Below are 72,089 nucleotides of genomic sequence, written 5' to 3' on the forward strand. Positions count from 1 at the left end.
AGTAAGAATTTGAGGGGGGAAATGAGTACTATATCAATAGGTAAAAGGACAGGTAATCTGTAAACAAATTATAATGTATCCAATACTTCCTCCTCATAACAAGTTGGCCAATTACTTTCATCAGTTTAGTAGAATATTTTTTCTGCTTATAAAGTAGAACGTCTAAGGCATCCAAATAACCAGAGGATCAAGCAAATATCTAGAGTCTCTCAGTTACTCTTTCCATAAACATAAACTGATTTTTATGCTTCATGATTTATAAAATAATAAGGAAAAGAGTTGATCAAAGTGAGGATGTTTCAAACAGATTCTTGAGAATACATCAGACTTCCAGTTCGCATTGGGGTCATCATACACCATATTTTTAACACATCATCACATCCAATGTACTATTCAATTAGACTTTCCCAGGCTGATGGCGTTGGGAAATTTTATTTTTAAAAAAACAAAAAGTTGAAGAGAAGGCAGTAGCCTTTCTCCAGAGTGAGTGACCAAGAGAAAAATTCTGTTTGTCCAGGGGTTGTTTATGCACAGAGCCTACACCTTGGTTTTCACACTGGGTAAAACTCACCAGACTCCTTTGGAACAAAGGAGAAGCAGACTCAAGTAAGACGCAGACTTAAATTAGAGGAATAAAAATCTGCCACACAGCGAATCATTTCACCTCACAAATATGGAAGAAGCCCACACTGCTGTTCATGAAACTTCTTTCTAGATGGTTTCTATAGTTGTAGGAGCAGCAGCAGCTGCCCTGAGAGACCAGACATGGATCTTTGATGCCACCTTATTTGAGGATTCCACATGCTCTCGCTTGATGAGCCTTCAGGTTACAGAAGTCAAACCTCATCAGGCCCTTAGGAATCCTGTAAGTCTGGAGTACCTTCCTGCAGGTGCCATCTGCTACTGGTCATCTTACTGTAGTGGGTGGAATTTCTCCCCTGAATTGTGAGAGAATGACAGTTACTGAAAATACAGCTATTTGACGATCTTTCCAGAACAATGGGGGGAAAGCATGGCATCAACTCTTTCAGCCCAAGACAGTGGAAATCAAATCACGATGGGAAAGTCTCTAGTTTTTTGTGATTAGCTTTGAAGTTCTGACCAAGAGGAGAGAGGGAAAATGTTTTCAAGATGTTTCCTTGAGTTGTGCTATAACACAAAGAACACTATGCTTGAGACTGGAAGGTCTAGCTTCTATAACGTACTTTGTCACTTAGCAGGTCACTTAATGTCTCTGGGCCTCAGTTTACTCAACTGACAAATATGGATAATGCCTACCTCAATGAATGCTTGATGAAAACACCAAATAATTAAATACAAATACAACAACAGAATGTACTCTGTAAGCTAATAGGTGATATATAAATGTTAAGGTACATGTAAATGAGAAATTTATCGTTACTTACCTGCTCCCAGGCTTTTCAACTAAAGCTTTAATGAGTTTGTCTGTCATATGGCATACATTAATGGAGAGTCCTTGAAGGCTGAAAGTCTACTAAAAAAAGAAATATCTCAATAACATCTTTATTTAAAAACAAGGATTTAATACCAAAAGCTCACAGTTTATTCGTTATTCAAATAACCACAAAATTATCTAAAGAGGATTTTGTTTTGGTAAACAATGCACTTTAATTACATCAACTTTGGAGGGCTCAAGTCAGGCACAGATATATATATCTTTGTTTCTTCGATTTCTTTTCTGTTGCTTTGATTTTGTCTTTGTAGAAAACATATTTTTATTTCAAATTATTTTATCAAGGCTTTGATTTTGAGCAAAGAATATGGTTGTGTAAGGGATATGGAATGCTCCTTAAGTGGCGTGGTCACTTAAAGTATAGTTTCCATCATCACCACCATGTTATTCGGCCAAGAATAGTTTTCTAGGGAGATAAATTAAGGAAAACATACAGTGACATCATGATCATTATACGGACTCACTTTGCTTACCACCAGGCCAAGCTTCAGTCAGAAATTGACAAAGAAATGAAATATAGTGAGTCTTACATAGCATTTGCTTTTAGATGTATCACCAAATATGATGGGACATAAAAGTGACAGTGCTTTTATATGATATACTTCTTCCCACTCTATGCACAAAATCAGAAAAGCTGAAAGAGAATCTTACCTGACACTCACAAATTTACACCACCAGTATGTATTCTTTGTGAACACGAGGCTCAACTCTAAAATGTTGGCACTTTACTAAAACATGGAGTTGATTTAATATAAAGTCTTTATCTTAAAACATCCTACAAGGAAGCTTTTTACATTGAGAAGAATGATCAGAGGACCCTTGATAAAGTTTTACATCATAGAAATGGTTATCCTACATTAAGGCTTGGAGCAAAGGAAGGAAACTGAAGCTATAGCCCTGGAGATGAAGACTTCCCCTCCCCATCAGGCATGCCATCTGCCATTTTGAAGCAGGCCGTGGAGAGCCAGCAGTTTCACCATTCTCATTACACAGGTAGTTGGAGAAAATTATTGCTATCACTCAGTGCAGCCATTTCCTGGTCTTCATCTCTTATTTACATGTCAACACCCTCAACAATGAACTTCTGTTTTGCTTTCACCTTTTAGGAAACTGGTAAAGACACTGATATCTTTAAAATGATACTGTATTTTCCAAACAGTTCTTATGGACCCTGTGTGCAGAAAGTATATTTGTGATGCTTGACAGCACATCTGATTTTGCTGCTCTGGATGCAAAGCCATAATGACTCATTGCCTTCTGCATCTGATATATATTGACATCAAAGTTTCTGTTAAAATATCTGAAGAAGGCCTTGCTTCCTTCCAGAATAGTTATCATCAAATTCATCAGAACTACAGATTAGTTGATTAGAGAGGCAGGTGGAAAACTAAAACTACCTTGGCCACAACTCTACTCTAAGCGATTGTGATATCAGGATGGCTGTTCACAAATGTCTGGTTTTCTCTTTCCTTCCAGGAATGTGGTAGGATTCCAATTCCCCATTCCACGGAGCTCGCTGCTCTGACTATGAAATGTAATCAGTTGCTTTAGGATGCAGTGCATGTTTCACCACGTCCTCTTTCCCTTCTTCCATGACAGTTGCCAGTACTCCAGCCAGTGCCTACTCTCCGAGCCCAGGCCCTGGACCGAGCACGACGAAGCTGTGGAGTAGAGCCTCCATCCCATCCAAGACGGGCAGGAGCAAAACGTTTATTGTTTTAAGCTACTGAGATCTGAAGGTTGTTTGTTACCACAACATAATCTAGCTTTTCCGCACTGATACAAGGCCTACGCCGGCCTTCTATCACTAAAGGAAATGCTTCTGCAAGTAGAACCCTGCAGATCATCAAAAAAACTGCCGAACTCTTTTACTAGGTTCTTCAACTTAGGTGACCCTTAAAATTGAAATGTAGGGCTTCCCTGGTGGCACAGTGGTTGAGAGTCCGCCTGCCGATGCAGGGGACACGGGTTTGTGCCCCGGTCCGGGAAGATCCCACATGCCGCAGAGCGGCTGGGTCCTTGAACCATGGCCCCTGAGCTTGCACGTCCGGAGCCTGTGCTCTGCAATGGAAGAAGCCACAACAGTGAGAGGCCCGCGTACCGAAAAAAAAAAACATTGAAATGTAGATCTGTAATCCTTGTCTTGCTGACATAATCACCACCAGTGATGCAAATCTGATGAAATATCTAACCTTGGCTACTTCATTAGGATAAATTTCTGCATGGGGGATGATGCGCCCTTATTACAAATTATCGTATTACCTCCAAAAGATAAACAATTTATAGAGCCACTACAAGGAATGTGTACCAATTCTACTACAACACTGCTGATACTGTATAATTTTTTAAACTATTTTAGCTGGCATATTTTAGTTGTCCAGAGTTGTTTATTTCACATGGTTATTCTTGCAGTAATAAGGTTTTAGAAGTTGGCTTTTATTTCATTTATTATCATTTATTTATTCAATATTTATTACATACCTATTATGTGTGAAGTACAAGGAAATGTCCCTGTCCTCTCAGAGCTTACAGTCTAGTGAAATGCACTGATATCCTCTTTTTCATTTATCCTTCCAAGTTTGAATGTCTTCTTTATAAACATGAATTTTTTAAAACATTGTATATATCAGCCCCTTTGGGGTTTTTTAATGGTATAGAAATTTTATATACATATATTCTTGAAGCTATCAATCATCCATTTACAATTTTTTTAATTTCTTCAAAAATGAAGACGTTATCCTCCTTCTATATATTGAATAAATGATTTAATCTTTGTCAATTTTTATTATAATTTGATTCAATGTTTATATTTTTATTCCATATAGATTGACTTTGAAACATGATAAAGCAGGGATTCACCTTAAATTACTGAAATGCTATCCTGTTTCTGTAATACATAACAATGATTTGGAGGATGTTGTGTTAGTCAGCTCTTGCTGTGATAATGCTTTGGAACAAATCACACCAAACTCAGTTACATAAACAAGAATTTATTTTTCTTGGACCTATGGGCTAGCTGCAGTGGCTCTCTTTTAGACCTCTAGATGGCTAGTTTTGCTCCGTGTTTTGGGTCAGTTTGAGGTCTGTCACACACCTCTTCGTCTGGAGCCCAACTGTGAGGCCGCAGCTCCCAGGCCCTGTCTTCTCTAAAAGTTCACTGAAACGTAAGAGGTGAGCCCAACCGCACAAGCCCATTTAGGGCCTCTTCTCCTCATTTAAGACCATCATGTCTGCTCATACTTCAGTGGCCAAAACATGTCACAGATCTAAGCTGTATTTAGAATATGTGTATTTGTTTAAAGTTGGGTGCTCTCACAGAAGAATATTGCATTTTGGACAGTGTTAGCTTCGCATTTCCATTGGCATTTGCAAATGTGAGAAACGTCGTGTGCACTTTTTCACCTTTGAGAACTTTTTGAAATTGTGGGACAATTTCTATGGGAAAAGAGGAAGGTACATTTTAGAACTCAACTCTAGTTATGGCAGTGTGGGGAGAAGAATTAATGAGATAAGGTCAATACAAATGAAAGATTTGGGATTCACATATTCATAATTAACATTAGCATTCTACAGAACATTCCTGGAGAATTGTGATGCTTGCTTTACGTGATTTCTATCATAAATCATTATAATCTGACCAAGCCACTTCAGTAAAACATACATCCTACAGTACATCACATTTTAGTTTTTCCTACCACTGCACAACTTATCATCAGGCACAAAAGGCTACATATGGTATGGTTCCATTTATACGAAATGTCCAGCAGTGGCAGATCCATACACACGGCAAATATTATACATTAGTGGTTGCCAGGGGTTTGGAACAGAGGGAAATAGGGAATGACTCCTTAAAATGGGTGTAGGTTTCCTCTTGGGGGGATGAAAATGTTTTGCAGCTGGACGGTGGTGATAGTTGCACGACATTGTGACAGTACTAAATTCCACTGAATTGTAAAATGATCAAAATGGTGAATTTTGTGTTCTGTTCATTTTACTACACTAAAAAGGAGACAGAATTAGGGAAAGACTTAGAGTTTGGGAAAGTAAGGTGAACTGGTCAAGAAAAAGACAGCTCTACTGTTCAGTTTTCTCTCAGCTCTCCCAGTGCATTAATCCTCAGCAAAAAGTAGGCTGAACTTGTAGATGATAGTCATTCAACACAGTCCAGGGAAAAGCAAATAAAATAGAAGCCAACTCTTCTTCTTTAGCACATCTATGAAAGGTTAACTTCCTGCTCAGCCACATGGACATTCATGAAGACGTTTCACTTTAGGTGTCCTCTACTTCAGTACTTTACTCACAGCTCATTCACACATGTAGGCAACAGCATTCCTTAATTCGATGGACTCTGCAGTGCTGGTTGTGATCAGTCTCATGAAAAGAAAAGGGAAGGAGGAAAAAGCCTCCACATTGACTTGGTGGTCTTGACGAAATGGATGCAGAAGACAGCTTGAGTGTCAAACTGGAAACTTTTATTTTCCTTTTCCTTTTCTTTTTATCTTTCCTATCAGGTCTTCTGCCTACTTCCCACCCCCTTCTTTCAAACAGGAGAGACACTCATTAGCTGCGTTTTTTGGTTTGTGCTAAAACAACTATTGTTTTGGGTTTCTTGTTGTTCGGTGAACATTATTGTTTTTACTGCCAAATGAGCTTTGGTGGTTGATGTAGGGGGTCTCTTGGGAACATAACTTTTTCCAGTTTAAGTGGAAAAGCTTTTTTGTTTGAATGGGCTTTTACTGGATGCTTCAAGGTTTGCTCTTGGCTCTTTGATGGGGGACTGGATAGCATTGTGTTTCCTTTGAGGTTCCAATAAATAAAGGATCATATGTCCTCCTGGGCACTTTTTGTTGATTTTGCTGTGTGTCCTCTCTAATAGCCAGATGCAGATTCCAGGAAAATGACATATAAATGAATATAAGTAATCTAATATTTTTAGAATTTGCTTTGGCCATACTCCTGGTCTTATTCTACTTGTAGCAGATGGCTTTAAAGAGCATTAGCTATGTATATATTAAATATAATATAAATATACCAATATTAAATATTATATTGATATATAAATGTAATATACTAATATTTATATTAATGTATAACAATTATGTATTATATTAATATATATTTTTGCCTAGCATATATTATATACAAAATGTATGAGTAATGAAATGTATTTATATGGTTAATATGTTCATAATATTAATATGATAAATCCTGTAATATTGATTATAAAACAATTATATCATAATATATAAATTATATATATATATTTATATATATATATATTATAAATATATAATTATTATTATCTGATATAATACACTATAGTTAACATATTCTATATAACACAATATATCATGTATTAGTATAAGACAATTATATTATGTAATATAAATATAATACATCTATACAACTATATATATTTTAATTATACATTATACATACAAGTATGTATAGCTATTTATAATTTTATTTACATAGGAATCTGTTCATCATAACAATTGATGTAAAATATGCAATATTTTCAATCAAATGGGCCTTAACCTCACTACCTACACATAACTACTTTTACAGTCGTGAACCCTGTCTAACTCATGCTTGCATATCTCTCAACCTGCTTTTCTACACATGCACATAGACACACACTTATACATGATATATATGTATACTACCAGTTTTCAGTTCAATGTATATAACTATATAATATATATAATTATATTCCTGTGCATGTATACAAATATAAATCAAAGGTATGTGTTTAGGTATGTATTTCATATGCTTATAGATCTATATCATACAAATAATGTATGTGTATATAAATACATGACTATATACATACATACACAGAAATATACTTATTTAAACAAAAGGGACCTAAATAAACATAGTTCTCTAAGAATAAAACTAGTTATGTCTCACTGTTTCAATAACAGTTTAGAGTTTTCTACTGTATGTGCTTCTATAATTGTTATGAACAATTCCCATTTGTTGAATGTTAAGTTGTTTTAATGTTTTGCCATTATTAATGAAGCTCTAAAGAATACGGTGGGCAAGATTACTTGAAAAACTCTCCTAAAGGAAAAGGGTTAGGTATGCTAGGTTAAATGTACAGAACTTATTTTTAAGTGCGTGGTTGATTTTTGAAGTATGCAGTAGAAATTTCCCGGACCTGTGAAAGAAGGGTGGTACATGTGTGAGAGTTATAGCTATGTTAGGAGTGGATTGAAGATATTGATAGCTTAGAACAGAAGCTGGAAATCCTGTTTTTATGGAGCTAAGTGACAAATATTTTAGGCTTTGTAGACCAAAGAGGCAAAGTTGAGGTTAATATTTATGTACTTAGGTAACCATTTAAAATGTTACCAGTTAAAACGTGAAAATTATTCATAGCTCATAGGCCATAAAAATAGGCATCTGTCTGGATTTGGAACACAGGCCATAGTTTAATGACACACCTGACATAGAGACTTGTTTTTAAGTGGCCATGACCACATGAGAGGCAGGAGGTAAGACTCCATCCCTACTAGATGGGAAGTTAGAACTAAACCTATCTATCCCTAGCTTCACCTTCAATGAAAGGGTGTGCCAGGAGAAAAAATATCTGCTGGCAAAGGGAGACTAAGACCCAATTCTCTTGGCCTCTGCTCTGGGTAGGAAACAGGTAGGAAATCTCGAGAATTCTGAACCCCAGATCCGTGTTCACAGTGTTTGGGTTGCAAGTTTATGTGCGGTCTTGCAAACAGAAGCTAAGAAATTAACTTAAAATGCTCCCAAATCGGTGGTATTCCAAACACAAAACTAAACCCTTTCTGGAGAGGTAGATCTTCAACACAGGCCTAGAGCCTTCCCACAGATAAAGTTTAGCTAAACATGAGCTCATGATCTAAATTTACACAATAATGAAGAAATCAGCTAGAAGTGGAGAGAATCAGCAAAAAACAATCAATACCAGAATTAGATTCCCAAGGCCATCCATCAGATGTTGGACTAATCAGGTGCAAGGCAGAAAATATACATAAAACTAGAACTGAAACAAGGAACAAGGATGTTTTAAAAGACTGGGTAGGATCTTTAAAACATTTTTCAAGTACGTCATTGATAAAGCTAAAAACTCAAAGGTCATGTAATACAGCAGATTAATCATGGAGAAGAGTAAATTTATGCTGTTTTTAAAAATATGGCAGATCAGATTTTCTGCCTAATTATATAAGTAGATTTATCTTTAAAAAATACACATTATTTTAAAGACTTATTGGCTGTAAAATAAGTTAAGGGTGTTTCAAAGGGCTTCTCTCCAAAGAAAAGTGAGAAGTAGCAAAACACAGAAAGTCGAGGGGAAAAAATGTCAATATATACATTGCGATAGGGTGAACTTAGCCTTAGGCTAGCAACAATGTGGACGAGCTGACCCTTAGATACTTACAACTAAGCTGGAATCTTCAAAAAGTTCAAGTATTTATAACTAAAAAGATTTCTTAAAATTAATAACCAAGTGTTTTAATTGACATCAGAAGAGTAAAACAATAAACCCTGAGAACATAGAAAAATAGATAATAAATATATGAGCAGAACTTAATAAAACAGAAAAAAGTATAAAATTGAGGAGATTTAGTAAGTCCAAAGAATATTCTTTGAAAAGATTTAAAAAACACACTTTGATTAAGCAAAACAAAAACATAAGTGAATAATATACAGAAAGAATCAGGACAATGTTCTAGCAGAGAATATATGAAATGCCAGTAAATTTGAACATTTCTGTAAAGTGGACAATTTCCTAGCTCCTAAAGTTTACCAAAACTGACACAAGAGGAAATTTATAGCTGGAGTTCTTTCAGCAGTAAAAGAATTATGTCAATAGTTTACAGTCTTTCACCAAGAAAATACCAGACCCAGCCAGATCATTTGGGAGGTGAATTCTATCAAACGTCTATTAAACAGATAACATCAATATTAACTAAGAAAAACTTCTAGAGATAGCGAAGGAAGAATTCTCCTTTATTCATCTTATGAAGTCTATATAATCCTAATACTTAAAATAGATTAGGACTGTAAGGAAAAATAAATTTACAGGTCAAATTTACTTGTAAATATAAAAGCAAAAATTTTAAACTATGATATTAGCTACCCAAGTTCACTAGAGTAAGAAAAATCATGAGCAAGTTAGGTCATCCAATGAATGAAAAGGTAGTTTAAAGTCAAGAATATATATCAATAGATTGAAATCACCACATTTTATTTCTTTCATCTGTCTCTTTAAAAAATTGATAAGTACTTATATTGATCTCTGTTGTACTAGGCACTGTGCTAAGTCACTTACATATTTACTCCTTTAAACCTTCTATCATCCCTGGGGGAAAGTTCTATTTTGCTTCCATTTCTTAGCTAAGACTCTAACCCCCAGGAAAGTGAAGCAACATTTGTAAGTTTTTGTGGATGGTCAGTGATGGGACCAGTACAGGAACATCCACAGTCTGTGCTTGGAAACAGTGCCGCATGTTGACACTCACATTACAGATGAAAGGAAAGGAACCATGCACTTACCATATAGATTAAATCTCACATTCCAGGTTAAAGGAAAGGAACCATGCACTTACATGATAGATTAATACCCACATAACAGGTTAAAGGAAAAAGAAACATGTGCTTCTCTCAAAAGTTGTAAAGAAATCATATCCATTTCTTGATATATTTCCCAATTTCTTTTGCTTGTTTTCTGACCTTTGTAGTGCATTTTGCCATGAGGCAAATTTTAATTCTTATATAATTAAATGTATCCTTTTTTCTTTGTATCTTAGAAAGGTATTCCTCATGAATACTTTATTTCATGTCTCCCAGGTTTCTGATACTTTTACAGTTTCATTATTTTTTTAACTTTTAACTAGTTGCTGTATCTAGAATTTAGTAATGATAGCCATATTTTCCCACTTTTGTTGAATAATTTTTGCTAGTGATCCAAAATGTGAATTTTATTTTAATCTCAATTCCCCTATGCTCTTGCATCTAATTTTAAGATGCTTCCTATTCCACTGGTTGTTTTGTCTATCTAAAATAAATGCTACCTTAATTATAATGTAATAAATGTAATTAGTCAACATAATATGACATATAATAAATAGCATATATAAAATAACAAAATATAATTTACCATATAACAAGGTCCAAGGAGAGCAAAACTATACAATCACTTGAAATATCCCCCAAAAGATAGTTTATAAAATTCAATATTCATTTGTAATTTGAAAGAAAGAGTAAAATAGGGATTGATGAATCCTTCCAAAATAAGAAGAGATTATATGTCTACAAGAGAAAGAGGTAAATGATAAACTTTAGTAACACTGGCAATAAATGCAGGACAAGATGAGGATGCCTGATATAATGTTAAAGAAAAAGTATTATGTAACATTGTTTTTGCAGCACTGTTGAGTTCAGTGAAAAGAGAATCTCATAGAAATGAGTATCTCCTTCTTCTTAATGTCTGTACACTTGTCCATTGCATGAACATAATAGCTTATTTAGCCAATATGTTACTGATCTGCATCTGGATTTCTAGGTTTTCATGGAATTTTATTATGCACAATTGTTTCAAACACTAGGACTTCCTCTTATGTTTATATCTTTTGAAAGAAACGATATCTCCACAGATGATTTATCTGTGCTGGCTGCTAGCTGACTTTGGGTACTTCTCAGTTCTTCCCTTTACCTTCCTTGTCATTATGAAAATGGAAGGCAAGAAGGTCTCCTGTTTAGAGACTGTAAAGATAGATCTTGGTGATAAAGTCTTGGTGCTAAAGGCTAAAAGTGTCAACCCAGAACAAACGTTTTTCCAGCGGTAACTATGTGTGAATCCCTTGGCTTGATTCCGTAGAGGATGTAAGACAAGACTATAGAATCTGCCGTCAAAGTGCTTCCAGTAGGATGAGCTAAGTGAAGTATGATGGCATATGAAATTCAAGACAAAATATAATGTCTCCTTTTCTCTCCTAGCAAAACTTGGTGGAGTGAATGTAGAAGTCACTGTATGCTTTGAATTAAAGGAACACAATAAATCTTGTTTTGGAAGGTAAGTATTCTGGTCTCTTTGTCTAGAAGAAGGAAAATGAGGTTAACCAAAGTTAAACTCATAAATAATTGAGCATTAATTAAATATCTGTGGTCTATGTTTGTCTTTGATCATAATTTCTCCCAATTTATAGACCTCTTTGATACTTGATGAATCCTTGTCAAAGATGCACTTAACAATGATTATTACTTGTGTATTAGGTTTTGCCTGGGCCCTGAAGAAACTATCCTAAATTACCAGCTATGATTGTCACTTGATTTCCTCACAGAGAAAAATCAGAACCCCTTGTCTTAAGTGGCTTGGAATGTGAAAGTAGTTAGTCTCTTAGGTATTGTTAGGGGACCCTAGAGAGCCCATTGGTGAAAGTTTGGAAAACATTGGGCTTCTTAAAATTGATTCTTGTAGTGCTTTAGGAAAGATCACTGAACCAAAAGGATAACGGTGTTTCTGGTTCTGTTGTTAGCGTTCTCCATGGAAACATTGCTGAAGCTTCTGGACTCAATTTCCTTCCCCATGTGTGAATGTCACTGAAAATATCCAACTCCATTCTATCCCCATATAACTTCAGAAACTAAGCAAAATGAAGACTCAAAATTCATTTCAAATAATGAAATGAATATATAAGGTAGAATGGAACTGGAAAAATACCTGGTTTAAATTCTGGAAGGTACCAACTATACAATTCTGGATAAGTTGCTTACTCTTGCTTAGTCTAATTTAATGCCCATCTCACAGGAGGTTATGATGATTAATTTAATATCTTTGTATAACACACAGTGTTATGTAATTTCTTCTTGTTTTTCTTGAGTAAATTCGTATCCTTAAAGCAACTCACTGTAAACAATAGTTACTTACTTGCTTAAATTACTCTTATCTTCTATTATCACCTGAACTGTGTCCTGCTCAAGTTAGTATGTGGAAGTCTTAACCCCCAATACCTCGTAATATGACTGTATTTGGAGATAAGGCCCTTAAATAGGTAACTGAAGTCAAATGAGGTCAAATGGGTGGGCTCTAATTCAATATGACTGGTGTCCTTATAAAAAGAAAATATTAGGACACAGACATGAACAGAGAGAAGACCATGTGAAGACAAAAGGAAAACATGGCATCTACAAACCAAGAAGAGATACCTCAGAAGAAATCAATCCTGTTGACACCTTATCTCAGATTTCTAGCCTCTACAACTGTGAATGAGTAAATTTCTGTTGTTTAACCTCCCCAGTCTCCGGTACTTTGTCATGGCACCTCTAGGAAACGAATACAACTTTTTATGGCCTCCTTGTCTCAAGTTGAAAGTTCAATATTTGGCATCATAGCTAAGAAACAAAAATATCATCTACATTCGTTGTTGTAGCCTTTCTTCCCCATTCTCATTGCCAGTAATTTCCATATTTGGGTCTGTTTTCTGTATCTTGTAAACAGAGCGTTACACTCATTTCTAGTCTTACTGTTAATATACAATAAATGTGCAGATACCGAATAGATTTTGGAGAAGTGCAACATATAGTTGGTACATGTGTGATATGTGTGTATTCATATAATTTATACTTTTTCTCTATTTTCTTCCTTTGGTGCGAGCTAAGTTTCTCTGCTTTTGTGACTAGCACTCCTGAATACTAATCCCTGAATTTAATTCACCAAAAATTATCAAAAATAATAATAATCTGGGGAAAGAGAGAGTGATAGAGGGAGATGAACAATCAGGCAAGGGCAGTACTATGAATTATTAGGGTCTTATTAATAAGATTATGTTAGTCTAGAGGAAATGACCGTAAGTATCATCAGTGAGCCCAGTTGGTCTTTACTGACTGCTAGACACATCCCTGAGTTCTGTTCTTAGTCTCCAACTGTATGATTACTACTGTCTGGAAGTATTATTTGAACAACTAAAGTCACTTAATGGAAAAGGAATATGTCTTTAGAGAAGCAACAGTCATTTTTCTATCTGATTAAAAAGCAATGTTGACTGTCTGGAAACCTCAGTCATATTTGTAAGCAGGAAAGCATTGGCTATTAAAAGTGGATGATGTAAAGAGATGAGCAGAAACTTTGGTGATAGGTATACCTGGATTTAATTCTCACTTCTACCACTTGGCAGCTGAATAGCCTTAGGCAAATTTCATACCTCCCAGAAATTCACTTAATTCAGTCTGTAAAATGGCATAATAACTTATTATAGCATCCTTTTAGGAATTTTAAATCACTTATTGAAATAAAAGTACACACTATATAGACAAGTATGGATTCCTCAGTAGGTGTTTGACCTTTCATTTCTCCAGTATCCCACCCCCATCAAATAAAGAAAAATACTTTTTAAAATTTATGAATATTTAATTGTTCTAAAGTTAAAGCCATAAAAATAAAAATAACCAAATGGCCTACTATCATACCATTAGAAGAACAAAAAAATAGGTCTTCATGAGAGTTTCAAATTAGAATACAAGTTTTCATTAGGCACCTGTTTATGTATGCTATTCTGCTCTTTACAATAAATAATTAAATTTAAAAGACTTATTTCCTCACTTTTAAGACTTTATTAGTTTACAAATTACATATTGACCTATGCTAAATTTTATACCGACCCATGCTAATGAATTCAGTACAGAAAACAAAAAACACTGCACTCAAGCAAACTACACACACACACACACACACATATATATATATATATATATACAGGTATATATATATATATATTATATATATATATATATATATATATATATATATATATTACTTGAATGCATTTATATCCTACCGTGTCTCATAAATCATTGTGGTAACTCATCAGAATACAGACAATCAAATATAATGGTAAAAGCACTTAATATAAACAGGGTCAAGGATACATAGACAGAAGATGAAGAAAAGATGAGGGAAATGTGAACAGGAGGAAGTGTAGTTAATCGAGTTGTATGTTTTGCCCTTAATATTCTCTGTGTGGGGACTTCCCTGGTGGCACAGTGGTTTGGAATCCGCCTGCCAGTGCAGGGGACATGGGTTCGAGCCCTTGTCTGGGAAGATCCCACATGCCGCAGAGCAACTAAGCCAGTGCGCCACAACTACTGAGCCTGTGCTCTAGGGCTCATGAGCCACAACTACTGAAGCCCACGTGCCACAACTACTGAAGCCCCAGCACCTAGAGCCCGTGCTCCACAACAAGAGAAGCCACAGCAATGAGGAGCCCGCACACCACAACGAAGAGTAGTCCCCGCTCGCCCCAACTAGAGACAGCCTGTGTGCAGCAACAAAGACCCAACACAGCCAAAAATAAATAATAAATAACTTTATTTTTCAAAAAAGATTCTCTGTGGATAAAACAACATGTAAATAATTGGTTACAAAGCCACATTATTTTAAGGTGCCAGACTGCACCTTAACAGTCTGACACAAAGGGACAGCACAGGAAAACTATTCAAAGATAAAGATTTTTAAATCTTTGCAGTTTGAAACCTTTTAGAGCAAGTATAATGAGCTCGACACACATTTCAACACTCAACATGTTAATCACATGTTCAAAGTATGTCTCAAACTCATTGGAAATAGCTGTTGTCTCTGTCCCTGATATCCAAAACTGATCTGTGATGTGTAAAACTCAGGAGGTATTGATATCCACTTTTTGGCATCTGAACAGGAAACAAAGTTGTTTTGCAGTGATAATAAAGAATGAAGTAAATGCAAAAGGATACAAAAGACAAAGTACTGAGGGAATGTATTAACAAAACGAGTCAAACTAAATTCTGGTGAACTGGGGCCTACGATTGTACACACTCCATGGAAATACCCCAGCCTAAATACTGGCATACGAGGAAGGGTACTGCGAAGCCCATCACAGTATAATCCTTTAAAATGTCCCTTTCAAGGTTGGCTCCACTCAACACTGAGTATAGGTAATCTTCCCATGTGGCAGAAACACTGGCTGCCCAATGATTGACCAAGAAATTAACACACTAATGAATAAATGATGCTAATTTATTTCTATCCCTGACAACGGGAAACAACACACACTCTGTGTCAATGGTATGTCCTCTTTCCCACTTTTCTAAATGGTAAATTATGGTTTTCCCTTCATTGCTTTATATCATGTGTGGCAGGCATGTTGGGAAATGGCTATCAATGGTTCTGTTATTGATTTCTACCTTCATTTCACTGTGGTTAAACAAGATACTTTGTATGATTTCAATTTCTTAAAAATGTATTGGTACTTGTATTGTGGCCTAACATATGGTCTCTCCTGGAGAATGTTCCATGTGTACTTGAGAAAAATGTGTATTCTGCTGTTGTTGAGTGGAGTGATCTATATATGGCTGTTAGGTTTAGTTGGTTAAATGTGTTATTCAGTCCCCCTACCTCTCTACTGATCTTCTGTCTAGATGTGTTATCCATTATTGAAAGCAAGGTATTGATCTCCAACTATTATTTTAGAACTATCTATTTCTTCCTTCAATTCTGTCAATGTTTGCTTTCCATATTTGGGGGTTGTTTGGTACATATATGTTTATAGTTGTTATATCTTCTTGATAGATTGAACTTGCTATCAACTTATAGTGGCCTCCTTTTCCTCTTGTGATAGTTTTTGATTTAAAGTTTTTTTTGTGTGATATTAACATAGCCATCCCAGATCTATCTTCCTTCCTTCCTTCCTTCCTTCCTTTCTTTTTCTCTCTCTCTTTCTTTTTTGTTACTATTTGCTTGGGATATTTTATGCTATGCTTTAGCTTTCAAGCAACTTGTGTCTTTTGCAATCAAGTGAGTTTTTTGCGGACAGCATATACTTGGATTATGGTTGTTTTTAAAGTCCATTCTGCCAATGCTTATCTTTTTATTGGAGAGCTTAATCCACTTACTTTTTCAAAAATTACTGATGAGGAAGAACTTAATTCTGTCTGTTTCCTGCTTGTTTTCTGTATGTCTTATGCATTTTTTGCCCCTCATTTACTCCATTACTGACTTCTGTGCTTAGCCGATTTTCTTGTGGTGAACCCTTGATTCCCTTTTCATTTCTTTTTGCATATAGTCTATTGATATTTTCTTTGTGGTTCTCAAGAAGATTACATTTACCATTCTAAAGTTAAAACAATATAATTTCAATTGAAACCAACTTCAGTAGCACACAGAAACTCTGTTCCTCTACAGTTCCATTCCTCCTCTTTACATTATTGTTGTCACAAATTACACCTTTATACTTTGTGAGCCCAATAACATGGATTTATGATTATTTTATGCATTTGTTTTTTCAATCATGTAAGAAATAAAAAGTAGAGTTACAAGCCAATAACACAATACTGACTTTAGTATTTGCCCATGTATTTATCTTTACTGGAGATTTCTATTTCTTTCTACACCTTCGAGTTGCTGTCTAGTGTCCTTTCATTTCAACCTGAAGGTTCAATTTAGCATTTCTCCTAGGGCAGTGGTAGGAAGTTGTAAAACAAACGCCCTCAACCTTTGTTCATCTGGGAATGCGTTAATTTCTCCCTAAGTTTTGAAACCAGTTTGGCCAAATATAGAATTCTTGGTGGACAATGTTTTTCTTTCAGCACTTTAAATATGTCTGGCCTCTTGCTTCCGTGGTTTCATATAGGAAATTAGCTCTAATCTTTTTGAGGATCCCTGCTTTGTAACAAATTTCTTTTTTCTTTCTCCTTTGGGAGAAAAGATTCTTTCTGTCTTTTGGCTTCTGAGAGTTTGATTGTACTGTTTCTTACTGTGGGTTTCTTTTGGTTTCTCTTAGTCCTGAAATCAGCCAAAGATTTATAGCAACCAAACACATACTGAACCAGGGAAGAGGCAATTTGAAAATGGCAGGAAAGCTTTGTGGCATTTTTACTTGCCCTTGCCCCATCCACTGTTAGTGTAGTGATGTTCTTAAAGTGGTGGAGTCTTAATGCAGTGATAGTCTTAAAGTAGCAGCAGACCATTCCTAGTATGGGACCCTCAATCCTGCTTCAGGAGGGAGCAGAAGAGACCGTACTGTCAGATTATTATGTGTATCTGTTCTAACCTGTCTGGGAGCTACCTGAAGGACTGACACAAGATGCTTATCTCTGCCTTAGCTAACTTGGAACACAGTCTGGAAAAGCAGCGGTCATTGCTCAAAAAAAGTGCAAGGTGAGCTAACAAAGCACAGATGGCTGGGGCAGAAGACTGTGCATTGAAATACAGTAGACCACAGAAGATGCAGGAGCCAAAGTTGGGGGAGATTCTTTGGGAAATTAGAACCTACAAAAAGTACACATGTGTCTGGAGAAACTAAGAAAGCCACATGCATACTCAAGATAAGATGCATGTTCTGAAAACACCAGAGGAGTCTCTAAGCTTTGACCATGGGCTGAGCCCTGAACTCAATGCAGGTCAGCTAAATGTTGAAGGAGTGATCCAGCAATCTGCACAATGGGCAGAGGTGTGTGGTTTTGAGTGTGCATGTGGATGTGCTTGTGTATATTTATTTTTGTTTGTTTTAGGTGCAGGAATTCAAGGAAATCTCTGTCAAAACATTAGCTAAACATGAACTAAAGGAACAGAGACTTCAGTGCGTACATACGATAAGGAAAACAGTCATTGCAAAAATAGTTTGGAAAGGTCCCTAAACAGACTACTACAGCCTTGAACAATCAAAAGCCCAGGAAACCCTGGGAAAGTGGGAGAATCTGATTTCCATAGATACCACATTATAATATTTGAAAGACAAATTTTCAACCAAAAAAATCACAAGGTATACAAAGACATGGAAAAGTATGGTCCATTTAAGAAAACAAATTAATTGATGAAACCATCCCTAAGGAAGCCCAGACATTTCTCCATTGCATATTCTTGCCTCCTTTGTCATAGATTCATTGACCATAAGTGCATGGGTTTCTTTCTGGGCTCTCTATTCTGTTCCAGTGATCGATGTTTTTGTGCCAGTACCATACTCTTTTGATTACTGTAGGTTTGTAGCACAGTCTGAAGCCAGGGAGCATGATTCCTCCAGTTGTGTTCTTCTTTCTCAAGACTGTTTTAACTATTCAGGATCTTTTGTGTTTCCATACAAAGTTTAAAATTATTTGTTCTAGGTCTGTGGAAAATGCCCTTGATATGTTGATACAGACTGCATTGAATCCGTAGATTTCCTTGGGTATGATGGTCATTTTAACAATATTAATTCTTCCAATCCGTGACCATGGTATATCTTTCCAGCTGTTTGTGTCATCTTTAATTTCTTGTATCAGTGTCGTATAGTTCCCTGGGTACAGGTCTTTTACCTCCTTAGGCAGATTTATTCTTATGTATTTTATTCTTTTTTACGTGATTGTAAATGGGATTGTTTCCTTAATTTCTCTTTCTGATAGTTCACTGTTAGTGTATAGAAATACAATAGATTTCTATATATAAATTTTGTATGCTGCAAATTTACCAAGTTCATTTTTGAGCTCTAATAATTTTTTGATAGTGTCTTTCAGATTTTCTATGTATCCTGCCATCTGCAAACAGTGACAGTTTTATTTTTTCCTTTCCATTTTGGAGTCCTTTTATTTTTTTACTTTTCTTGTCTGATTGCTGTGGCTAGGACTTCCAAAACTACCTTCAATAAAAGTGGTGAGAGTGGGCATCCTTGTCTTGTTCCTGATCTTAGGGGAAATGCTTTCAGCTTTTCACCATTGAGTATGTTAGCTATGAGCTTGTCATATATGGCCTTTATTATGTTGAGGTATGTTCCCTCTATGCCCACTTTCTGGAGAGATTTTACCATGAATGGATATTGAATTTTTTTCAAAAGCTTTTTCTTCATCTATTGAGATGATCATATGGTCTTTAGTCTTCAATTTGTTACTGTGATGATAAGAGACCTAAGACAGCTACAGAGGCTAAGTGACCTTTCCCTCCCTGAATTGGTAGGTGTCCTTGTTCTGCCTTCTAATTGAGTTAGTATCTGAGTAAAGAACTGCCAGGTGTCATTTAGTTCACAATACACTGCTGTGGCAATATAGAAATGAATTTGCCTAAATCATTTGGCTTTTCTAAATTATAGTAAATGAATATACTGAATGAATATTTCAACTTAAGGAAATGTTCTTAAAAATATATTAGTGTAGGCACTTCAGCGGAGAATTGTAAACAAAATAAATAATTCAGGTAAAATTAAAGTACACTCAGTTGTATCCAGTTTCCTCTTGTAAATCTCTCTTTTTCATGTGGGTGGACAGTCACTGGAGAATATCTGTCTTGGGGCTAAGGAAATCTAAGCCTTCTTGGCCACACTGTATTCTCTTATGTCGTTTAATAAAGACACCAGTTGGGTTGCTGAAAAAATAGTGGGAAAAATCAATCCCTCACATCCAAAGGGCAGCTCTTGAAAATATGTGGATGTTGTAGTCGTTTTGCTCTTCTGGCCTCAGAAGTTCTAATCTTAACCTTAGCCCCTCATGCAGAGAGACTTTTTAAACCAATTCGCACATTACTCATTATGTGACTGTTGAATAAGAGAAACCCAGCTCTTTTCCTGTGCTTTCAACCAGTTATCTTCTTCAAAAATTTGTTTGGATTGTTATACCTTATTCTTGCCTGGCAAGGGACTTATGGGAAGGTTCTTATTGTTTGAAAGTTTGGTGCAAGTATCTGCAAAGAAAGAAGAAAGTAAAGAAGGAAAGGTGTGTTTATCAAACATCCCAATAGTGAAGGTGTGTGAAAGCAACTTTTGAAAAAGTGAATCTGTCCGAGTTTAGCCGTATTAGTACATCTTATTTTATTCATTGAACATAAATAATTATCAGTGAATCCTTTCTAGATTTTCTAGTTTCCCAAAGTTCCCTGTATTCACATTCTAAGCTGAAAAATGGTATTTTAAGTCACTGCTCTCCACCTTATATTATTTATAATCACCCTCATGACCTCTTCCTTCAAAGAAACGTGATCCTGAGAAGTGTCCTTTGTTTGTCTTTGTGGAAGAAGTGATGTGGATGCATCCTGGAGACCTGTGAGATGTTTAAATTGTGGCCTAATGAAACTAGGATGGAGAGTTCTGGAAAGATCTGGAAAGATGGCTGGTAGAGTGTGGCCAGATGTGGGAGAAGAGAGACGTACAGAGAGAGGGAGAGGAAATTTTCAGAGGGATAAAATTAAACAAATAATTCAATAAGTTTTGTTGTGTGGTGTGGGATGCAAGCCTTTCTCTCCCCCTTTCCTTCACAATCTCTTTGTTAAAGACTGTGTTTTTCATTAGTTTTACTAAGATAGGATTTGCCGTTTTCTTTGGATACTGAGAATGGGCCCATGGAAACAGTTACATTTGGGTTATCTCTAACTATCTTTAATGAAGAACATAAATATTGGCCACTCTATCTATGCACATGCTATCACCATGCCTTTTTTGTTCTCTGTTCATATATCTAAGTCCTCTTCTTTGAGGTCAATCTCAAATCTCATCTGAAATGTACATTTATTGATAGATTCAACCCATAATGAACTGTCCCTTCTTTGTCCTCCTTAGGCTCTGATTATTTATAAAAACTCATTTTTGAACTTAGAAACTGTCCAATATGATATATTAGTTATTTCATCAGCATCTTTTATATCCTCAACACAGTTATAAGCTTTTGTGGGGCTGGGATCATACATTCTGTAATTTTTCTCAGTACTTACACTTAACTTTGATAGAAAGCGCATTCATTCATCTAAACATCATTTATTGAGTGTTAATTAAATGTCTCAACTCAGTAAATATTGTTGGAATGAGTGCATGCATGAATGAGGGAGTATGCAATAGGTAGCCTAATGTACCGCCCGATGTGAAAAAACCAAAAACATAAACACAAAAGCAAGCCAAAAAGTGGCCCAGGACATTCTGTAAAATATCCTGCTTTTGTTGGATGAGGCCATGAAAATCAAGATGCTCCTGAAAGGTCTTAAGAGCTGACCAAGAATAGTAAACAATTGAAATTCTCTCAGGCTTATTCAACCCTATCACTGGACACATTTATACCTCTCAGGAATGTTATTAAAAGAAGAGATTAATAAAGCTTTTATAGATGAGTTGATAAATCTCTAAATATTTAAATCTTCATTTCCTCCTAGGTGTCTCTATTTTGGGTTTCAAAAGATTTCAAGAAACCACAGGATAATTAAAAAAATTAGACATTAGCTTTCTTACCTTCATGTTTTTTGATGGTAAACACATTTTATTTTCTCCATAGTGCTGCCCAATTTCCACCAGTACAGTTCTTAAGTGAATTTTGCTCTGGATGGTGGGATATATAAGATGTCAATGAATTGTTTGTATATGTTTTAGAATTCTTCAAAAGGGCCTGGCCATGGAAATGCATTGAATATTACTTAAATAAGTAAAGTAAGTTCCTCAGAATTATTATTCTATTCTGGTTAGGATACTCTCTGCCCTGGTTTGTTAAAATTTCCCTCTAGAGTGGTTTTAATTTTGTTTCTGATAGGGTCCTAGGATTTATTGCCACACCCATCCTGCATCTGTTTTTCTTTGAATTACTCTCCTTGCATTTTCTGATTCCTACAGGGCCTTACAGGTTAGTGACAACCTGGCCATCACAACTCTGGGAAGGCCTACTTTTCAGAGGTGTTGATGTTTTCTGTACCTGAAGGTTTTCAAGAGATACCAATCTTCCTCACCACCTCCCTTGGCCCTCTTAATGGACTAAGCAGTTCCTCATGAAATTTCTGTAGGATATCTGTACTAACTTCTCAATATTGTTCCATCCTGGGTCTAAATTCCTGGCCTCAAGGTAATGTTAGATTTCTAGCTCCAGCCCCTATTTACATAAGGCCTATACTAAGGAACGGAACCCATAGACATCAGTCTGCTCTTATTTCTCTGGATTTAATTTCTCTGTTACTTTCTGAAACATGCAGGTGTTCCTTTCTTTCTTTTAATCTCAGCTATGTGCTTTTAACTTGTTCAAAATTGACCCAGAATTTACATGTGTCTCCAGTAAGAGTACATTAAATTGAGCTTAGTCTGCTCTTCTACTGGCATATTTGAGATCCAAATAATTTTCTACTTAACTGGATTCAGTTACCTGTATATTTCAGGCACCTAAAACTCACCATGTTCCAAATTTCCCCCTTTATTGTTAGTAATTTTCTTGGGAATCTGGATAACATTAGATGGAATAAAGTTAGTGAGTGGCCCAGGATTGCCTGAAATTTTGTTTGTCAGAGTGGCCAGGGAAAGTTAAGCAAAGAAGACAACCAAATGAAAAACAGAATCACATTATTATGGCTGAGACAAGATTCCATGCAGAGCTCTCTGTAGAACTGGGTTGGGTCATAACTTATGCCAGAGCTCTAGGTGGGGTTGACACCATCTCATGCCAAGCTCTCAGTTCTGGGCTAACGTCATCTCTGGTCCACTCTATGGAGTGGAGACTTTGGAGGAATGGCCAATGTGTTCTGCGGTGTAGGAAGAGGGAAATTGTGAACGTTACTTTCTAAATTGTGGAGGAACTAACCACTGTAAATGTGCCTTGAACTATGGTTTTTAATTTGACCAGTCAGATCAATGACTTTCCCCTTGAATGAAATGCTGCTACGTATATGAGCAGAAAAACAAAACTGGTATAAGGAATAGATAGCTAGTGGGAAGCAGCCGCAGAGCACAGGGAGATCAGCTGGGTGCTTTGTGACCACCTAGAGGGGTGAGATAGGGAGGGTGGAAGGGAGGGAGATGCAAGAGGGAAGAGATATGGGGACATATGTATGTGTATAACTGATTTACTTTGTTATAAAGCAGAAACTAACACACCATTGTAAAGCAATTATACTCCAATAAAGATGTTAAAAAAAAACTAGTATAAGGAGATGGAGAGACTGGGAGTCTTATTTTCCCAGCAATTAACTTTTCCTCGACCACAACCTTCCCTTGAGTCTCCTAGACCTTGGGGATGATCGCAACCCCTTGGGTTGGGTGATGGCAACCCCATCTTCACTAGAACCTCTATAGTTAACTTTGATTTTTCCCACTCCGTCTATCCATCCCATGTATGCAGTCAGACATTTGATCTTGGACTTTTACTGACAAAATATCCTTGAATATAACCATTTCTTTTCACTCCCACTGCTACTGCTTTTGTCACTGCCTTAACTAGGGCTTTATCTTTAAGTCCTTTATATAACTATATAAATAAAATATACAAATAAATAAAATATAATATTAATTCTGATGATTTTAAAGTCTTTTCTTGATAAAGACTTTTCCTGATAAAGATACACAATATCTTATATAAATATTGTTGTATTATCTGTTCCTTTCCTAGAAATTTAGTCATATGATTCTATCTCTTGGTATGTCTAGAACTTTTTGATTGAATGCTGACTATTTTATTTGGTTTTTTAAATTTTTCTCAGTGGAAATGTTGTTTTGCTTCAAAATATTTTACTCTACCTGGAAATAGCAAATCTTCAAATTACAATTTTTTAAATGCTTTCAAATATCAATACTATAGGTGTCACAAAATCTAGAAAAATGACATTTGAAAATTAACTACTGCCAGATGTGTCTCTATAAGACTTTTTCCCAACTCTTGTAGCTATATATTCTTTAACTGCCTCCTCATATGACAGTTTATGTGTTTTAGAAATAAAATTTTAAGGAATAAACTTTGTAGTTTATAGACATAGATTTCTTTTAACATGGTTGATTAGAGTTTGCTTTTAGTTATTAATAGTTTAGAAAAGTTTATTTCAGCGTCACAATTTATTATTGATAATGTCACATCAATTTTCATTGTTAACTTTGAGAAAACCTCTATGGATTACTTCCTCATAAATATTTACTATTATAAATGCATTACTGATTTCAGTACTGCTATAGGATTGTGCATTACAGGAATTCTGATAAAATACTCATTCACACCATTCCATTACACACATTATTGATGGGGTATATTCTTTTATTTATTTATTTATTTATTTATTTTTGACTGTGTTGTGTCTTCGTTGCTGTGCGCAGTCTTTCTCTAGTTGCAGCGACTGGGGGATACTCTTTGTTGTGGTGTGCAGGCTTCTTATTGCGGTGGCTTCTCTTGTTGCAGAGCACAGGCTCTAGGCACGCAAGCTTCAGTAGTTGTGGCTCACAGTCTTAGTAGTTGTGGCTCACGGGCTCTAGAGAGCAGGCTCCATAGTTGTGGCACACGGTCTTAGTTGCTCCGTGGCATGTGGGATCTTCCCGGACCAGGGCTCAAACCCGTGTCCCCTGCATTGGCAGGTGGCTTCCTAACCACTGTGCCATCCGGGAAGCCCCTGGAGTATATTGGTGTTTTTTTTTTTTTTTTTTTTTTGCAGTATGCTGGCCTCTCACTGTTGTGGCCTCTCCCCGTTGCGGGGCACAGGCTCCGGACATGCAGGATCAGTGGCCATGGCTCACGGGCCTAGCCACTATGCGGCATTTGGGATCTTCCTGGACCAGGGCACGAACCCGTGTCCCCTGCATTGGCAGGCAGACTCTCAACCACTGCACCACCAGGGAAGCCCTGGAGTATATTCTTGACAGAAGGAAATTTCCGTTTTGACTAAGCATTGAAGAAACCTGAATCTTTGACTTATCTTTCACATGCCTGATGATTGAAATAATTTTCCGCAGATTAACTTCTGGTTTTATACTTTTCAGTTCTTTTTTTCTTCTTCAAATGCACATGCTTTGAGAGCTGTGAAGTGCAAGACATGGCTATATTGTAAGGTGGTTTTTGTCCTTACGCTTCTGTGTCTTGTGCTAGTTAAGTCAGTAGAGTAGTCAGTAAGAGTACTGGAAGTTATTCCTGTAATGGGATATTATATAGTCAATTACATATGGTGGTGTCTGAAAATCACATAATAGCCTCACTTAAAACATCTCCTTAGCCGGATTTCAAAAAAGCCTGTGACCAATCCAATATGATCCAACATAGCGGACTATGATAAAAGAAAAATTGGCAAAGAAATAGATGCTGGTCTTACCTGATGGAAGTTAAAATATCTCACTTTTGGCAATTTTGCAAAAACATATAATTACATGAACTAATTTCTAGGGTTCTTCGTAGGACCTAAGAAGGAACCCATAGAGTTGTGGAACAACAATAGAAGCTACTGTGATGAGAAGCCCCGGCACCACAACAAAGAGTAGCCCCCGCTCGCCGCAACTAGAGAAAGCCTGCACGCAGCACTGAAGACCCAATGCAGCCAAAATAAAAATAAATAAATAAAAATAAATAAATTTATCTTTTAAAAAGTAATACTTAGGTTTGAGTCATGAGAAATTTGATGAGGAGAAATTAGCTAATGTTTTCAGAACTTTTAAAATATCAAACTCAGTCTCTAAGATTTTAGCATTATATACAACATCGGTTACTTATTAGTGGTTTGGGAAGGCCAATTTAAAATTTTCTCATCTTACTGTATTGAAATTCATGGCCCTAATGTTTTCCACGTTGACTATATGAATGATGAAGAAAAGTCAATCATGTACTTCATTTCCAACTGGACAGAAAACAATATTTTAAAAAGTGTTTGGACTACTGACTTTTGATTTCTTCTAAGGCAAATGGATAGGTAATTTTTATTCCCTGATTAGGAGAAAAATGGTGGAAGAGGGCAGGGTTAAGAATTAAGATTTCGAGTCGGAGCGCAGGGAGAGGACTGGGGCTGGCGGCAGGAAGAGAGCCTGAAGGGGTTAGTGCACCACGGCTAGCCCGGAGGGAGTCCGGGGAAAGGGTCTGGAGCTGCTGAAGAGGCAAGAGACTTTTTTCCGTTTTGTTTCCTGGTGCGCGAGGAGAGGGCATTAAGAGGGCTGCTTGGGGAAGCGCCGGAGACAGGCACGAGCCGCGGGTAAGGCGCGGACCTCGGACACAGGCGTCGGCCGCCGCGGCCCGCCGCCGCTGCCCGCCGCCGCGGGGCCTGTGTGCGAGCGCGGGTCACTGTCCGCCCCGCCTTCCAGGGGGCCTGTGCACCCCGCCACTGCCGGGGTCCCGAGACCCGGGGACGGCTTTCCCGGGAAAGCGCACGGAGCGCCACGGGCTGCTGCAACGTCACGCCGGCCTCTGCCGCCGCAGGCCCGCCCCACACTGCGCGCCCCTCCCTCACCTCTGCCTGAGTGAGCCAGAGCCCCCGAATCAGCGGCTCCTTTAAACCCGTCCTGTCTGAGCGAAGAACGGACGCCCTCCGGCGACCTCCACGCAGAGGCGGGGCCAGGTCCAAGGCTGAGACCCGGGAGCTGTGAGAGCAGAGACAGGGAAATTTCTCTGTGCAGCCTCGGAGGCAGCGGATTAAAGCTCCACGGTCCATTTGATGCGCCCTGCGTCTGTGGAGTGCATGAATGGACCGCGAATCATCCCAAATTGAGGAAGTGGACTTTGAGGACAAGATTTAAGACTTTCCCCCCTTTTCCTCTTTTTACAACGAATTATTCCAAATTAAGGAGGTGGACTTAGAGAGCAAGATTTCAGACTTCTCGCCCTTTTCCTCTTTTTACAACGAATTATCCCAAATTGAGGAGGTGGACTTGGAGAGCAAGACTTTTGATTTTTCCCCCTGCTCTCTTTTTGTGAATGTGTATGTGTATTCTTCTGTGTAAGATTCTCTCTGTATAGCTTTGCTTCCACCATATGTCCCAGGGTTCTATCGGTCCGTTTTTTTGTTTTTTTTTGTTTTTTTTTTTTCAATAATTACTTTCTAATTTTAATAACGCTACTATATTTCATACTTTATTCTATTTTACTTTACCTGTTCTTTCTTTTTTTCCTACCTTCCCTTCCTCCCTCCCTCCTTCCGCTCCTCCTTTCCTTCTTTCTTTTTCTTTCCTCCCTCCCTCCCTCCCACCCTTCTTCTTTCCACTTTCTTTTTCTTTCCTTCCTCCCTCCCTCCCTCCTGTCTTTCTTCCTTTCCTTCCTCCCTCCCTCCCTCCTTTCTTTCCTTCTTTCTTTCCATCCTTCCTCCCTCCCTCCCTCCTTTCTTTCTTTCTTCCTTCCTTCCTTTCTTCCCTTCTTCCTTTCTTTCCCTCTCTCTTTCTTTCTTCTACTAATTCCTTCTTTCTACTTTTTCTCCCTGTTATTCTGAGCCGGGTGGATGAAAGGCTCTTGGTGCTGCAGACAGGAGCCAGCGCTGTGCCTCTGAAGTGGGAGAGCCAACTTCAGGACACGGGTCCACAAGAGACCTCCCAGCTCCACATAATATCAAGCAGCGAAAATCTCCCAGAGATCTCCATCCCAACACCAGCACCCAGCTTCAGTCAACGACCAGCAAACTACAGTGCGGGTCACCCTATGCCAAGCAACTAGCAAGGCAGGAACACAACCCCAACCATTAGCAGAGAGGCTACCTAAAAACATAATAAGGCCATAGGCACCCCAAAACACACCACCAGACGTGGACCTGTCCACCAGAAAGACAAGATCGAGCCTCAACCACCAGAGCACAGGCATTAGTACCCCCCACCAGGAAGCCTACACAACCTACTGAAACAACCTTAGCCACTGGGGTCAGACACCAAAAACAACGGGAACTACGAATCTGCAGCCTGCAAAAAGGAGACCCCAAACACAGTAACATAAGCAAAATGAGAAGACAGAAAAACAGCAGGTGAAGGAGCAAGATAAACACCTACCAGACCTAACAAATGAAGAGGTAATAGGCAGTCTACCTGAAAAAGAATTCAGAATAATGATAGTAAAGCTGATCCAAGATTCTATTTCTAAAATCCATAATCTTGGAAATAGAATAGACAAAATGCAAGAAACAGTTAACAAGGACCTAGAAGAACTAAAGATGAATCAAGCATCGATTAAAAACACAATAAATGAAATGAAAAATACTCTAGATGGGATCAATAGCAGAATAACTGAGGCGGAGGAACGGATAAGTGAGGTGGAAGATAAAATAGTGGAAATAACTGCTGCAGAGCAAAATAAAGAAAAAAGAATGAAAAGAACAGAGGACAGTCTCAGAGACCTCTGGGACAACATTAAACGCACCAACATTCAAATTATAGGGGTTCCAGCAGAAGAAGAGAAAAAGAAAGGGACTGAGAAAATATTTGAAGAGATTATAGTTGAAAACTTCCCCAATATGGGAAAGGAAATAGTTAGTCAAGTCCAGGAGGCACAGAGAGTCCCATACAGAATAAATCCAAGGAGAAATATGCCAAGACACATATTAATCAAACTGTCAAAAATTAAACACAAAGAAATCATATTAAAAGCAGCAAGGGAAAAACAACAAATAACACACAAGGGAATCCCCATCAGTTTAACAGCTGATCTCTCAGCAGAAACTCTACAAGCCAGAAGGGAGTGGCAGGACATAATTAAAGTGATGAAGGAGAGGAACCTGCAACCAAGATTACTCTACCCAGCAGGGATCTCATTCAGATTGGATGGAGAAATTAAAACCTTTACAGACAAGCAAAAGCTGAGAGAGTTCAGCACCACCAAACCAGCTTTACAACAAATGCTAAAGGAACTTCTCTAGGCAAGAAACACAACAGAAGGAATATACCTACAATAACAAACCCAAAGCAATTAAGGAAATGGGAATAGGAACATACATATCAATAATTACCGTAAATGTAAATGGACTAAATGCTCCCACCAAAAGACACAGAGTGGCTGAATGGATACAAAAACAAGACCCATATATATGCTGTCTACAAGAGACCCACTTCAGACCTAGAGACACATAGAGATTGAAAGTAAGGGGATGGAAAAAAGATATTCCATGCAAATGGAAATCAAAAGAAAGCTGGAGTAGCAATTCTTATATCAGACAAAATAGACTGTAAAATAAAGACTATTAGAAGAGACAAAGAAGGACGCTACATAACGATAAAGGGATCAATCCAAGAAGAAGATATAACAATTGTAAATATTTATGCACCCAACATAGGAGCACCTCAATACATAAGGCAAATACTAACAGCCATAAAAGGGGAAATCGACAGTAACACAATCATAGTAGGGGACTTTAACACCCCACTTTCACCAATGGACAGATCATCCAAAATGAAAATAAATAAGGAAACACAAGCTTTAAATGATACATTAAACGAGATGGACTTAATTGATATTTATAGGACATTCCATCCAAAAAGAACAGAATACACATTTTTCTCAAGTGCTCCTGGAACATTCTCCAGGATAGATCATATCTTGGGTCACAAATCAAGCCTTGGTAAATTTAAGAAAATTGAAATTGTATCAAGTATCTTTTCCGACCACAATGCTATGAGACTAGACATCAATTACAGGAAAAGATGTGTAAAAAATACAAACACATTGAGGCTAAACAATACACTACTCAATAACGAAGTGATCACTGAAGAAATCAAAGAGGAAATTAAAAAATACCTAGAAACAAATGACAATGGAGACACGACGACCCAAAACCTATGGGACGCAGCAAAAGCAGTTCTAAGGGGGAAGTTTATAGCAATACAATCCCACCTTAAGAAACAGGAAGCATTTCGAGTAAACAACCTGACCCTGCACCTAAAGCAGTTAGAGAAAGAAGAATAAAAACCCCCAAAGCTAGCAGAAGGAAAGAAATCATAAAGATCAGATCAGAAATAAATGAAAAAGAAATGAAGGAAACGATAGCAAAGATCAACCAAACTAAAAGCTGGTTCTTTGAGAAGATAAACAAAATTGACAAACCATTAGCCAGACTCATCAAGAAAAGAAGGGAGAAGACTCAAATCAATAGAATTAGAAATGAAAAAGGAGAAGTAACAACTGACACTGCAGAAATACAAAAGATCATGAGAGATGACTACAAGCAACTCTATGCCAATAAAATGGACAACCTGGAAGAAATGGACAAATTCTTAGAAATGCACAACCTGCCAAGACTGACTCAGGAAGACATAGAAAATATGAATAGACCAATCACAAGCACTGAAATTGAAACTGTGATTAAAAATCTTCCATCAAACAAAAGCCCAGGACCAGATGGCTTCACAGGTGAATTCTATCAAACATTTAGAGAAGAACTAACACCTATCCTTCTCAAACTCTTCCAAAATATAGCAGAGGGAGGAACACTCCCAAACTCATTCTACGAGGCCGACATCACCTTGATACCAAAACCAGGCAAGGATGTCACAAAGAAAGAAAACTACAGGCCAATATCACTGATGAACATAGATGCAAAAATCCTCAACAAAATACTAGCAAACAGAATCCAACAGCACATTAAAAGGATCATACACCATGATCAAGTGGGGTTTATTCCAGGAATGCAAGGATTCTTCAATATATGCAAATCAATCAATGTGATACACCATATTAACAAGTTGAAGGAGAAAAACCATATGATCATCTCAAAAGATGCAGAGAAAGCTTTCGACAAAATTCAACATCCATTTATGATAAAAACCCTGCAGAAAGTAGGCATAGAGGGAACTTTCCTCAACATAATAAAGGCCATATAGGACAAACCCACAGCCAACATTGTCCTCCATGGTGAAAAACTGAAACCATTTCCACTAAGATCAGGAACAAGACAAGGCTGCCCACTCTCACCACTCTTATTCAACCTAGTTTTGGAAGTTTTAGCCACAGCAATCAGAGAAGAAAAGGAAATAAAAGGAATCCAAATTGGAAAAGAAGAAGTGAAGCTGTCACTGTTTGCAGATGACATGATACTATACATAGAGAATCCTAAAGATGCTACCGAAAAACTACTAGAGCTAATCAATGAATTTGGTAAAGTAGCAGGATACAAAATTAATGTACAGAAATCTCTGGCATTCCTGTACACTAATGATGAAAAATCTGAAAATGAAATCAAGAAAACACTCCCATTTACCATTGCAACAAAAAGAATAAAATATCTAGGAATAAACCTACCTAAGGAGACAAAAGACCTGTATGCAGAAAATTATAAGACACTGATGAAAGAAATTAAAGATGATACAAATAGATGGAGAGATATACCATGCTCCTGGATTGGAAGAATCAATATTGTGAAAATGACTCTACTACCCAAAGCAATCTACAGATTCAATGCAATCCCTATCAAACTACCACTGGCATTTTTCACAGAACTAGAACAAAAAAATTCAAAATTTGTTTGGAAAAACAAAAGGCCCCGAATAGCCAAAGCAATCTTGAGAACGAAAAACGGAGCTGGAGGAATCAGGCTCCCTGACTTCAGACTATACTACAAAGCTACAGTAATTAAGACAGTCTGGTACTGGCATAAAAACAGAAAGACAGATCAGTGGATCAGGATAGAAAGCCCAGAGATAAACCCACGCAGGAGGGAGGCAGGAATGTACAGTGGAGAAAGGACAGCCTCTTCAATAAGTGGTGCTGGGAAAACTGGACAGGGACATGTAAAAGTATGAGATTAGATCATTCCCTAGCACCATACACAAAAATAAGCTCAAAATGGATTAAAGACTTAAATGTAAGGCCAGAAACTATCAAACTCTTAGAGGAAAACATAAGTAGAACACTCTATGACATAAATCACAGCAAGATCCTTTTGGACCCACCTCCTAGAGAAATGGAAATAAAAACAAAGATAAACAAATGGGACCTAATGAAACTTCAAAGCTTTTGCACAGCAAAGGAAACCATAAAGAAGACCAAAAGACAACCCTCAGAATGGGAGAAAATATTTGCAAATGAAGCAACTGACAAAGGATTAATCTCCAAAATTTATAAACAGCTCATGCAGCTCAACATCAAAAAAACAAACAACCCAATCCAAAAATGGGCAGAAGACTTAAATAGGCATTTCTCCAAAGTAGATATTCAGACTGCCAACAAACACATGAAAGAATGCTCAACATCATTAATCATTAGAGAAATGCAAATCAAAACTACAATGAGATATCATCTCACACCAGTCAGAATGGCCATCATCAAGAAATCTAGAAACAATAAATGCTGGAGAGGGTGTGGAAAAAAGGGAACACTCTTGCACTGCTGGTGGGAATGTGAATTGGTACAGCCACTATGGAGAACAGTATGGAGGTTCCTTAAAAAACTACAAATAGAACTACCATATGACCCAGCAATCCCACTACTAGGCATATACCCTGAGAAAACCATAATTCCAAAAGAGACATGTACTAAAATGTTCATTGCAGCTCTATTCACAATAGCCCGGAGCTGGAAACAACCTAAGTGTCCATCATCGGATGAATGGATAAAGAAGATGTGGCACGTATATACAATGGAATATTACTCAGCCATAAAAAGAAACGAAACTGAGCTATTTGTAATGAGGTGGATAGACCTAGAGTCTGTCATACAGAGTGAAGTAAGTCAGAAAGAGAAAGACAAATACCGTATGCTAACACATATATACGGAATTAAAAAAAAAATGTCATGAAGAACCTAGGGGCAAAACGGGAATAAAGACACAGACCTACTTGAGAATGGACTTGAGGATATGGGGAGGGGGAAGGGTAAGCTGTGACAAAGCGAAAGAGAGGCATGGACATATATACACTACCAAACGTAAGGTAGATAGATAGTGGGAAGCAGCCGCAGAGCACAGGGAGATCAGCTCGGTGCTTTGTGACCGCCTGGAGGGGTGGGATGGGGAGGGTGGGAGGGAGGGAGATGCATGAGGGAAGGGATGTGGGAACAGATGTATATGTATGACTGATTCACTTTGTTATAAAGCAGAAACTAATAAAAAAAAAAGAATTAAGATTTCAAGAGCATGAGAGGTAGATGGCCAACCAGAGTTCCTAAGGTTCGGTGCCTGTAACTGTTGCCGCTGCTTAATCCTGCCAAAGCAGTGGTACGGCTGCTGCGCTCGTGTTTGCTACCTCTAGAAACATTCTTGCCAGTAGTGGCGGCAGCGGGACTCAATTACCCCCTTTTTTTCACTCTCTCCAGAAGCTCCAGATGGCGTCTTACGTGGGCAATGTGGCCGACAGCACAGAACCGACGAAACGTATGCTTTCCTTCCAAGGGTTAGCTGAGTTGGCACATCGAGAATATCAGGCAGGAGATTTTGAGACAGCTGAGAGACACTGCATGCAGCTCTGGAGACAAGAGCCAGGCAATACTGGTGTACTTTTATTACTTTCATCTATACACTTCCAGTGTCGAAGGCTGAACAGATCTGCCCACTTTAGTACTCTGGCAATTAAACAGAACCCTCTTCTGGCAGAAGCCTATTCGAATTTGGGGAATGTGTACAAGGAAAGAGGGCAGTTTCAGGAAGCAACTGAGCATTACCAGCATGCATTGCGTCACAAACCAGATTTCATCGATGGTTATATTAACCTGGCAGCCGCATTGGTAGCAGCAGGCGACATGGAAGGGGCAGTACAAGCTTATGTCTCTGCTCTTCAGTAAAATCCTGATTTGTACTGTGTTCGCAGTGACCTTGGGAACCTGCTCGAAGCCCTGGGTGGCTTGGAAGAAGCCAAGGCATGTTATTTGAAAACAATTGAGACACAACCGAACTTTGCAGTAGCTTGGAGTAATCTTGGCTGTGTTTTCAATGCGCAAGGGGAGATTTGGCTTGCAATTCATCACTTTGAAAAGGCTGTCACCCTTGACCCCAGTTTTCTGGATGCTTATATCAATTTAGGAAATGTCTTCAAAGAGGCACGGATTTTGGACAGAGCTGTGGCAGCTTACCTTCGTGCCCTAAGCTTGAGTCCAAATCATGCAGTGGTACATGGCAACCTGGCTTGTGTATACTATGAGCAAGGCCTGATGGATCTGGCAATAGACACCTACAGGCGAGCTATTGAATTGCAACCACATTTCCCTGATGCTTACTGCAACCTAGGAAACGCTCTCAAAGAGAAGGGCAGTGTTGCTGAAGCAGAAGATTGTTATCATACAGCTCTCCGGCTGTGTCCCACCCATGCAGACTCTCTGAATAACCTAGCCAATATCAAAGGAGAACAGGGAAACAGTGAAGAGGCAGTTCGCTTGTATCGTAAAGCATTAGAACTCTGCCCAGACTTTGCTGATGCCCATTTAAATTTAGCAAGTGCATTGAAGCAGCAGGGAAAATTTCAGGAAACTCTGATGCATTATAAGGAGGCTATTCGAATCAGTCCTACCTTTGCTGATGCCTACTGTGATATGGGAAACACCCTATGGGAGATGCAGGATGTTCAGGGAGCCTTGCAGTGTTATACTCGTGCCGTTCAGATCAGCCCTGCATTTGCGGATGCCCACAGCAATCTGGCTTCCATTCACCACGATTCAGGGAATATTCCAGAAGCAATTGCTTCTTATCGCACTGTTCTGAAGCTTCAACCTGATTTTTCTGATGCTTATTGTAATTTGGCTCATTGCCTGCAGGTTGTCTGTGATTGGACAGACTATGATGAGCGAATGAAGAAGTTGGTCAGCATTGTGGCTGACCAGTTGTAGAAGAATAGGTTGCCTTCTGTGCAGCCTCATCATAGTATGCTCTATCCTCTTTCTCATGGCTTCGGGAAGGCTATTGCTGAGAGGCATGGGAACCTCTGCTTGGCTAATATAAGTGTCCTTCATAAACCACCGTATGAACATCCAAAAGACTTGAAGCTCAGTGATGGTCGACTGCGTGTAGGATACGTGAGTTCTGACTTTGGGAATCATCCTACTTCTCATCTTATGCAGTCTATTCCAGGCATGCACAATCCTGATAAATTTGAGATACTCTGTTATGCCCTGAGCCCACATGATGGCACAAACTTCCGAGCGAAGGTGATGGCAGAAGCCAATCATTTCATTGATCTTTCTCAGATTCCATGCAATGGGAAAGCAGCTGATTGCATCCATCAAGATGGTATACACATCCTTCTAAATATGAATGGTTATACCAGGGGTGCTTGAAATGAACTCTTTGCTCTCAGGCCAGTTCCTATTCAGGCAATGTGGCTGGGGTACCCTGGGACTAGTGGCGTGCTTTTCATGGATTATATCATCACTGATCAGGAAACTTCACCTGCTGAAGTTGCTGAGCAGTATTCTGAGAAACCGGCTTATATGCCCCATACTTTCTTTATTGGTGATCATGCTAATATGTTCCCTCAGCTGAAGAAAAAAGCCGTCATCGATTTTAAGTCCAATGGGCACATTTATGACAATCGGATTGTGCTGAATGGCATCGACCTCCAAGCATTTCTTGATAGTCTATCAGATGTGCAAATAGTCAAGATGAAATGTCCTGATGGAGAAGACAACGCAGACAGAAGTAATACAACTCTTAATATGCCTGTCATTCCTATGAATACTGTTGCAGAAGCGGTTATTGAAATAAGATTAACAGAGGACAAATTCAGATTACAATTAATGGATTCAGTATAAGCAAGGGACTGGCAACTACCCTGATCAACAATAAGGCTGCCACTGGAGAGGAGGTTCCCCATACCATTATTGTAACCACACGTTCTCAGTACGGGTTACTGGAAGATGCCATTGTGTACTGTAACTTTAATCAGTTATACAAAATTGACCCATCTACTTTGCAGATGTGGGCAAATATTCTGAAGCGTGTTCCCAATAGTGTACTGTGGCTGTTGTGTTTTCCAGCAGCAGGAGAAGCTAATATTCAACAGTACGCACAAAATATGGGCCTTCCCCCGAACTGTATCATTTTTTCCCCTGTTGCTCCTAAAGAGGAACACGTTCGGAGAGGCCAGCTGGCTGATGTGTGCTTGGACACTCCACTCTGTAATGGACACACCACAGGGATGGACGTCCTTTGGGCAGGGACCCCCATGGTGACTATGCCAGGAGAGACTCTTGCTTCCCGAGTTGCAGCTTCCCAGCTCACTTGTTTAGGCTGTCTTGAGCTGATTGTTAAAAATAGACGAGAATATGAAGAGATAGCTGTGAAACTGGGAACTGATGTAGAATACCTGAAGAAAATTCGTGGCAAAGTCTGGAAGCAGAGAACATCTAGCCCTCTGTTCAACACCAAACAATACACGATGGAACTAGAGCGGCTCTATCTACAGATGTGGGAGCATTATGCAGCTGGCAACAAACCTGATCACATGATTAAGCCTGTTGAAGTCACTGAGTCGGCCTAAATAATGACTGTGTGCCCAGGAGAATTACCCCTGTAGCTGAGCCTCAACCTTCTGGGGGAAAGGGAACTACTTTTTCAATATCATGTTGCAGATGGGTGACACACAATGATAAGAAATAGCACAGCCAGACTTGCTTCCTGCATGATCATGACAGGGAGAGACACAAGAGATGGGAAACTGCTGTTCCACAAGGAGATTCCATCGAATTTTGCCGCAGCCAGGTGTCTGGAAGGTAAGTCTGGAAGGTCTGATCTCCCTTGGTCTTCCAGGGGATGGATGGTTAGTGTGGAAGGGAGATGGAGATTGCCCAGCCGTTTTGTGATTATCATGGATTGATTGAGTCTTCTGAATTAATTTTTTTCTTTCTATTTTGGGTATGGGAGCTTTTAAAAATGTTTGGTTTCAGGTATTTTTATTCATGTGAAGTGTATATGATTCTCTTGAGATAAGATATTAAGCTGAAATATTCCTTGTTTTAGTTTCTGAACTCTACAGATAAATGGGGACTTTGCTGGTGTAGTCTTTTTATAGGTTTTATAAACTGCTTGAGCCTATATCAGTCATTTTAGTGTCTGACATAACGTTTGGAACTCTCAGTGCTTTTTTGGTTTGTAGATGATGGCTTCAATTCTTTTTCTGGTCCGTTTCCTTCTTCCCTTCCCCCCACTGTAAAAATTCTCCTGTAACTTGGCTAACAAAAAACCAAGTCTGATTCAAAACCTCCCAGAGTGTTTCTCTTAAACACATCATCTGGTGCCAAATGAAGATTCTTAGGAGTGCTTATTAATTATGAAGGGCACAGTTGTGGTACTGTCACTGATGATAAAAATAATGGATTTTTGGCCTAGAGTTTTGTCCTATTTCACCAGTGTTTTACTGTTGACTGCCCCTCTATGTTGCTTCCAAAGGTGATAGTGTGTGATAAGATGTTTACTTTCATTTCTAAAGTTTGTTTTTTTTTTAGGTGAGTCCTGTTCTTCCTTTTTCTTTCAGCAGAAATGAAATTCCAGGTAAGTATAAGTATTCAAATATTTGATCAGTAATTCACAGTTATCTCCAGTACATTAAATAACTTTCATCAAAAAACATGTTATAGGTAAAAAGCTCTGAAGGACCAGCTATGTATATGATAATTATGTTTCAGGCCTTCTAGGGTATTATATGTAATAACTTGTCTTCTGGTCGTGGTCTTGAAGTCTTTATGGATTCAGCCTCAGTAGTAGCGAACTGCACTGCTACTTGGTTTGGAGTACAAATTAGGCTTTAACCCTCCTGGAGGTTGAGTTTTTGGTATTGAAAACCATAGGAATGAAATTATTGTATTTCAACAAAGGATCGAGGGCTTGAGGCTTAAAGAAGCCAACATATGTGTGGGAAGCAGTCAGCCTTGAGAGCACCTTCGGACATGCCAGGCATGCCGCTGCTGCTCGAAGGGACTGTCCCTACTTGTTCCCCTCCTTGTTCCAATCCATGGGAGATAAATCACCAGGGCCCAGAAATCAGAAAGAAAGTAGAATGAGACAAGCAAAGCTGTCTCCCCGCTGCACATGCAGGTTATTTTGGATGATTCTGGGTTTATGGGTTTTCTCCCAGGGAAGTTAACCTTGAGCCGAGACAGTCATTAGATAATGTAAACCACCGTCTGGCAACCTTCCCTTTTCTAGTCTATATAATCTGCACCTGTAGCATAATGAAACTTACCTTGCAACCATCAGTTGTCTTGGTCCTTCTGACCCCATTCGTTGGTGCTACTTCAGTTCCTTACCCCGTCCCTTCTGACCCTGGGCGGTGAAATCCTCTTTCTGAGGCTGGTCCATGGCAAGTGGCGCCCGAACAGGGACCTGAAGCGTGAAGTCAATTAAAAGGAAAAGAAAGTGCAGGTAAGAGAACCCTTATGCAAAATATGTGTGGCCACGAGTAAAAGTGAAACTAATAGAGGCATAAGGCAACAGTCAGAAGTAAAATAAGATGGGGCAAAAGGGCTCAAAGGAGCGTGAATTATTTGCTCAGGTTTTACTTTCGATGCTTATAGCTCGGGGTAATAAAGTTTCTACCTCAGAGTTGACTGAATTTTTGCAGCATATCCATGATGTATCTCCCTGGTTTCCTGATGGCGACTCTGTGACATAGAAATCTGGCCGAAAGTTGGAGAAGATTTAAAAAATTATTATGAGTCTCGAGGGCCTACTCATACTGCTGTTGTTACATTTAGTTTGTGGAATCTGATAAAAATATGTTTAGGTTCTTCTCATGATAGTGTTGATTTGAATGTAAAGTCAGAAAAACATAAGCCTCTGACAGAAGACAAGACTGTATTATCAGCTACTGTGTTGCCACTTCCTAAACCGAAAGAGCTAATTAATTTAAATATTTCAGTTGAAGAGGAACATTTTGACTTAACCGATGAGGCTTTTAAACATAAAAGAGAGAGAAAAAAAAACATAAAAGAGAGAATCATCCTGAGGATGATCTTCTAATGGCTATGATAGATAAGTCAGTGAAAAAGCTGCACATTAGTAAGGACTGTCTTCCTCAAAAATCTACATCTGTAAAAATGCTCCGTCTCTTGCAACGTGCTGTATAAGCAGCAATAAAACGAGGAGAAGATCCTATTTTCTGTTGTCCTGTCATAGAAAGACCTGATCCTAATAATCCTCAACAGGCTATTAGGGAGCATCAGGCTCTTCCTTTTAAAGTTTTGAAAGATTTGAAATCTGCTTGTGCTCAATATGGGCCCACTGCTCCTTTTACTACTGCTATGGTTGACACTATTGCAGGAGAAGCTCTTTCCCCCGCTGATTGGAAGTCTATTGCACGAGCTTGTTTAAATGGTGGAGATTATTTAATATGGAAGTTTGATTTTTATGAACGGGCTGCTGAAGAAGCAGAAAAGAATGCTACCCATGATATTCCAGTGGATTATCATATGCTGATTGGGGAAGGACCATATATTTCTTTACAAGATCAATTAACTTATACCTTTGTTGCTTATCCTCAAATAAATCATTTGGCATTACAAGGCTGGAGGAAATTACCTTCTACACACAAAACTGAGGATCTTTCAAAAATGAGACAGGGACCTGATGAACCATATGCTGATTTTGTAGATAGATTGTTACAGGCGGTGGGGAGACTCATTGTGGATGGACTCACTGGTACAATTGTAGTGAAGCAACTTGCTTTTGAAAACGCTAATAATGCATGTCAGGCTGCGATTCGACCTTGGAGAAAACGGGGAACGCTGGAGGATTATATTCGCCTTTGTGCAGACATTGGGCCTGCTTATATACAGGGTGCTGCTATGGCTGCAGCATTAACTAAAGTGAGGTTTAAAAACAATCAAAAGAGAACAAAGACTAGTTTTCAATGCGGAAAGGCAGGTCATTTTGCTGGAGAATGTGGATCTTTTCATTGTAACCCTGCTCCTTCCTTCCCTACTCAAAAACCTCCAGATGGTCAGAAAATCCCTGGTTTATGCCCTAAATGCAATAGGGGAAAATGTTGGGCACGAGATTGTCACTCAGTGGCCCACAGGGATGGGACACCACTGTCGGGAAACACCTCCCGGGGCCTTCCCCGGCCCCAACAAATAATAGGGGCAACGTCTGTGTATCCTCCTCAAACTATCAATCAGACATTAACCAAAAACAAAAACATACAATATCTTCGCTCTCCAGAGCAACAGCAGGAAGCACAGGACTGGACCTCAGTACCTCCGCCAGATATGTATTAGCTCCTGAAATGGGTCCTCAGGCCCTCTCTATGGGCATCTATGGACCTTTACCCAAGGGTTTGATTGGACTATTATTGGGAAGAAGTAGTGTCGCCATGAAGGGTTTAACTATTATGCCAGGACTCATAGACTCTGACTACGAAGGAGAAATAAAAATCATGGCACAAACTATTAAAAATATAATAACGATTTCTCCTGGTGATAAAATTGCACAATTGCTACTTTTGCCCTTTGTACCTCGTGGACAAATTTTACAACATCAAAAGAGAGAAACAAAGGCTTTTGGATCATCTAGTGCTGCCTACTGGATTCAGAAGATAGGGAAAGAACGTCCAGAAATGAAATGAACCATGAATGGAAAGGTTTTTTCCGGTTTGTTAGACACTGGAGCTGATGTCTCTGTTATGACGCAGATGTACTGGCCTAAACATTGGCCCGTTAGTCCTATTATTACAGAACTTCAAGGAATAGGACAGCGTTCTTCTCCTATGCAAAGTAGTCAGTTATTATTATGGCAAGATAGTGAGGGCCATTCAGGATACTTCCAGCCTTATGTTTTGCCTGGGCTGCCTTTAAACCTCTTGGGCCAAGATATATTAAAAGAAATGGGAGTATTACTTTATAGTCCAAATTCTCAAGTCTCTAATATGGTGTTGGATCAAGGATTTCTTCCCACAAAAAGGGCTGGGAACAAATCAAAAAGGAACTGTCTATCCTATTGATGTGAAAATAAAAAGTGATAGACAAGGTTTGGCTTTTTCTTAGGGGCCTTGGATTCTCCTCCACTCACTGCTGATCCAATTACTTGGCTGAGTGATGACCCTGTATGGGTGGACCAATGGCCCCTCACAAAGGAGAAATTAGAAGCTGCAGAACAATTAGTACTGGAACAATTAGGGCATTTAGAAATTTCCAGTAGTCCTTGGAATACTCCTATTTTTATTATCAAGAAAAAGTCTGGAAAATATAGGTTATTACAGGGTCTAAGAGCTGTTAATAAAACTATGCTAATAATGGGAGCTCTTCAACTAGGCCTACCCTCTCCAACAGCCATACCACACAATTATCATCTTTTAGTTATAGATTTAAAGATTGTTTTTTCACTATTCCTTTGTTTCCTGAAGATAGAAAACATTTTGCTTTTAGCTTGCCTTCCTTAAATTTTAAGGAACCCATGAGGAGATTTCAATGGAAAGTATTGCCTCAGGGCATGGCAAATAGTCCTACATATGCCAAATATATGTGGCTCAGGCCTTAACTCCTGTGAGAAAAAGGTTTCCAACGTTATATTCATACATTATATGGATGATATACTTTGAGCCACTGATAATATTTCTTGATTAGAGACTGCTTCTCAATTTTTACAACAATCCTTACAATCATTTGGCTTGGTCATTGCCTCAGAAAAAATTCAAAGACAATCTCCATTTTTCTATTTGGGAAAATATATTGATAACTCTACCATTAGGCCTCAAAAACTGCAAATTCGAGTTGATAATTTAAAAACATTAAATGATTTTCAAAAATTACTTGGAGATATTAATTGGCTAAGGCCTTCCTTAGAACTTACTGCTGCTCAGTTAGAGCCTTTACTTGATATTCTTAAAGGTGACTCAGATCCTTCTACTTCACGCTCCATGACTCCAGAGGATTTCAAGCTTCCCAAATAGTTAATAGAGCTATCAGCTCTGCACAGTTAACTCGAATACATACTCACCTGCCCATGTCTTTAGTTGTTTGTCCAACACCTCATGTGCCTACTGCCATCTTATGGCAAACTGTCGGAATTATTGAATGGATTCATATGAAAACTACATCCTCTAAAGTTATTAACCCTTATTATGAACTTGTTATTAAGTTAATAATGCAAGGTAGAACTAGATGCTTACAACTTATAGGTATAGAACCTTCTCAACTTATTATCCCTTATTCAGTTAGTCAACAAAATTGGCTTTTTCAACATAGTAATGAATGGGGTCTTGTTCTTGCAGGATTTTCAGGTACCTTGGAATGCCATTAGCCTGCTGATAAATTGATCCAATTCAGCAAACTTAACTCTTATATCTTTCCTTCTATAATTAGGCAACAGCCTATTCCTCATGTACCTTTGGTTTTTACAGACGGTTCTTCTTCAGGAGTGGCTACTGTAATCATTGACGACGGAACAAAACTCATTAAACAAACTTCCTTGACTTCAGCTCAACGTGTTGAACTGTATGCTGTCATTATGGCTTCTAAACATTTGCCTTCTATATCTTTTAATTTGTTTTCTGATAGTAAATATCTTATTAGCTTATTATTTCTTCTGGAGACTGCGACCAGAGGATATACTAATGACCCTGAATTATCATCCTCTTTTCGTTTGCTTCAACAGCTTATTCGTTCCCACGATGGTCCTGTTGCAGCTCTGCATATCCGTGCTCATTCTAACTTGTCTGGTCCATTGTCTAAAATGAATGCGACTGCAGATGTTTTAACTCGATCTAAACGTGATCTTTATCCTGTGCATTTTCCTCCCCCAAATAAAGTTAAAGTTACTCTTCCTCCTCAATCTCTTTTCCCTAAAGCAGGACATATCCCAATTTACCATCCTCCTCCTTTCCCGTTCGTCATGCTGTCAAGAATGGCTAAGGTATTGCATTCATTATCTTCATACTGTTGATACTCATGGTCCATGTCCTGGACACCCTCATATTATGGTAAGTTATGATCAAACTGCTTCACAAGCAGCACAACAATCGCATGCTTTACACCATCAGTCGGCGGCTACATTACGCAAACAATTTTCCCTTACTCGTGAAGCCGCCCGACAAATTGTTAAGCAATGCCCACAATGCTTACCTCACCTTCCTGTTCCACATTATGGTGTTAATCCTCGTGGATTATTACCTAGTCATTTATGGCAAATGGATGTTACTCATATCCCGTCTTTTGGGAAATTACAGTTTGTTCATGTCACTATTGATACTTATTCTGGTTTCCTCTGTGCTACAGCACAGACCTGAGAAGCTACTAAACATGTTATCACTCATTTATTACACTGTTTTGCTTTCATGAACCTTCCCCAAATTATTAAAACAGATAATGGGCCCACTTACACTAGTGTTGCTTTTGCAACATTTTGTAATTCATTACAAATTACCAGTATTACAGGCATTCCATATAACCCTCAAGGACAAGGTATTATACAACGTGCAAATAGATTTTTAAAGCTAACTATTGAAAAAATAAAAATGGGGGAATTATATAGAACAACACTACATAACCTTATAAATCGTGCTCTGTTTATTTTAAATTTTCTCACCGTTGACAGGGGAAAGGTTGGTGGCTGAGCCAAGATTGGCCTTTCAATCTCTGGAGGTCCTCGGGAAAGATCCGCTAACCAGCACTTGCCGTGGTCCTGATCCTGTGTTGATTTGGGGACGTGGTCACGTGTGTATATTTCCCAGATCAGCTCCTGGACCTCTCTGGCTTCCTGAGCGCTTGCTTAGTCAAGCAAATAGATGGCTCGCCACAGCTCACAACTAGTTCAGAAGATGAAGAAGCTCTGCATCTCTCCCGAAAATTTGACAGTGTTGATTCAGAAAAAGAAGAAGAAGAGGAGACCACTTGCCAGGACGACTCAAAGGAGTGATGTTCCAACTTGGGGACAAATTAAACAATTGGTTTCACGAGCTCAAGGGTTAGTGAAACAACAGAATAATCCTGTTACACCTGTGACTTTATTTTTGGCTATGTTGGCAACCATTTCGTGTGTTCCCTCTGTTAATGCAGCAACTTACTGGTCCTATGTACCTGATCCTCCACTATTACAACCCATATCTTGGTCTGAAGCAGAGTTTCCTGTATTTTACAATGATACTGTTTATGGGCCTCTTATTGGGAATATAAAACAAATCAATATGTCTGTAAATTATACTAACTGGTTTAGTACCTATCCTGTCTGTCTTAGCCCATTGAATCTGGAAACTGGATGTGTAAAGGCTATTAGTTATGAGCATACAGATGTTTATGAGGGAACGGATCAGTGAATTAGTTTGTCAGGCTCTCCAGGCATCCTTCGTTTTACAGGAACCAACATTACTCTTACATGCCCGGCTACCAGCCGACGAGAGGATCTTAAGGATACCATCATTTGCTATAAAAATGGGCAACCTATTAATATTAGAGGTTGAATCTCATATGCCTCACCACTTAGGGATTCCGCTATTACTATAGCCAAGGTTACAGGTGAAGATTCAGGAAATTATTTGTGTATGAAGCGTTTACTTGGAGGACAAGGGATACTTATGGCTGGACATATGGTTACTGTTCTTAAGAGAAAATCAAAAAATCAATTTCCTCCTTTTATGACCATTAACTTTCCTGGATCCAATTTTGAATGTTGCAATGCATCTTGGAATAATAACCAAATATGGTGTACTATAGATTATACCAAGGGGTAAATTCTTATCTCTTCTATTCCCGTCATAGATAGGTTTATCGCATTTCAAAAGAACTGGGATATATGGAAACTAGCTCTAACTTATTCCAATACACCTGTTATAACTTGTGTTGCTCCTCCATATACACTTTTGATTGGTTCTATTAACATTGGTAATTCTTCCAAAGGAGGATATAATACTAGCTGTGTTCATTGTATTTTTACAGTTGTATGTTCCCTTCTGCAGGAACACAATCTGTGCTTATACTAAAGCAACCCATATATGTTATGGTGCCTGTATATCTGAGAGAACCTTGGTATGAAGATACTGGAGTACAGGCATGGGTGGAACTCTCTAAAGCCTTGCAGAGGAGACGCTTTATTGGGTGGCTAATAGTAAGTTTACTTGCCTTGGCTGCTCTGTCTGCTACCGCGGCTACTGCCCGTCTTGCTCTTTCACAGAGTATTAATCATGCTCACTTTGCTAATCAATTATCTCAAAATACCAGTCTTGCTTTATCTTTACAAAGTCACATAGATTTACAGATGAATAACAAGTTAGATGAATTTAAAAACGCCATTTGGGGGATTGGAGATCAGATGGCAGCATTAAAATTGAGGATGCGTTTAGCTTGTCATGAAAAGTATACATGGATTTGTGTTACTCCTTACAAGTACAATGACTGTATTTGGAAATGGGAAAAAGTAAAAATGCATCTGCTGAGTGTTTGGTCAGATAATAATATTAGTCTTGATCTTAAGAAATTAAATGCTGAAATTCAGGATATACAAAATGCACATCTTGATGATATTTCGCAAGAAGATGTAATTAAAACTTTACTGGACCATTTAAAGTGGTTAAACCCTCAGTCGTGGATTACTGGAGGGTTGTCAGGATTTATTACCCTGGCCATAATTTGCCTATTATTGATGATAATCTTCTCATGTCTGTTTCGTATCCTCATGCAACAATATACTACTCTCGGCACTACGCTTCATGGAATTATTTTGCAGCAAAAATTAAAAAATAAACAAGGGGGAACTGAGGGAAACAGTCAGCCTTGAGATCAGGCTACGGACATGCCAGGCATGCCGCCGCTGCTCGAAGGGACTGTCCCTACTTGTTCCCCTCCTTGTTCCAATCCATGGGAGATAAATCACCAGGGCCCAGAAATCAGAAAGAATGTAAAATGAGACAAGCAAAGCTGTCTCCCCCCTGCACATGCAGGTTATTTTGGATGATTCTGGGTTTATGGGTTTTCTCCCAGGGAAGTTAACCTTGATCCGAGACAGTCTATAGATAATGTAAACCACCATCTGGCAACCTTCCATTTCTAGTCTATATAATCTGCAACCGTAGCATAATAAAACTTGCCTTGCAACCATCAGTTGTCTTGGTCCTTCTGACCCCATTCGTCGGTGCTACTTCAGTTCCTTACCCTGTCCCTTCTGACCCTGGGCGGTGAAATCCTCTTTCTCCGGCTGGTCCGTGGCACATATGAATAGATGTTTTTGTCTTGCTGTACTGCACATATGCTGTCTAGTAACAGATATTTTGTCTGCTAGTAGTGTTGTAGATTATGTCTTTCCAAAGTGCTGAGGCAGTGCACCTATTCTGTAGTTGCAGCTGATGCCTGAATGTATCCTAGCTGACAAATTATTGATTAATAAGAACTTGAATTTCTAAAGATTAGTACTGTTAACCAAAATCTGAGCAAGGAGTCTCAAATGTAATTCTTAGCCAGAATTACATGTTAATGAACCATTTAACAGTGTAAATCAAGGAACATCAGTGTAGGGATTTCTTTTCATTTATTTTTTACCTGTTTGAAATATCAGTTAAAGGTTGGCAGCTTGGTTGCAGACGAACGGTCGTTTTGAAGTTCACCAAACTACTTAATGTGGAATGGGATAATAGACTTCCAACGCCCTCAAGGCTGTGACCTTGCAGCCATTTTACACAGCACATCATCATCCTATAGGGATGAACCTTTCCCTGGTCCGAAAAGTAGCCACTCTGTTGAAACTTTGCTTATTGTAACAGGCTTTTGTTTCCAGGTTACATGTCTGTGGAAGACTTAATTCTGAATAGAGATATAGATATTACTGGAAACTAATTGTTTTTCTATTATACTCTGCTTTATCAAAAAAGTAAAACATTTAAATTGTGCTACAAAAATTCAGATGTTGTCTTGCAATCTTTAAACAATAAATGAATGATTTGCCCTTAAAAAATGAATTAAGCAGTTAAGCTGTTGGTCCCACATCAGACAAATCATCCTTATACCTCCTGTCAATATTGTTAACAGAGACTGTTATTTTATGAATCCTTATGATCCCGTGATTCTTTCTTTCATGTTTCAGGGCACAGCAGGTGAGAGAGTGGATTTGTTAAACTGGGTGGGTTTATCCTTCTTTTATGCGTTCCTTCAATTTTATGTTCATTTACTTACTATACACATATGGCAATAGAAGCTGCTAAAGCAATCATTGCTATTCTGCAAAACAACAAGGCACAGAAGCAGATGTCTTATTTCCGAGATTTCTCCCCCCAGGATTATTGTGATTAAAGATACTTTCCCGCAATTTCCTGGAGAGGACAAGGGGCTACTCGCTGGAGGTTTTTTAATGACTTGGAGAAAGGCTCAAATATGCCCCCATTATGGTAATCCACCCCAGGGGCAAACCACACAAGAATATTATGAATTTATTTTATTTTTCTATCCTTGCAAAGGTAATACTCAGCTCATTAGAATATGAAAACTTTACTGTCAAATTTCAGAATTACATGGATGAAGAAAATCACCAAAGTGGCATCATATCATGTGTGTTATAGTTGTATTGACTATATTGACTATATTAACTATGTTGTGTTAACAATGTATTGTATAACTCTATATTGAAAAGGCAAAATGCCGTACCTTATTTCAGAGAAAATAATTATGTTGGCAAACCCCAAATTGTACATTGTAGACAGGTCCTAGGAAAAGAAGATTTAATTCATAGTGGACAAGAGGTTAGCTTCTGTTTTCAGCCATGTGCTATTTCAAGAATTAAACATCATGAATAATACAGGATATAAGAGGAATAGTCTAAAGACGGAAAAGCACATTTTGATCAGGAAAGAGAATTTAAGGCTTAAGTCTTTATTTTTTTTAAGGAAAACTGCCTTATTACTATGAGATAAGAAAATTGTTTCCTTCTCTTCTTCCCTGCTTTCTTCTTCTTCTTCTTCTTTTCTTTAACCTTTTTTACTTTGGATATTTGAATATTTGGATATTTGACCTCTAAGCTGAGATGACTGGAAATGCCTCCTCTGGGCACTAAATGCTGACATCTCCTGATAAGAGGGAAGCTGCAAAGTAGAAGAATTGAAGGTCAGTATGTTGATATTGGTCTCAAGCGCATTGATGTACATTTGTGTATTGGGGAACGGGAGTGAAGCTTGAGAGTGGGCCAGTGGGGAGGGGTAAATATTTTGTGATGCTGTCTACCTATGGGCTTATAAAGTTTACAGCTGCATTAGGAGGACAAGCATTACCATTCGCATGAAAAGTAGGGCAGACGTGAGTTGCAGAAGCTTCTAGCCATACATACACATAGGGAAATACATAAATGATACACCTTATTGCATTCACCCATTCACCCTCCCCTGTTCATGCTAATTGGAAATTTCTATCCATTTCAGAGAAGTAACACAACTATCAATCATTTTCCCTGGCACGAATCTTCCAGGAGGAAGAAAATGGAACACACCTAGCAGCAGAGCTCACGCACTAGCCCATGTGTCTTAGATTTAATATCTGATCACTAGCTGGATTGAAGCCAAGAGGTGGTTCACAAAGTTGCTGCATGTTAGAATCACCTGGGGAACTCTGAGACCTCCCCGTGCCCAGGCTCCTTCCTAGACCTACTGAATCAAAATCTCTGGGGCTGGGACCCAGACACCAAAGTTTCTCTTAAAAGCTCTTTAGGGGAAGGGATATGGGAACAGATGTATATGTATAACTGATTCAGTTTGTTGTAAAGCAGAAACCAATTAAAAAAATATTTAATACTAAAAAAAAAAAAGCTCTTTAGGTAATTCATACGAGCAGCAAAGCTTGAGAACCAGCCCAATAACGAGAACAAACATATTTCACACAGATAAAGTGGGGCAATTCATATGTTAAAAGAACATGAATATATATATATATATATTTCTTTTTTTCTCTTTATTCTGTTTGTGTTTCAAATAGGCTTTTTTTTTTCCTTCTGCAGAAAGCGTTATTGTTTCCATTTGGTCCAAGGCTTGGGAGAGGGCTCCAGGGCGGTTGCAAAGCTGCCTAGTGGCTGCAGAGCTGGGCTTCAGGCAGAAGCTCTGACACCAGAGGGGCTCCTCAGAGGCCGCTGGACTTCAGAGACTCCTGTTTGTGCTTGAGCGTGAGCCTTTCGAAAAGATACTCGCCCAGCACAGCCTACGGACCAGCCAGCCTGCGGAGGTTGGTCAGGTGGTCGCCCATCTTCTTGATGAGTTTCAGCTGCTCCTCCAGGAAGCGGCTCTCCAGGAAGTCACAGAGGTGGGAGTCTGCGCGGGCAGGACGCAGGGCGCGCAGATCCGATAGTGCCTGGTTCAGGTTCTTCTCCCTAAGAATGGCGGCTTGCACAGTGTCCTGGGTTTTACCCCACTCATCTTGAGAAGGCTTCCGCGCATCCTGGAAGAGGGCGTGGCCGCAGCACTTGTTTCGCATTTTCAAGAGTCGCTGGGCGCCCTCACACTTCTCTTCAGCCAGTTGGCGAAAAATGTGGCCCCCATTGTCCAGAGTCCCACTGTTGCTGTGGAAATAGAAGCTTAGAGAGAGGTAAGTGTCCACAGATGCATGTTGAACAGGCGGTGGATGGCGGCCTCCACCTCGATGGAATAATTCTGACGAACCTGGGAACTCGTGGTTGATCAGTGATAAGGAGCTAAGCTCCCAAAACGGTGTTGGCCTGTCCTGGAGGCTGAGGATAGCTGAGTGGCTGATTCCAAAGGTTGCGACAGGAAGCAATGTTGGAGGGTGGTCGGGGGCTGGAGCAAGGAGTGTCCCTGGGTCTGTTCATTCCAAACACTGTTGAAGCCAAAGACAGATCTGCAGGACTGCCGAGTGCACTGCCTCAAATAGGCTTTGATATAAATGAACAAGAAGTCCAAGCAAGGACAAAACTTACCCTTCCCCCCACCAAAATAGCTGGTGATACTAGGATCTAGATCTGGGAAGGGATTCTTCCATTACTTTAACATTCCAAGCCACTAGAGCAGTGGTTCTCAAAGTATGGTCACCTTGTAACCAAGCAGTACCCTATGGGGCCTTCCTAGGACAGACCCATCCCCCATAGCCTCTGCTGTAGTTCCTCTCTGAAGTACTCAGATAATAGTATCTCAGGCATATTTCTTGAGTTTTCAGATGCTAAAAACCACCACCCAATGGAAGAAATTAACTCTTTGATGATCATGAGCACACAGCCCCCAGACCTTATGGCACCTAAGGATGGATAATGTTACCTGCCCTGTGGCCTCAACATCAGCCAGTCAGATGATTGTGCACGAGCTGATCACATTCCCTGGGACGTCCCTCCCTCACGTGGCCTTTAAAAATGCTTTGCTGAAATCCTTTGGAGATTTCAGGGTTTTTGGAACACGGGCCACCCCTCTCCTTGCTCGATCCTGCAATAAACCTTTCTCTGCTCCAGACTGCAACCTTTCGGTTTGTTTGGCCTCACTGTGCTTCAGACACACGAACGTGCATTCGGTAACAACCTGACCAGCTTTACCAGCGTCCCCTGATACTGTGTCAGATATTCAAGTTTTAGGGCCCTGTTCCAGCCCTATGGAATCAGCAACTCTAGTGGGGCTCAGTGATCTCTGTTATAACTGGCCCTCCAGATGATTTTTATTCACCTTAAAGTTTGAAAATATCTGCATTGTCAGCTGCCAAAGCGTCCACCAGCAGGTGAAGGGGAGAGACGCCTGGAAAAGATAGGGAGTAGCCAAGGCAAGTACAGCAGCATTTGCCGTGGTAGTAATGGAGAATGCCTTTTCTCCACTGGTTGGCACAGACTAGTATCTGGGGGCAGTGGCAGGGTTATTTCGGATGCTTTACATTTCAATGTAGAGTGACCTCTGTCCTGGTTTGCCAGGGACTCCCCCTGTGTGAGCACTTAAAATCTCATCCTGGCAAACCCCTTAGCCCTGGATTTGAAAAACATGAAATTTAGGGGAAACATGATCTAGGTTTAGGGCAAGTCACAAGTGCTAATTAAAGCTAAGCAAGTATGGACAACATCTAGCCTTCTTTACCCCTTTGCAGGAAGGTAAATCTGATTGGGTGAAAGAACTTATTGTTAAGAAATCTTTGTAGAAACATCCCCTTCTGCTTAGTCCGCTGGTTCTCACTTCTGGCTAGACAATGGCGTCGTCTGAGGAGATTTAAAATGATTTTATTGGTTTAGGATGACCAACTGTTGGTGTGAGGGTTTTTAAAAAGTGCTTCAGATGATTCTAATGTGCAGCCAAATTTAGGTGCCACTGCTTAAGCTTTTGAACCGCTGCTACATATTTTCACCTCATCTTCCTAATGAGAATATCCAACTGTAGTTGGTTTGGTTTTTTTTCTCTTTTTCTTTTTTTTAACTGTCTTCTTATAAGATTTACTGTCTTAAAGAAGATTGAATGTACAGAAAATCCCCCTAGTCCATCTGGTATAGATGGATCCTTAGAGTAATATCGTTAAGATATATACCATTTAAGTATTGTGATTGGCCTTTTTAAAATTAACATATGCATTGAATTAGTACCATCTGTTTTGAAGTTGTCACGTTGGGTAGCTCTACCTCTAATCTGCTGCCATTGCTAAATATCTGGACACCTCTTATTAGGAATTGCTTTTAAACATCTTTCGGGGTTAAAACCAAGATTGCTGTATTATTTGTACTGGGACCACAAAAACCTCACAAAGATCCCCCGCTGTACTTTCTACCCCCATCTCTAACCCTTGGCAACTTCTAATCTGTTCTCCATCTCCACAGTTTTGTTATTTTAAGAATAATATGTAAATATCATCATGAATTACTTAATCTTCGGAGATTGGCTTTTTAAAATTTTTCCCTCGGCATCATTCCATTAAAGTTCATTTCAATTTTTGCATATATTAATAATTTGTTCCTTTTTGTAGCTCGGTAGTATTCTATCATAAGATTTTATCACAATTTGTTTCAACATTCATCCATTGAAAGACATTTGGGTAGTGGCCAGTTTTTGGCTGTTATAAATAAAACTGCTATGAACATTTATGTGTAAGTTTCTGTGGGAGCTTAATTAAGTTTTTGTTTCTTTTGGATAAATGCTCAAGAGTACAATTACTGTGTTGTAGGGTGAATCTACTTTTAGGATTAAAAGAGACTGTCAAGCTGTTTCTCAGAGTGGCTAAACCATTTTATTTTCCCACCAGTGGTGTGATATCATTTTTCTATGTACTCGCCAGCATTTGATGTTGTCACTATACTTTAATTTTCGTTATTCTCTGATATCTCATTATGGTCTGAATTTGCATTTCCCTAATGGCTAATGATGTTGAGCATCTTTTCATGTGCTTCTTTGCCATGTGTATATTCTCTTCCATGAAATGTCTGTTCCTGTCTTTTGCCTATTTTCTAGTTGGGTTTTTTTAAGTTGTTTGGAGAGTTCTTTGTATATTATAGATACAAGTCATTTGTCTCATGTGGGATTTTCAAATATGTTTTCCCACTGTGTAATTTGAGTTTTCATCCACTTAAAATGATCTTCTCTGAAGCATTTTTAACTCATTTTGATGAGATCCAATTTATCAATTTTTGCTTTTATTGATCATACTTTCGGTGTCAAGTCTAAGAATTATTCACATAGTTCTAGATGCCAAAGATTTTCTCCTATTTTTTTTCTAAAAATGTCCTGCTTTTACATTTAAGAATATGATCCACTTTGATTTAATTTTTGTGTAAGGTGTGGAGGTTTAGGTTAAGGTTCATTTTTTTTTTTTAAGACTTTTTTTTTGACAGTTTTGCTTTATTTATTTATTTATTTATGGCTGTGTTGGGTCTTCGTTTCTGTGCGAGGGCTTTCTCTAGTTGTGGCAAGCGGGGACCACTCTTCATCGCGGTGCGCGGGCCTCTCACTGTCGCGGCCTGTCTTGTTGCGGAGCACAGGCTCCAGACGCGCAGGCTCAGTAGCCGTGGCTCACGGGCCCAGTTGCTCTGTGGCATGTGGGATCTTCCCGGACCAGGGCTCAAACCCGTGTCCCCTGCATTGGCAGGCAGACTCTCAACCACTGCGCCACCAGGGAAGCCCCAAGGTTCATTTTTTGTTTGTTTGTTTTTGTCGAGGGATGTCCAACTGTTTCAGTACCATTTTTTGAAAAGTCTATTGTTCCTTGATAGCTTTCACACTGCTGTCAAAAACAAGTTAAATGTATTTATGTCAGACTATTTCTGGGTTCTCTATTCCATTCCATTGATCTGTGTATCTAACCTCCATCATTACTGCAAAATCTTGAAATGGGGTAGATTAATTCCTCCCATTTTAATCTTCCTTTACAAATTGTTTTAGCTATTCTTCAGCCTCTTCTTACCATATAAATCTTAGAATAAGCTTGTCTATCTCCACAAAAACCTTGAGGGCATTTTAAGAGTAACTCTGTTAAGCCTCTTAACTTGGGGAGAATTGACATCTTTATTATGTTGTGTTTTCTAATCCATGAACAAGGTATGTCTCACTATTTGTTTGGGACTTTTAAATTTTTCTTCATCAGCATTTTGTAATTTTCAGTATAGAGGACCTATAAATGTCTTATTGGGCTTATATTTAAGTATTTATTTAGGTCAGTTGTAAATGGCATCACATATTTTTATTTAAGCTTCTACACATTTGTTGTTAATATATAATTTGATAAAACTGTGTTGATTTGTACTCTAAAACATTTACAAACTAATATTATTTCTCAAGCTTTTTGTGGATTCCTTGGTATTTTCTCCATTTAGATTATCATCTCCTCTTCAGATACCGTTTTACTTTTCCTTATTTAATATAATAGTATATATTACTATTCAACATTCAGTAGGATATATTCCTTCCTATTCAACATAGTAGGAATAGTCCTTTTATCTTTTAAATAAATGTTTTAAAAATTTAACTTTTAAATTTATGTATTCATTTATTTTTGCTTTATTTTCTTACTAGAACCTCCATTAATATATTTAATAAAAGTGGTGAGGGCAGATATCAGTGCCTTGTTTCTGATCTTACAGAGAAAGCATTCAGTCTTTCACAGTTAAATATAATGTCGGTATAGGTTGTTTGTAGATCCTCTTTATGAGTTTCAGTATGTTCCTTTTCTATTCCTAGTTTGCTTGGGGGTTTTTTTCTTCTTTTTTTTAATTTTTTAATTTTATTATTATTATTTTACAACTTTATTGGAGTATAATTGCTTCACAATGGTGTGTTAGTTTCTGTTTTATAACAAAGTGAATCAGTTATACATATACATATATTCCCATATCTCTTCCCTCTTGCATCTCCCTCCCTCCCACCCTCCCTATCCCACCCCTCCAGGCAGTCACAAAGCACCGAGCTGATCTCCCTGTGCTATGCGGCTGCTTCCCACTAGCTATCTACCTTACGTTTGGTAGTATATATATGTCCATGCCTCTCTCTCGCTTTGTCACAGCTTACCCTTTCCCCTCCCCATATTCTCAAGTCCATTCTCAAGTAGGTCTGTGTCTTTATTCCTGTTTTACCCCTAGGTTCTTCATGACATATTTTTTCTTAGATTCCATATATATGTGTTAGCATACGGTATTTGGCTTTCTCTTTCCGACTTACTTCACTCTGTATGACAGACTCTAGGTCTATCCACCTCATTACAAATAGCTCAATTTTGTTTCTTTTTATGGCTGAGTAATATGTCATTGTATATATGTGCCAAATCATGAATGGGATTGGATTTTGTCAAATGCTTTCTCTGCATTAATGGATAGGATCACATGACTTTTCCCCCTTAATCTATTGGATATGGTGGATTACATTGTTTGATTTTCAAATATTTAACCAACTTTGCATAACTGGAATAAATACCACTTGGTCATGATATATTATTCTTTTTATATATTTCTGGATTTAATTTGCTAATATCTGGCTGAAGATTTTTACAGGCAATTTCATAAAACATATTGGTCTATAGTCTTCTTCTTTTTATACTATTCCTGTCTGGTTTTGGTATCAAGGTAATACTGGCTTCATAAAATTAATTAGGAACTGTTCCCTCTACTTTTATTTCTTATCAAATCATGTACAATTGATTTTAATTCTTTAAGTCTTGGGTAAAAGTGAAACACCTAAGCCTGAATATTTCTTTTGGGAGTTTTTATATGAAAAATCAGTGTTTCTAATGGTTACAGGAAAATTGAGATTATCTATTTCATCTTGGCTGAGTTTTGGTAGTTTTGGGTGTAGAAGAATTGGCCCATTTCATCTACATTTTTGAATTTATAGTGTAGACTTGTTCATAATAACTTGTCCCTTATTAACCTGCAGGATATGTCATGGTATCCCTGGTTGCATATCTGATATCTGTGATTTGTGCCATCTCTGTTTTTACCTTTATCAGTCTTGCTAGATCTTTATTGATTAAATTGTTTATTTCCAAGAACCAGCCTTTTGTTTCATTGATTTCCCCCCCCATTTTCCTGTTTTCAGTTTCATGGATGTCTGTTTCATCTTTATTATTTCCTTCTTTCTGCTTGTTTAGTGTTTTTTCCTCTTCCTTTTTTACTATTGTAATATAGAACATGAGATTATTGCTTTGAAATATTTTATTTCCCAGTTTAGTTCTATAAACTTCCCTTTTAGCATTACTTTCACTTCATTCCACAAACTTGGATCTGTTATATCTCCATTTTCTTTTATTCTATGCATGAAAAATTTTTTCCTTGACGCTGTCTTTTTTACCCATGAGTTCTTTGGAATTGTGATGTTTAGTTTTCATGTGATTGAAGATTCTCCTGTTGTCTTTCTGTTATTGATTTCTAGTCTGATTGCATTATGGCTAGAGAACATACTCTCTATGATTTTAATTCTTTTAAATCTGCTAATGTTTTTTTTATCACCCAGTATATGGTATATGAGTGAATGTTCCACGGACACTTGAATATGTATCCTGCTCTTATTGAGTGTGTTCTTTAAATGTCAGTTATGTCCTGTTGATTGATGATGTTTTCAGTTCTTCCATATCCTTGCTGATTTTTCTGTCTGGTAGTTCTATAAATTGCTGTGTTGAAGTCTCAAATAATAATTGTAGATTTAAAATTTTCTCCTTTTACTACCTTTTTCAGTGTTTGCTTCATGTATTTTGAAGTTCTGTTGTTTGGTGCACACACATTTAGTATCCCTAGGTCATCTAGGTGGATTATTCCTGTTATCTTTATGTAATGACCCTGTTTGCCCCTAATAATTTCCTTTGCTCTGAAATCTACTTTATCTGATATTAATTTATCCATTCCTGCTTTTTCTGATTAATGTTCACATGATATATCATTTTCATCCTTTTACTCTGAACTACCTATATCATGATGTTTAAAGTAAGCTTCTTATAGACAGTATATACTTGGATCATGCTTGTGATTTTTTAATCTACTCTTCCAATCTCTGTCTTTGACTTGGTTACTTAGATCATTTACAGTTAATGTAATTATCGCTATGTTAAAGATTAGGTCTACCATTTTATTTTTTGTTTTGTCTTTTACCTTAGTTTCTCAATCTTGTGTTTCTCTTATTTTGCCTTCTTGTGGGTTACTTAAACATTTTTAATAAGCCCATTTTAATTAATTTATTTATAATCATTTGTGTATACTGTGTGTATAGTTTTCTTAGTGGTTGCTTTTGGCATTACAGTATACGTATGTAACTTATCATAGTCTACTGGAATCAGTGTTTTATTACTTCAAGTGAAGTTTCAAAATTTTACTTCCATTTAGGTCTCTTAATATTCCCCAGTTTTAAAGTATGATTTTCTGTAGTATTTCCTTTCTCTACATTGAGTACCACATCAGATGGTGTCCTAATTTTTGCTTGGACCATCATATAGTATTTAAGAAACTCATGAGACTAATGATAGTCTCTTCTATTTACCCCATTTGTTTTCACCCATTCCATTGTTCCCCTTTTCTTTCTGAAGTTCCCAGTGTTCTGTTTTTGTTTTTTTATGTTTTCATAAGTGTAGGTGATATCTGGTCTTTCCAGTGCCATTGGATATGAGTTTCAGGAAACCCTGAGCCTGGCTCACTTAATGCTGCTGAGTTGGAGGGTTTGTGTATGTGGGGCCTGTTGGCTCAGCAGATGCTAGCCGATTACACTAATGTTGATGGGATTAGTGCCACAGGAGGATGGGTTCCCATTCAGGCTATGCTGCTGCTACAGTAGAACAAGGGCCCCTCTACTCCAAGTGTGGGGCAATGACCTGCTGCTGTCACTGCTTTGTATTAGGCTGCTTTTCCTCCGGTGTGTGATGGGATCCCATGGAAGCTGCTGCTGTTGCTGTCAATCACAATGTTAAATTCATTTCAGAAATACTTAAGTATAAATATATAGCCTGGCTCTTGTAGAACCTCTGTATTTGTTTTTTATTGCTTTCATACAAATTACCACAAATTTAGTGACTCAAAACAAGGTAAATTTATTACCTTACAAGTCTGACATTGGTCTCAATTGAGTAAAGTAAAAGTGTCGGCAGGATCGACAGACGAATGGATAAAGATGTGGCACAGGGATTCCCTGGTGGTGCAGTGGTTGGGAGTCTGCCTGCTGATGCAGGGGACACGGGTCATGCCCCGCTCCAGGAAGATACCACATGCTGCGGGGTGGCTGAGCCCATAATCCATGGCTGCTGAGCCGGCGCGTCCGGAGCTGTACTCTGCAACAGGAGAGGCCGCAACAGTGAGAAGCCCACTTACCACAAAAAAGAAAAAAATGTGGCCCATATATACAATGGAATATTACTCAGCCATAAAAAGAAATGAAATTGAGTTTTTTGTAGTGAGGTGGATTGACCTAGAGACTGTCATACAGAGTGAAGTAAGTCAGAAAGGGAAAAACAAATACCATATGCTAACACATATATATTGAATATAAAAAAAAGAAAAAATGGTTATGAAGAACCTAGGGGCAGGGCAGGAATAAAGATGCAGCCATAGAGAGTGGACTTGAGGACACAGGGAGGGGGAAGGGTTATCTGGGATGAAGTGAGAGAGTGGCATGGACATATATACACTACCAAATGTAAAATAGATAGCTAGTGGGAAGCAGCCACAAAGCACAGGGAGATCAGCTCTATGCTTTGTGTCCACCTAGAGGGGTGAGATAGGGAAGGGAGGGTGGTAGGGAGATGCAAGAGGGAGAGGATGTGGAGATATATGTATATGTATAGCTGATTGACTTTGTTATGAAGCAGAAACTAACACACCATTGTAAAGCAATTCTACTCCAATATAGATGGTTAAAAAAGAAAAAAAAAAGTGTTGGCAGAGCTACATTCTTTTCTGGAGGCTATTAGGGGTGCTTCTGTTCCCTGGACTTTATCTGCTGCCAGCGGTCACTTATAGTCTTTGACTCAGAGTCCCCTTTCTCCACCTACAAAACCCCAAATGTTGCATCTCTGTGATTCTGCTTCTATTAAGTCATCTCTATCTTTCTCTTTCTACAATTGGGAATGGTTTTCTGCTTTTAAGGACTCATGCAATTAGATTTGTTCCATGAGGTAATCCAGGATAATCTTTCTATCTCAAGGTCTATAACTTCAGTCATATCTGCAAAGTCCTCTTCGCCATGTAAGGTAACATATTAATAGGTTCCAGGGATTAGGGTGAGGGCATTTTTAGGAGCCATTATGCTGCCTACCACACCCTTAACAAGTGACCTTGAGAAAATTACTGAGATTTTTAAAGCCTTACTTCCTCAAACATAAAATGGAAAGAAAGATAACTAGTTAATATCATGAAAGTGAAACAGTATATATGAAATCAACTAATTCAGAAAATAAGATTTCTTCTTTTTCTTTATGATTTACATGATTCTCAGAGTTCAGTTACTTGAAGAGTTACTTTTTTTTAAACAGAACTAAGGAATTTCAGGGTTCAGATGCTGTAAGATTGTCTGAATTATCTGAGTAACAATTAGCTAAGCACAGGTGTAAAGCATTTGATTTACTCGCTAGTGTTCTTTATCTTCTCCTCCCACTAAATGCATATCCCTTGTCTAGCTCCAGCCAGTAGAGTCAGAGCTTGTTTTACTGTTTAACTAAAGTTCAATTTAAATTCTCTCTACATCTCCAGATTCTCAGCCCTGGTTGCATATTCTATTCACTGGGGAGATTTCAAGAACTACTGATGTCAAATTTCTACCTATCATGGAGATTTGAGGAGGGACCTGGAATGAAATGCTCTAGCTTATGGCTTTTGGCGCCAAATCATGTTACCTGTAGAAGGTATCTTCTAGGTATGAAAATAGCTCAGATAAGTCAAATTTCTCAGTAAGAGATGACAAAACTATGGCTTAGGTGGTAAATTTTCCATGTCAATTTGTCTGGGCCACCATGCGCAGTTATTTGGTCAAATATTATTTTGGATATTTCTGTGATGGCGTGTTTGTGTTTTTGAAATTATGTACGTATGTATGTATGTATGTATGTATGTATTTATTTATTTATTTATTTATATTTTTGGCTGCGTTGGGTCTTCGTTGCTGCCCGTGGGCTTTCTCTATTTGCAGCAAGCGAGGGCTACTCTTCGTTGTAGTGCACGGTTTTCTCATTGCAGTGCCTTCTCTTGTTGCAGAGCATGGGCTCTAGGTGCACGGGCTCAGTAGCTGTGGTGCATGGGCTTAGTTGGTCCACGGCATGTGGGATCTTCCCAGACCAGGGCTCAAACCCGTGTCCCCTGCATTTGCAGGCAGATCCTTAACCACTGTGCCACCAGGGTAGTCCCTGTGATGGTGTTTTTGGATGAAATTCATATTTAAATTGGTGGTGGACTTTGAGTAAAGCAGATTATCCTCCATAATATGGGTGGGCCTCATCCAATCAGTTAAAGTTCTAATAAAACAAAGACTGACTTCCCTGTGGCAAAAAGGAATTCTGCCAGAAGACTTACAGAAATTGAACTGCAACTCTTCCTAGAGTCTCTAGACAGCCTAACCCGCAGATTATGAATTTACCAAGCCTCTATTATTGTGTGAACCAATTGTTTAAAATCTCTCTCTCTCTTTCTCTATCTTTATATAGATATGGATATAGATCTAGGTATCAATATTGATATCTAGATCTATATCTATCAATATATATGGGCACATTGTATACACCTGCTGTTGGTTCTGTTTTTCTGGAGAAACTTGACTAACATAGTGGCCCATATAAATAAAAGGATGAACCCAAGTTCACCCAGGTAGAAAGTAGTACAATGAGAACTGGAACTTAAGGCCTCATGACTCATTCAGCTGTGAACACTGACCCAGAACTGGGGTCCGCAAACTCTGGCCCACTGATCAGATCTCGCTTGACTCCTGGTTTTGTGCATAACGTTTTGCTTGAACACAGCCACACCCATTCATTAAGGTATTGTGCATGGCTGTTTCTGTGCTACAGCAGCAGATAGGCAATTGCAATGGATACGTATGGTACACAAAATCCAAAATATTTACTATCTGACCCTTTACAGAAAAGATCTGCTGACCCTTGCTCTAGGATGCCATCTGATTTCTGATAGCCCCGAGGAGAATAATTCATGCACATTGGGATAGATTGTTAATCTCATGTCCTCCTTATGTCAAAGATCTCTTAAGTGCTCACCCTTGCAATAGCCAGCTTGGGGAGCACTGTCTGAGGATGCAGAAATATTTCTTGTCAGGTCTTTCCAATCCACACTGCTCCCTGACTATGGTTCTTAAAACCTATTTTTGAAAAAAAATTTATTGGAGTATAGTTGATTTACAGTGTTGTGTTAGTTTCAGGTGTGCAGAAAAGTGAAACAGTTATACATATACATATACCCACTTTTTTTTTTTTTTTTTTTTTGCGGCACGTGGGCCTCTCACTGTTGTGGCCTCCTGTTGTGGAGCACAGGCTCCGGACGCGCATGCTCGGTGGCCATGGCTCACGGGCCCAGCCGCTCCGCGGCATGTGAGATCTTCCCAGACTGGGGCACAAACCCGTGTCCCCTGCATCGGCAGGCGGACTCTCAACCACTGCGCCACCAGGGAAGCCCCACTTGTATTTTTTTTTAGAGTCGTTTCCAAATAGCCCATTACAGAGTATTGAGTGGAGTTCCCTGTGCTAATAAGAAGAGCAGGTTCTTATTAGTTACCTATTTTATGTAGAGTAGTGTGTATATTTCAGTCCCAATCTCCCATTTTAACCTCCCCTCCACAATCCCCTGGTAACCCTAAGTTTGTTTTCTACATCCGTGCCTCTACTTCTAAAACCTGTCTATTTTAACCAACTACCACTCATTGCTTACTGTCTCTGGCTTCATGTACTTGATAATAAATCTACTTCTTGCTCTATCCTGGATGACATGTCCCAAGGACTGAAATAATATCTTATTCTACATAACTTGTCCTTGATATTGTCTATCTTGGGGTCTTCATCTATGTCCCAAAGAAGACAGTCACACTCTGTCTTCTAGTACTACTAATAATACCACATTTTAGGGCATGAATTTGACCCAGTGCACTGAACTATCCCTTTAGAAGCTGTATGCAACCTGTCACTGGGTTTTAGCACAGGGGTAGAACTCAGATTAGTGTTCCTATTTAAACAAATCTACTTGACCAGAAACCTTTTCTCTCACCATTTATTTTATTACACAAGTAACTTCTCTCTTTGCATCTATGATGTAAATATTTTTAATTTCCTAAATTATCTGAAAAATTATTTAGAGCTTCCATTTCAGTAGGCATTGGAATTGCTGTGTTAGGACTATTGCATTATTTGATTTCCAAATGTTAAATTAGGCTTCAAGCTTTGGCCAAGAGTAGACAGGAAAGGGTTTAAAAAGAAATGAAGAGTGGGAAAGACTTCTGATGCAAGGGAGACTTAATAAAGATTTGATTTTGAATCAATAATTTAAAATAAAGGTTTGATTTTGAATCAATAATTTATGTCATTGCAAAATAGCTCCCTGGTAAAATTCAATTCTTTGGTAATCATTAACTACAGAAATTAACAATCAAAATATGCAGTGATCTTTTTCATTTTCTAAAAACAAACCTATATCTAGATGAGAGGAGAATTCATTTCATAACCCAGGCTCTGGACTTACGACTGCAAGTCCAGTCATCTTTCAACCGTACCTGCTAAGTTTCTGTCTAACTTCTTGAGCATGAGATAATGGCTTCAGCTTTCATCCCCTTCCTCAGTATATAGCTTGGTGACTATGAGTAAGGGATCTAAAGCTTGAGAACTTGGGTTCAAATCTTGACTCTAAAATTTACTGGTTGAGTACTCTTGAGCATGTTATCTGTTTTTGCCTCAGTTTTCTCATCTATAAAATAGAGATAACATTATTTCTCTCAGCGAGTTGCTATGAGGGTTAAAAGAGAAAATTCAGGGCTTCCCTGGTGGCGCAGTGGTTGAGAGTCCGCCTGCCGATGCAGGGGACACGGGTTCGTGCCACGGTCCGGGAAGATCCCACATGCCGCGGAGCGGCTAGGCCCGTGAGCCATGGCTGCTGAGCCTGCGCGTCCGGAGCTTGTGCTCCGCAACGGGAGAGGCCACAACAGTGAGAGGCCCGCATGCTGCAAAAAAAAAAAAAAAAAAAAAAAAAGAGAAAATTCATACAATGCAAGAATTTATCAGTTCTTGGAACACAATAAATACTGAAAAGAAATGTTAGCCGTTATCAAGGGCCCCTCATTTTATGGATAATAGAGATTAGTTTATATAGGTCTAATATTTACATATACATAAACATTTTGTACTTATATGTGTGTATACATTCTTCTTAGAAATTGAGCGTCAACATTCACATCTAAAAGTATGTGCTCTGTGAAATGTAGATCTCCTGTGTACAGACACAGTGCTATAGTTATCTATTGCTACATAATAAAGAAGTCCAAACTCAGTGGTGAAACAAACAAAAATTTTAATATGCGCCCAGATTCTGTGGGTCTGCAATTCAAACAGTACACAGAGGAGATGACTTGTCTCTACTCCATGACTGATGTCTGAAACCTCAGCTCATGAGGATTCAAATGGCTGGGCTGGAATCATCTAGATAATTTAATTCACATGTCTGGCCCTTGAGATGGGATGACTTGAAGACTGGGCCCAACAAGGACTGTTGCCTGGAGTGCCTATAAATGGCTGCCCATGTGGCTTGGACTTCTCATAACGTGGTAGTTAGGATTCAAGATAGAGTATCCCAAGAATGAGTGTCCAGGGTTCAAGCATTCCACGAGACTCATGCAAAAGCTGCATGACCTTTTATGACCTAGTCTTAAATGTTACATAGCATCACTTTCATTACATACTAATGCAGGCGTTGGAGACCTTTTTCCACAAAGTGTCAGACACTCAATATTTTAGGCTTTACAAGCCGTACAGTCTCTTTTGCAACTACTTAGCTCTGCTGCTGTGATGTGAAAACAGACACAAACAATACATATACTGAGGAACATGGCTGTGTTCCAATAAAGCTTCATTTATAAAAGCCGGTAGAGGCCTAGATTTGGCCCACCAGCCATAATTTACTGACCATAATTTACTCTATTGTTTGAAGCCATGGAAAGCCTGCCTAAATTCAAGGGAAAATGCACACATCTGGATGTGAAGAATGGCAACGAATCTAAGACCCTGTATTAAAACCACTACAGGGCTTCCCTGGTGGCGCAGTGGTTGAGAGTCCGCCTGCCGATGCAGGGGACACGGGTTCGTGCCCCGGTCTGGGAAGATCCCACATGCCGCAGAGCGGCTAGGCCCGTGAGCCATGGCTGCTGAGCCTGCGCATCCGGAGCCTGTGCTCTGCAAGGGGAGAGGCCACAACAGTGAGAGGCCCGCCTACCGCAAAAAAAAAAAAAAAAAAAAAAAAAAAAACCACTACATAAGAGGATCTGTCTGCATACCTTGTTTCTCCCATGTATGGTGGATCTGAGGTATTGGGACATCTTACATCTCTGTAAGCCTGGGTCAATGTCAAAGTTGGAATCTGAACTCAATGACCTTGATTTCTGGAATAATTGGTCACTCTCATTATGATTTCCTTACCCTCCTTACCCCAATAAATGTACCACAAAAGATAGATTTCAAGTAAACAGTTGCTTTATGGCAGATTTTTATTGTCTCCATTGACTGAATTATTCCATTTTGGTTGGAAAGCATGAGTTTTGTTTATTTCCTAAAGAGATCTGCAACTTTTCAGATGTGGCATTTCACTCTACTGAGGGGATGATGTAGGGTTTTATAAACGGCAAAAGCAGGGCAGGCTGAGTTCACTCAGATCATACTAATGCTTACAGGAATAACCGAAACTGGAACACAGGCTTCCAGGTTTTCCTGTCCTGTGCTCTTTCCGGTAGGTGCCATTGTCTGCTGGGCCTGGCAGTAATAAGTTTTGACCTTTACCTCTCTATGCTATTGTGAAGTGGTTTTGGGCTTTGTTAGTTTTCTTATGAGTTAGTACTAAATTGTGTCCATAAAGTAGGCTGAATTCCTCAGGGAAGGATGCTAGCTGTTACTGTGTTATTACTGCAAATGTTGTGTTGGTGACCTTTTTTTCTTTTATTTTGTCCAGCTGTATCCTGAACTTAAAAGTTATATTATCCAAAATGAAAGATGTGCATCTGGTGGAAAACACTAATTTAAGGGATGAAAATTCCTGATGATTGCTTCAGTCAACCCTTAATACACACTGAGCTTCATTAGTAAATAGACAACTCTCAGACCTTTCCCTTGGAAGAGGTCACATAATCAGGCTTCGTGCTGATTTCGCATTCTGTTCGTTAGAGATGGAGGAAATTAGAGTAATTGGCTGGTACAGGGAAAGCACAAAGAACTTTCTTCTGTTTTTGTGATGCATCCCATAATAAGGGTTGAAAATGAGACTGGAGGTAAGAACGTGAAACTCAGAAGAGCAAAGGAGAGAGGATATTGTTTCTTTGAAAATATTCTTTCAGTGTTGGCCCAGAAGAAATATGAAGCTGAGGAAATTTTTTTTTAAATGATGATTTTTGTGTTAACGATGTGAGGGTGGAATTAGTAGGAATCAGGAAGCAAGCATCCTTTTCCACCAAGGACTTGGGAGCAAATGAAACCATAAATGCTCCCCGCTCTTGGAAACCCTTTTGGAGCAGTAATCAGAGAAGGGTAAAGGCAAAGCCTCAGGGCAGAGGTGTTCAGAGCAAAGGGATAGGAGGAGAACAAAAGGAGAGTGGATATTTTTAGAGCTGTCATTTTGAAATTTACCTGCTTCTGATTCAGTGCTGCTTTGCTACTGTGTTGGTCCAGTGGAAATCCTCAAAGCAGGAGCAGCCCTATTTTAAAATAATCAGGTTAGAGCAAGTGACTTGAATCCAGGTCTCTTTAGCTCAAGAGCACAGAGGAGAGTGTGAGGAAAGAGTGAGGCCACAAGGAATTGTTCACTGGGTACATTTTCCCAAACCTCACTAACTGGGAGAAACTGACCACTGGATTATGTGCCTTGAAGGAAAGCAAAAATGTTGAAAGCAAAGAGTGTGGAGCTTGTTTAGAAAGCAAGCTCTATCATTTGGTCACCTGCTGATGATAATAGCATTGGCTGAGACCTGACCATTTAGAATGAAGGCACTTCTGTAGGTAATAAGTTGCAGGAGGGCCAGAACTGAGTATGTCTGTTTCAGCATTTAGCATGGTTTAGCATCTTCGAGCCCGGTACATTATTGGCATATAGTAGACTTAAAAATGAATATTTGTGGATTGTCTGAATGAGTGGATGGATGTGTGTGATTCATATCCTATTTGCAGGTCCTATGCCCTACAGTGGATTTTCAGTGTCAGATTGTGAAAGTATTTATGACGGGGATTGGTATTGTTCCCTATCTAATGGATAAAGATTACACAACAAAGGACTTTACATTGACATCCCAAAAGCCTCATAGGAATTACTTAACAAAAAAATAAAATTGGATTCTGTATAATTTCTAATTTATAAGCTGGCCAGAACACTGGTATTTCAGCCAGTCCTCTGGTAGTTCCGATGATGTCCCCATGATGACCCAGGCATAATCAGAATGGCTTTAGGATTTGAGAGCCAAAATGTTCCTCAGTATTTACTGCTTTGCTAGTCCATTTAAGAAAATGGACTATTGAAAAAATAGCTTCAGACACAATATGGCATTTTATGATTTAGCATAAAATCCGAGAAATATAGAGGTTATCTGAAGCCTGCAATTGTAAAGTTCCCTCTGCTATTATTGATGTTTTTGTCTTTGAACAAAGATTCTACATCAGTAATGCTATATATATATATATATATATATATATATAATGCTCTTCAGGTTAATTTCCTATTCTCTCTAAGGAAGTAATTGGTTGGTTGGCATGAGAGATGGTGTGGCTTCCAAAGGTGAAAAGTATTATTTTGTTGTAATTTCCAGCTACCTAAGGATGGGAGAGGCCCAGGACACTGCAGTCAGTATATTATGTGGAACAGGTTATATTGTGGTTTATTTATGAACTTTTACATGTTTATTTTCTATTCAAGTTTGTGTGCTCCTTTTTGAGTTTTGGTAGATAAGTGTTTTGTAACTTTGGAATATTTCGAGTTATATATATATAACTTTTATATATATATATTTTAACATAGTAGTTAAAGCCATGGAGAGTGTACTAGTCTACCTAGGTTCAAATTCTGGCTTTACCCTATGACTTTCCTGTGGCTTCCTCTGCTCACCTATTAAGAGGGAGTATAATAAGTCTGCTGTGGTGAGTTATATACTAAGTGCTATTTAAGCATTTGCTATAATGATTATGTATACTCGAAGGCAAGGAACTTGCCCCTTGATCGTCTCTGTATTCCTAGTGCTTCAGAATTCCTAGTGCTTTTCTAGTGCATTGTCTTAGGATAGAGATAGCTCAGTATAGTTCTTCTCACTATAAAGTACTGTTATGTTGAAAGTCTTTGCTTCTGTACTAATAATCTATGACATATCTGCTGAGGACAAGGAATAGTTTTAAAACTGCAATGGATAACAAAAGATTCTATGATGTAATGCCTTTATTATGTAATTATAAAACTAACAAATGATCATGGTAGGAAATTTGAAAACTCCTAGACAAAATAGAGATCAACAAAATTTGGAACTTTCAGAGTGTAGTGTTGTCCATGAATATTAGTGCTTGCATATTTTCCAGGACTTTAAGTAGACTCTGCTTCTTAAGAGTTTATTCATGATATTTTATTTTAATGATGTTTTCATCATAGGGACACACACACAAAGAAATCTGTTAAAAAAAAGAAGAAGGATGTGTAAATCAGTGATGTTTCAGATAGCCACATGAAATAAAGTGAGAAAGGTCAACAAGCTGAAAGAATGTGGAGTAGCATCTCCTTAATTGCTTAACATAATTCTGATAATGACCTCTTTGTGGATAAAGTAATTAATGGGGAATCTAATTCAAGAAAAATGTATGAACTTCAAGTCTTCTCGAAGCCAAGTATTTCTTTCCACAAAAGGTTACTTTCCACGGCCGTGCTTCCTCATTACTTGACAGGGAAAGAGTATTGTATGGCAAAGGGTCTTCCCGAAGGAGGGTGCTTCCCACACTGATTGTCATAAATGACTTCGGAATTACTGTTGCTGTATTACCAAAATCTTAAACTAGGCTATTTTAGACAAATGTGGTCCTTAGTTAATTTTTAGAGCTACAAACTGTCAGAAGGCTCCGAAATAACAATTGCCTGGCTATTCTTCAGGGTGATCACAATATGGTAATGACCTTGAGGTATCACTAAAAAGCAGGAAGGTGTGACTCTTCCTTTGGTTCCAGGGTGAAATGCGAGTTGGAGTTGGAGTTGGAAAAGAGGCCGACAACCCAGTGATAGAGAAGGAAATGTGAGGTCATTAGTGAAAAACCAGGTTTACGTTAAGGTGAAGAGGCATGAGGAAATGGTCAACTGTTACAGTATTACAAAGATCATCAAGAAGCATATCCATGAATGTGGTTTGTATTGCAATCTGCTGAGAAAGAGACAAATATCCTGGCCTGGACTTCATGGAGATTATATTTTATTGATTCTGATAATAGATTATTGTTGAAAAGGGCCTCCTATAAATTATAACCATGCAAAGGCAGCAAGATAATTTGTTTTTTCTTTATGTATGTGTTTCTCTTTCCTACTCACTTCTCTCTTAGGGGAAGATTAAATCACAAAAGACAAAAATGTCAAATCTCAGCTATTCATTTTCAGAATGATGTTTTTTCCAAATTCAAATGGAGGCAATAGGTTAACTGTTAAGATTTGTAAGACTCAAAAAGCTAGATTTTTACAAATTGTAGCCAAATTTTATTCCATAAATAATAGCTTTGGAAAGAATATGTGATGATGCAAAGTTGGAAAAAGCTGGTTTTTCTTCCGTAAATGACTTCACCGTGTTGGCAGAAGAGGCAGAGAAGAAATCAAAGGAATTAAACATGGGGTGAGTTTTTCTGATAGGGGACTCTAGTGCTTTAAAATAGACTAGATAATCCTCGGGATAATCTGAGGGTAGAATAGACCAGTGCCTCATTTCCAATCTGGTAACCTGGAAGAAAAGAGTGTATTTCCTTTGAGGTCTTGAGAGGTTTTTCTTCTGCTTTGTTTGGTTTTTGGTTCATTTTGTAATCAACCTTATTAAGGTATCATTTACATACAATAAAATGCAGACATTTTTAGTCAACGGTTCAGTGACTTTTAATTAATGTGTACATTTGTATAACTACCACCCCCATAAAGATCGGTAACAATTCTACAACCCTAGAGAGTTTCCTCCTAGGCTTTTGCAAAAGTATCCCCATCTCCCACCCCAAGGCAACGACGGATCTGGTTTTTATCTTTAGAGATGAATTTTGCCCAGTTTAGAATTTCATGTAAGTTGAATAATACAGTAGGTGCCCTTTTGATCTGGCTTCACTTGCTCAGCGTATGGTTTTTGAGATTCATTCATGTAGGGATGTTTTAAACCAGGATGTTAGCCTGGGTGGCTCATGTTGTCTGAAGGCACCTATAGGTACATGTGAGTCTCTGGCATTGTCACTGTCTGTTCTTGGCTCAGTATTTTCAACTTTACTGAGAAGCACAAGGTTGAAGTAAGGAAGATCATTGTCAGTATAATGGAGGTGAAGTGGGTTCTGTTATATAATATCCTCAGCATAAATTGACCTGCTTGGAATCATTGTGTTGATAATCAACAAGGATACTCTTCCTCCAAAAACCTTGATACTATAAAACTTCTAAAGGGCACTGTCCTAGGACTCTTTTAGTTTTCATTTTTTGGGAAACATTTCTGGAAAATTCAAATGCTTACAACCTGAAAGAAGCAATTATTCACCTGAAGGCTAACTCTGCTAAAGTTGAGTTGTCCGACCTTTACATGCCGATAGAACCCAAATAGCCTTGCAAAACAATGCTCTCTTATTGGATATGAGCATGTAGATTGTTTAAGATGGACATGTATATGCAGTAAAGTGAAAAAACAAAGAATCTTTGAGTTTCCCTTGCTGGGTTTGTTTTTTGTTTTTGTTTTTTTTTTCATTTAAGTTTCTATAGCATATGCTAATAGTTTAGGGTAACCTCAGGTTAGTTTTAGGTCCACTCTTTACATAAATGTTGAAGTACTCCATACCCACCTTTTTTCTACCTTCCTTCTTTTCTTCCATCTTTCCCTTCTAACTTCTTATAATCTTAATCCTGCATTTGTTGAGGTGGCAATTAGTGTAGGAAAATTGAAAGCAGTGTGAAATTTTGCTGTTCAGAATGCATGTTGACCAAATTCTATATTGAGAAAAGGTCTGAATTTACCCACAGTAACCCATTCTCAGCGTCTCTGAATAAAGGCCATAGAAACTGGGCTATATATAATATCCTGACAGGTATGTAGAATTCATAGCAATTGCCCTCAAAGAGCTTACCTAGCGTAGATGCATATGAATGCATTTAATGATTGCATTATTGGCAGCAGTGCCAACCTACACAGTGTCTATTTTGTTTTATATCATTATCATTACCTGCTGTTTACCACTGTATACATTCCTAATGGTGTGGTTTCTATGGCTTGTGTATTTCACGGCCCAATAATATGTAATTTATTGCACACTTTAGTGTAGAAGATGGAGACTCCATAAATTTTCGTGTGCTCTTTGCACCCTTTGGAATGTATTACATTGGGATCAGGCAAAGTAATAAATTTATTTCAAATGTGCGTGATAGCTAAATATCAATTAGGACTGATGGGCAATATTTCACCTTCCAGCAACATAACAGTTTTTAAAGACTAAGCCATTGAATGTGGAGTTCCTGAACATGGGACTCAGTTCATTGGGATCCCTTCTTAGAAAAATAAAGGAAAACTTGAATTGGATATGTGTGGCTTATTCAAGTAGTAACTAATCAGTTACATTTTGGTTAACTTAATTTGTCACAATCGTTTGGTATTTTATTAACTCTCTTCCCCTTCATTCCCTGACTCTCACGTGAATGGATCATGCGTATCTTAAAACACACTAAGTCGTCTTCCATCCCTGTTAATCTAACTACAAAAGCACACTTTCCTTATCCAATGTAACTTACTGTCTCTTAGAGTAGCTGTGCTTTTAATTCTCTACAAAATTAAAACCAGCAAAGAGAAACATTTTCAAGGAGCCAGCACATTGTAGAGCTTTAGAAAGAAGACTTTAGAATTAAGGGCAACTATATCATTTTATAGCTAAAGCACCTGAGGCCTAAAGTAGGAAGGTAACCATGGAGGTCAGGGAAAGGGGTTGAAGATCAGGTTTCAAGCTGAGAAAGAGTCTACAGGGACTCAATCTGAGCAGGTCAAAAACTGAAATGAGACCACGAATGTTCTGGGAAGGCTGGCATCTGGCCTCAAGTGTGGGATTCAGACAGGGAGTGGGCCCGGGGGGAACTGAGCTTCTGCAGTAGGCAGAGAAGTCCACCTCATCTCCAGAAAGTGCCACTGACATCAGGGAGTTGAGGGGAAAGAGCAGTGAATTCCAGTCCACCTGAGAAAGCAGGCCAATCTGATTAACTCTGAATTTAGGCTTATTTCACATACTTGTTGAGAAAGAACTTGGACAAGAGCAAGTCCTGCACAGCCTTTTTAAATCCATGCCCAGTATTTTCTGGTGGAGCTGCTTAAACCCTCCAAGTGACTCCAGTATTTTAATTTCACTCTATATTTAATTCTGACAGTTCTATGATTGATTATTTACTTGGCAAATAAGTAGAGTCACAAAAGAGTGTGAATGTATTTTACAGGATGAGGATGGGCGTAGTGGAACAGTCTGGAATAGGACACCAATAAAAAGGGATCTTGGTACATAAAAGCATCTATTAGAAATGGAGAGGAATTCACAAGGAAATTAGTGCCTGACACCACACCCTTCTCTCTGCATGTTTAGAAGCTAGTTTCTAATTTTATTTTCATAGGAGATGTCCCTGTGATGAATTGTCTTTTACCTCCACACTATTTATCACATGGACATATTGTGAAGTTTATGGGAGAGAAAGTATTAGAATTTGTCTTGGAAACAGCTATAAACATTTCCTGGAACAATCTAGGGTAGAAGGAAAAGGAAAGGAAGGTGGAAACAAAGGAGAAAGACAGCTAATGATGCTGGAGTCTCTCGCTGGGATTTGTGGTATCTCTTATTGAAACTAAGTACAGAAAGTCAGAACTTGACTGATTCTTTCTTGATCACGGTTTGTTTTCATTTTTGTTTTTTTCTTGCTCTCTCATCAGTTATTCCAGCCAGTGCTATGTCATTTTCAGTTTCAGTAAGCATTTTCCATTTGCATTATTCATGCAAATGTTGATTGAACTGATGACCCCGAGTTATCACGGAAACATTAGATACACCAGTGGATACATTTCTTAATTTTAGAAAAAAATTACCCAGTGAAGGTTAAAATAACTCCTCTTAAATTTGTCATGTTAAAAAAACTCCTCCTAACATACAATACCTCATTGCCTAACAATGCCAGATAAATGAAGAATTCCTATGTATTCATGAATGCAGGCTAGTCTGTATATTTTTTGGCAGGTATGACCGTTACCGAGGGTAACGGCCTGGTTTGCTGGCCATGTCCTGTCTCCTAGAAAGTTATAGTTTCTGTTGTCTTTAAGTTGGTCCATTGGATATCAGAGGTGAA

At 38.5% G+C, this 72,089-nt stretch overlaps 1 protein-coding gene across 2 annotated transcripts; it reads left to right on the plus strand.

Annotated features, from left to right (window-relative positions):
* Positions 1–11,453: 11,453 nt before the first annotated feature.
* On the plus strand, positions 11,454–33,979 carry LOC308610308 (UDP-N-acetylglucosamine--peptide N-acetylglucosaminyltransferase 110 kDa subunit-like). 2 transcript variants are annotated; one of them, XM_081259492.1, is made up of 2 exons: positions 11,454–11,528; positions 33,359–33,979. In XM_081259492.1, the coding sequence occupies exon 2, from the start codon at positions 33,368–33,370 to the stop codon at positions 33,821–33,823; it is 456 nt and encodes a 151-aa protein (XP_081115618.1). In that variant the 5' UTR covers positions 11,454–11,528; positions 33,359–33,367; the 3' UTR covers positions 33,824–33,979. The 2 variants fall into 2 exon arrangements, 1 of the variants encoding a protein (XP_081115618.1); XR_014014506.1 differs by lacking the exon at positions 33,359–33,979 and adding an exon at positions 11,992–12,162 and having other exon boundaries at positions 11,474–11,528.
* The last annotated feature ends 38,110 nt before the right edge of the window (positions 33,980–72,089 follow it).

The sequence above is a fragment of the Mesoplodon bidens genome (assembly GCF_964165515.1).
Source record: "Mesoplodon bidens genome assembly, contig: HAP1_SCAFFOLD_905, whole genome shotgun sequence".
NCBI classification, from domain to species: Eukaryota; Metazoa; Chordata; class Mammalia; order Artiodactyla; family Ziphiidae; genus Mesoplodon; species Mesoplodon bidens.

Coding starts and splice junctions, on each gene's coding strand:
- LOC308610308 (XM_081259492.1), top strand. CDS start 33,368: ATGGCGTCTTACGTGGGCAATGTGGCCGACAGCACAGAACCGACGAAA.